This window comes from Euprymna scolopes, chromosome 27 (genome assembly GCF_053919585.1).
Source record: "Euprymna scolopes isolate OS-2025 chromosome 27, ASM5391958v1, whole genome shotgun sequence".
NCBI classification, from domain to species: Eukaryota; Metazoa; Mollusca; class Cephalopoda; order Sepiida; family Sepiolidae; genus Euprymna; species Euprymna scolopes.
The window spans coordinates 78,522,598-78,594,686 of NC_136508.1; the positions used below are offsets into that span (position 1 = coordinate 78,522,598).

General features: G+C 33.0%; 1 protein-coding gene and 1 pseudogene across 1 annotated transcript; both read left to right on the forward strand.

The window, feature by feature from the left end:
- The first annotated feature begins 2,126 nt into the window (after window positions 1-2,126).
- Window positions 2,127-45,851, forward strand: LOC145248931 (uncharacterized). The gene is made up of 7 exons (XM_080110723.1): window positions 2,127-2,263; window positions 18,087-18,320; window positions 21,240-21,283; window positions 23,858-23,956; window positions 33,949-34,041; window positions 40,746-40,880; window positions 45,684-45,851. The coding sequence occupies exons 2-7, from the start codon at window positions 18,233-18,235 to the stop codon at window positions 45,777-45,779; spliced, it is 555 nt and encodes a 184-aa protein (XP_079966849.1). The 5' UTR covers window positions 2,127-2,263; window positions 18,087-18,232; the 3' UTR covers window positions 45,780-45,851.
- Window positions 13,083-13,201, forward strand: LOC145249315 (5S ribosomal RNA; annotated as a pseudogene).
- Window positions 45,852-72,089: the final 26,238 nt, after the last annotated feature.

A 72,089-nucleotide genomic window follows, 5' to 3' on the forward strand; every position in this document is an offset into this window, starting at 1 on the left:
GCATTTGCACAAAAAAATGTTCTTCTAGCAATGACATAATTTCAAATACGCCCACGAGCCTTTCTCACAACAACAAAAGCAAAATGGACATATTTCTGGTGGATGTAGGCGAAAACAAACCAAATATCAGCAGCAGCAATCTTGTGCTGGAATCCGATTCAAAAAGTATTTAAACGCAACAAACATTCTTTCTGTCTCTCTTTTCACTCCAACTTGACACGAGAACATGTCTCTTGTTTTTATCTCATCGTCGTTTTCAAATCTGTTGAAACCATAATTACACACACCATGCGGGCATCCCCAAAAAAACACACACGCACCCATTCCGTACATTTTCTATAAGAATTACTAACAATGGACTACTTTCCTCATGGAACTTTCGAATAAGACGAACTTCGCCAGTTCAAACAAAAACCTAGAAATAAGGACATTATTTTCACAAAAGACTTTCACCTTCCAATCTTAATATTTTAACGAAGGACTTTCATCTGACATAACCTTTTAATCTTAGTAATTCCACAAACGATTTTCACCTAATTTGAATATTCCAACCTCAATGATTTCACAAGAACTCTTACTGATCGGACTTTGCTTGTTCATCTTGTTATTTTGTTGAAAAATGAATGCGGCGCATTTTAAATGAGAAGGAGGTGTCATTATGTTTTATTTTATTCTATTTTTTTTATTATTTTGTTTGGACCAGAGGAATTTAATTTCTCTTAAATTTCTTTTCCCCTACACATGTGAAGGATAAAGTTGCCTTTAATTATTCTACACGTCCACCTAACAATTTAATAAACAAAAGATACCATAAAATTTCAATTGAAAACGAAGCAGTAACCGGAAATTAAATGAAAACTTGAATCGTAAAGACAACATATAAATTAATAATATTTAACCAAAACAACAACCACATGTGTTCGAACATGTTTTTCTTCACATATACACACCCACACGTACGCACGCACATACGCACACACACATGCACGCATATACACAGCCTCATACACACACTCACATTCATGCGCATACACACACACCCGAGCTGTGACGTCACTTCCTTTTAAGTGAAAACCAGACATGCGCACCCAGAACACTAACTCCAGTATAAAAGTCAACAAAACCTGTCAACTTCCCTTTTTCTTCTGGACCAGCGTTCGACCTGTTGAGTCGACGAACCGACCGCGCACCCTAACATCACTTTCTCTGCTACTGTAATGTGGGATAAGGATATATGCTTTCTCTCTCCATGAACTGGATTGACTTTATCACTCTATCTCTCCTTTGGTCCATCAACACAGACATGTGCGCGACTCTCTAATGAGCTTAACCCTCTCTTTCTACACGCCAGCTTGCCACTTCGCGTTTCTCTATTGTATTCCCCTTTCCTTCCACGCGTGTAGTCGTCAACGGCCGAATGAACACGTGTACACCCAAGACTTTCATTTCTCAACAGAAAATAAACGACATTTTATTTTGAGTTCTTTGTTTCCTTCATTCAATTCGTTTCATTATTTTTTCTTGTAGTGAGTTAGGGTATTTATATCCTGGTCCGCAACACATGAAACTAGTTTTGGTGCATGTTAAGGTAGAGTCGACAATCGATTTTTAAACGTAAAACGTTTTTGAGTAAAAACAATATTACGTATTTAATTGTCATGTCGAAAATAGTAATATATCCAACATTACGAAAATTCACCGACTGCTATTGTGTTTTTAATAAAATAAAATTTACCGCTATCGGCTAAAACAAATCCTCAGCGATTGGCGAAAAGGGAGGTAAGTATGTCCTCTGTATTCGCAATCTTCAAGGTGTTCACATCTAGGGAAAATGAAATTTCCTCCAATTACGGTAAAAATTACTTTTAACTATAATTAATTTTCTACTGAATGAATTTTCGTAATTTACTATTTTTGACATGACAAGTAAGTACTATTGTTTTAAGCAAAAACAACATATTTAAAGAAAATCGATCTGTCGACTCTATCTTAACAAGCACCCTATTTTTAATGCTAAACAGATTTATTTTTCTTGCGTTCATTCATGACTGCTCAGAAGACAAAACAAGTCGATAAATTTAGCGAGTAGTTAGCGGTTGCTATTAGCAACAATTATGACGCGATTGATTCCGTCGAACATCGGAACATTTTTAGAACAAACTGGTTGTCTTTGCGCGCGTTTCTCTATGTTTGGACGGGGGCGGGGGAAAAAGAGCATAAAAAATGGTACAAAAGGATTTACGTAAATATAATTTTTCCATTGGTGAGTTCCACTTCTTTTGTCTTCGTTTGCGATATTTATAAACAAATTTGCTTTTGCGTTAGTATTATGTTTAAATGTTTATTTAAAGCCTGAGAAGTTTTCATTTTGAAAATGTGGGACATTTTGCAGTAAAAACAACAAAACAACAAAGAAAAGTGGCCAAAACAACATAAAAAAAAAAAAAAATGTTACCAAACGCAAGGCAAGTTACTCTTCTACCTACCTGGATAAGTTTTTTGTATTTAACCTATTTTAAAACGTATTTTGGTTAACCGTACTCTTGATAATTGCTCAAAAATCGAAAATTAATCAAAATATTGGTAGAACTTTGACGTTTCTATCAATATTTTCTGCTATTTTTGATGTTTGAGCGATTATCGAAACTCCTTAGATGACCGTCTCACGTCAGCCATTTTTTTTATTGTTTTAACTTAACACTCGATATTAAATGTGTTTCGAAGTAAAAAGAAACGCTTTAAAATAAGTTAAACCACAAACTTATTTCTTATTTATTTATTTAATTTCTTAGCCTTCGGGATAAGATTACAATATAGTAGCTATTCTGACGTTACACTTCACCTTTTCTGTCTTCGGTCAGTGAAGGAGAAATCCTTCATGACTGAGGTAATTTTTATTTTTGTTCCTATCCAGAGTGCTCCACTTTGAGGAGCTGGATTTTCCCCACATTAAAAACCGACCTTGTGTTTACTGTTTAACTCTGCTCTCGTGGGGAGGCAAATAAATAGGGACTTTTATTTGTTAATGTTTTTGACAACTTTTTCGTTTTGATGTCTATACTGCAAAATGCTTTGAATTTGTAAAAAAAAAAAAAAATAAAAATAAGATGAAAATGTTTTCCTTATTTAAAGTACCTCAAAATATTTGAATTCTTAAAATAAATTTATTGTATGAAACAAAATACAGAGATAATCTTAAATATTACCACCCCCTTTTTTTACAGAGGTGTAAACAAAAAATGCAACGTTTCCATTGTTTGTTTAATATTTGTAAACGATAGCGCAAGTCGAGCAGTTAACCTAATTAAAAAAACAAAAAACAAACATACACAAACATCCATAATATACGTATCGGTCATGGAACAAAAATGGGTACTTCTGCAGTTTAAATCCCGTTTTTCTGTGAATCTTGCTCTGCAATGCCTGGTGAACAACGAAAACCACTGGATTATCGGATTATACCAAGTGAACAAAAAGAGACACGAGCGAGCAGACGGCAAAAAATTGGAAGCACAAAAAAAAAAACCAAAAAAGAAAGAAAAGAGTTTCATTGCGCTTCAAGCAATCAGTTTTAAAAGAATCTTGTGACAAAGAAGGAATTTATTTATAAGTCTCTGGAAACGGTCCTCATATTTTGTCAGGAAAACCAGCTGCTAGTAATGGAGAGGGGGGGGCACAAAATGTCGTTGAAAGGATATCTTGTGGTTTCCTAAGGATAGGCTGTTTCCTTAGGATATTATTTTCTGCCAGTTGAAGTAAAGCAACCGATGTCGGCAAAGTAGAGAAAGGTTGTTAGAAGATGTAGCAAGAGGAAGTTCCTGAACCGGGTAGCTTTCTGTGATATGCTTTATGATAGAGACAAAAGGATTCTTTCTGAATTTTTGTATCCACATAAATTCACTCAAATAACTGTCAAGCAGATCGCAGTTGGTTCCACAGTCCACACTCTCTTTTATTTTGTTGTTTGGCCTCCTTCTACATCCTCTCCACATAATTTGTGGTAGCCCTAGTTGTAGGGTGCACGAAATTAAGACTGTAGTTAACTGTAAGATGTTTGTACCCTTTGGATCCTACTTTGCTGTACATTTTCCAACAATCAGAGACTATTGTGGTCCTCAGCAGTATGCATTTCTTAATTATCGGAAAGAGGGTTTCCAATTTACGGTCTGGGACTGTGACAAGAAAATCCTCCTTCTCAGCAGGCCTGTATCCTCTGAAGATCCAGAGCAGTTCGACAACCCTCTTAACATTATGTTTCTGTCTATTAAAGACGGACTCATCAACTTCTACCATGTGCCCTGGGCCTCTGATCTGCCGAGGATTCCGAAGGAAATAATCTAGGCAAATATCCCTCAAGAAGTTTTCCAGTCGGTGAGAGTGTGATCCAACCCGATATCACATTCTCGCTGTAGGTTTTTATGTGTAGTCGTTTTGTACATCCACAAATATATTAATCTTATAATTATGGGTAGTCGGAGATGGGATCTCTGGAGAAAGGTGCCATGGCCCAAGGAGGTCCAATCTGCACTGGCCATCATTGCGACTCCAGCTGAAACCGTCGGTTTTGTTGTTTTAAGATACGGTTTCGACGACATTTTGTGCACCTCCTCTCCGTTGCCAGCAACCAGTTTTCTTGATAAAACATGATGACTGTTTCCAGAGACTTACAAATAAATTCCAGCCTGGAATTGTTAATTTTCCTTCCTTGTCACAAGATTCATTTAAAGACTGATTGCTTGAAGTATAATGATACTCTGTCCCTTCTTTTCTTTTCCTTCAAAACTTTTTCCTTTCTTCTTTTTGTTCTTCCAATTTTTTGCCGTCTGCTCATTTGTATCTCTTTCTGCTCACTTGGTATAATCCGGCGGTTTCTGTCATTCGCTGGGCGTTGCCAAGCAAGACTCACAGAAAAACGGGATTTAAACTGCACAAGTACTCAAGTAGTTTTATTTTTAACTAAGAAATTCAAATGTGTCTCACTCCACAATGTTTAAAATTCATCACTGGTTATCATGCCTTAAAGGCCTCTCCAGAAATAGAGATCAAAATCAGCCTTATAATGTCTATGATTTGTTATTAATTGCTAAAAATCATAAAAATAATAATAATAATAAAAAATGATTATATATATATATATATTATAAGGTAAAATTAAAAGCCAAGAACAATGCGAGATTTTTTTTTTTTATAGAGTAAAATTAAATGCAAACAAAAGAAATAAATTTCTTTTTTTTTTTTTGTTTGTTTTTTCTTTTTCACACAAATTTTAACTCTAAACAACAGTAATTTTTTTTTTTTTCTGTTGTATTCAATGGTGTTATAAATTGAAATTATTGAAAAAAAAAAAAAAACCTTGCTTGAATAGTCATCTCCCTTGATTCACAAACGCAACAAGTATTTCAAACATCAACTGATTTATTTTAACGTTCTCCTAACGTAATTTTTTGTTCTATATTTCGTGGTATCACGTGGCAAACTCTCTGCGGCTACTTTTCCAATTTTGAACACTCTTCCGCTGTCTTCTCTTGAAAAAGGACTAATAAGTCTGAAATATATTGAGATTTATAACACCATTGAATACAACAGAAAAAAAAAAAAAATTACTGTTGTTTAGAGTTAAAATTTGTGTGAAAAAGAAAAAACAAACAACAAAAAAAAAAGAAATTTATTTCTTTTGTTTGCATTTAATTTTACTCTATAAAAAAAAAAAATCTCGCATTGTTCTTGGCTTTTAATTTTACCTTATAATTTTCTTCAACAATGCTTCAAGCAAACTACAAACCTACTTATATATATATTGAATGCTTCAAGCAAACTACAACCTACTTGTATATATATATATATATATATATATATATATATATATATATATATATATATATAACTACTTAATTTACTCACATAAAATTAATATACGAAAGTATAGATTTATGCGTAAACTTTAAGTATTTACTTAAAAAATGCTGAATATGTAGGTAGAGCTAGTTAGTAATTTATAAAATATATATGGCGATTAAGCTACACTGAATATTCTGCGTTTCATCCACTTTAGGACTCTTCAGGCTTATGCGCCTTATATTCAGTGTAGCTTAATCACCATATATATTTTATAAATTACGATATATAAGTAAATGGTAGTTTGCTTGAAGCATTGCTGGTAAAGGAATATATGGTAGTTTTAAAAGCCAAAAGTAATGTGGAAAGGACCAGAATCACAAGAGTAAAGAAAAGAACAAAACAAACAAATAGACAGGTTGTTTTTTTGAAAAGAGGAGGTATTCTCTCCCCAAATTAATCTAAGTTCCATACAACCAACGGACTTTATATACACCGGACATACCAACTACTTGGTTACAAATTAATTAAATAAGTTAATAAACAGTTAGACATTTCTCTACTTGAACATGCCCGTCTATTTGTTTGTTTTTCTTTTCTTTACTCTCATGATTCCGGTCCTTTCTGCATGCCTTTTGGCTTTTAAAACTTCCATATATATATATACTTTATCAATTTACATAATTTCTTTTTTACATTTTTGGTCCATGACAAGCACATACATTAGAAAGATTTTTGTAGTTTTTTTTTGATTAGTTTGCACCGACACGTAAAAAGAAAATCGTGCTTGTACAAATAAACCCCAATATACTAATCATTAAATGAAGAAAAAGAAAATTGTACAAAAATTTTATTATGCATTTAGCTTAGGTTATAAAACTTGATGCAAATTTATCCAGTATTTGTGCTTAAAAAAAGTTCTTGTGCCAATTTAGAAAACCATTCTTGACAGGGGAGTCAGAGAGGGGAGGCTTTGGTGACTATTTCCTTGCTTTAATTAAAGTTTGAGTTATGTCCCTTGTTCATTGTCCTTATTGAGGCCGAAAATGGCTGCCGACAACTTCCACTGATAAAATTTATTTTAATATTTTAAAAACAAAAATACTGGATTAATTTGCACAATTTTTGATGAACTATTTTTTTTTAACCTAACAGGTAATTGCATGATAAAGTTTTTGTGCTATGTATGTATGTATGTTTGTATGTCTATCTAAAACTTTCAACAGAGGTGACAGATTTTTATGAGATCAGTATTGTTTTAAAGCTCGACCCTTCGAACAACAAATATCGAAAAATTGGCTAAAACCATTCATTCCTTCACCCTCAACTGGCCACTTTTCTACATGGAGAGGTCGCTTTTTTCACTGATATTTTCGAAAGTCATTCTCTCTTTTCGATTGACTAGCCGTAATTTAAACCTAGGTCACTTCATGGATGCAACAGCAAAGACATCACATATTTTTTTTCACTTTCTTTTCCTTCTTCACGGTACGGGTTTGAGCCTGCTTGCTTACTACCACTCTTTTTATTTTGCTCAACACACACCTCTAAACACCCAGGCAACGCCAGGTATGCAGGTTAGTTTAATATATAAAAGGCAACATGTGCATATGTTTGTGTGTATGTGTGTGTGTATGTTTGTATGTCTCGTATAAACTTCCAACAGACGTATCAGAACGTGACAAAATTAGTATTGTTTTAAAGCTTGGTCTCTTGGACAATAAATATCAAAAAAATTGGCCAAAAACATTAATTCCTTCACCCTCAACTGAGCAGTTTTCTACAAGGAGGGATCGTTTTGCTCATCGACATTTTCACAAGTCATTGTCTCCTTTCAATTGACTACCCTTAATTCCAACACTCGCGACTTCAGGTTTCACGATGGACGCATCAGCTAAGACGTTAGTTTTTTTTTTTACCTTCTTTTCCTTCTTCGCGTATGGGTTCGAGCTTGCCTGCCTACTACCACTATTTTTTTTTTTTTATTAATATCTCTCTCCACTCGGTATGCCTACCAGGGTTCCTTACTACACCACCTCTCCACATCTGGGCAATGCCAGGTACCCCCGCTAGTAAATAAATAAAGGATATGGTTTTTGACATTCATTCAGTATAGTTAACAACTAAGAAATCGAAAAGAATCAAAATATACAACAAATCACTTTTAAAAAGCGCAAGAATTATTTTTTTTTACTGACTTGCATAGTTTTAAAGTGCTGAAAGTAGCCGCAGCAACAACATTTTGTGATTTGCTAGTTTGAATCTCTTTGATTTATAAGCTTAGTGCTGATTGGTGTAAACATTCAACTTCCCTTCTGGCTTGACCAATCAGAAGCCATTTCTCAGCTAAGCTGAGCATGTGATTTCCTTTAGAGACTGATTGTTTGAATTGTTAATAAAAAGATTAAATGCGCAACAATTTTTTCTTTGTTGGTGAGTACAAGTTACTGACAACAATTCCACGTGGCTTGAACCAAACCTCGAAACATCCTTCTTGGAGTACAACAGAACCCATCCGGGGCCTTTGGACCTGGGTTTGATTTTGATGAGGAGATAAATAATCCAGCATAGCAACTGCCCGACCTTGACCTCAATACAGTACACATATATGAACTTTACTACTCCAGCAAGACTTCCTAATCTTTTTTCCATTATAAAGGAGACGAGAGTCATCTATATATATAAAAGTGAAAATGTGTGTGTATGTTTGTGTGTCTGCTAAAAACTTTCGACAGACAGAACAAAAATTAACAAACTCGGTATCATATGGAAGCTCCATCCTTCGCTCGAAAAATATCGAAAAATTGGCTCAAAACGTTCATTTTTTCACCTCGAAATCAACAATTTTCGACGGGGTGGGGGTGGGGGGTCAACAAAAACGGTCCTCTCGTGACGACGACCGGTTCTACGCATGCGGCAGATGACGTCATGATCTGATTTACTTTAAATAGTTGAAAAACTGAACAAATTTCATGTACGTCGCGTTAGCTCAGTTGGTTAGCGTGTTGGTTCATTATCTAAACGTTTTGGGTTCGAATCGTGATGTGAGATGACTTTTTTTTTTTCGATTTTTTAAATTTAAATATTGAACCAGTGTTATTTAAGCCATTTTTCACGTAACGTTCGTTTTTCTGTTTTTTTTTTTTACTTCGCTTATCCACCCCCGACCACACACCCAAAAACACCCGGATATCCACCGATTTTTAAAATTTTAATATCGAAACAGGCTTATTTAAGCCATTTTTCACGTGTTCGTTTTTCTGTTCTCTTTTTTACGTTAATTTTTTTTTGTTTTTTTTCGATGTTTTGATTACCCCCCCCCGCTTAAGTTTTAGCGTTCGTTTTTATGTTTTCTTTTTTTTACTTTGCTTATAACAAACAAACCTGGTCATTGACCTCATTTGCTGAATTGCTTCCATCGTCGTCATCGTAACGCTCGACGAATTCTGTGCGCGCACCTGTCAATTTGGTTCTTAAATAAATTCAAACATCTTTAAGTTAACTCATTCTGGCTGGCCGATTTTATTTTCAAACTTCGCCTCAGGGCTTCGGGTTCGATCCTACCCCCCCCCCCTCCGGTTTCTTTTTTATTTAACAGCACACACACCTCCAAACACCCGGTAACGCCGGGTACCCCCGCTACTCAGTTTATAAAGGGGGATATCGATAACATTTAAATATTCATTCAAATATCTGTGCCAGTTGGCACAGTTTAATATTCAAATTTAAAATCGTTAAATACAATTTAGGCGCGCAGTGCAATTGATTGTTTCGGCGCGTTAAAAAAATGAAAAATGACACCCACGCAAATTCCGGCGTGACCTTTATATACCAAAGGTGCGTACGTAGTTGAAAGCACCCCATATGATGTCTTTCGTCCAATGGAATTCCTCCTAGGACACATTTTAAAACTGATTTTCTAGAGCTCGTTTGGAGCCAATCAAATCGAATATAAACATGCACAAACACAAAATCTATCTCTTTAGTCTTTTAGCCTTTCGAGTATTCTTTCGTCTCTTTAAACTCTTCCGACTCATTCAACGCTTTCTCATATGGACTTACCACGCGTGCAAACATCAATTATTTCATTTCCACTGCTCCGCGCATTAATACTCTCTTTTAACAGACGAACATTAACATTGTCTATGTTACATATTTGAACATTCAAAGAACACAAAAAAAAGAGACTCTCCACCTTTCATATGAACTCAAAAAAAAGAACTCTGAAATATTGAGAACTATGTTTTAACTTGTTATTATTTGTTATTTCTATTCCGGAAATAAACCTCCGTTTGTGTTGCATATAAGATTTCTTATTTTTATTTTTATTATTTGTGGAGGAAGTCAGTTCCCCAAAAAAAGGCCAGGCGACCCCCACATATCATAGACTCCTTTATAATTATAAAAAAAATAAAACAGAATGCAACACTCCAGAACAATGTGAATGAATAGTAACCAACTCTAACTGCCTTGTTCACATGAATGAAAAAAATGATTTTTATTTTCAACAGTAATTATTGGATATATAGAGATGGAGTATAGACTCTTTTTTTTTGGTAGTACAGATCATTATGAAGTCAGTTAAGGATAGTGTTCATTTACGTGTAATTAAAATCCATATTTTTTAGAGAATGTCCAGAAATATTTAGTACATATTTAATGAAAACAGTTCGAAATAAATCCTGTGTCAAGATAAAAGAGAAAAACCTGGAAGAAAATTGTTCATGGTTACTTGGTAAGGCAGAAATTCCTGGTAAGAGTAGTCGTCTGCGTTCGTTAATCCTAGGGTGCACGAAATCCATGGTAAAACCTTTTTACATTTTACAATGGAACTAGAAGCAAATAAAGAAAGTCGCTAACTGATTTGTTTTGCCCACAAAACGGTATTTGGTACTGGTCGCGGTAAGAGTTCCCTGCCGAACACCCTCAAAAAACAATAATTTCTCCCCGCGCAGCCGCAAAGGACATGTTTTAGTTGCCATAGTAACAACACTTTTTATCGACATTGTTTTACTGTTTATGAATATTGAAATAAAATACATTACTACACATTTATTAATAATATCTCACTTTTAATCACTTTTATCGACTTTTTAAAACTTTTTTTTTACTCTTTTTAAATGACAACGTTAATGTTTATGAATATTGAAATAAAACATATTACTACACACTTATTAATATATTTTTTTTTTACTGTTTATGTGTCAATCTTATCGACTTTTTTTTTTACTGTTTATGTGTCAATTTTGAAATTATTCTTATATTGAATATTGAAATAAAAGACATTACTACACATTTATTAATAATATCTTTTTTTTTTTAATTATTTATATTATTTATGTATATTGTATTATTCTATCACCATTTTGTGGTACTAGTGCACTTATTGATCCGTGCTGAAATAACGTTATTATTTAAAAAGCCATTCTTAACACGGGGAGAGTGTTTTGTACCTATTCTCTACTTTAACCTTACAATTGAATAAAAAACATTAAACTTTAAGCTTAGAAATACGATTTAAAATATAGCGCGGATCATAAGTGCACTAGCACCCATTTTCTTATTAATAAATGTTTAGTAATTATTTTTCTTTTAATATTCATAAACAATAAAAACGTCGTCATTTAAAAAGAAAATGCTATTTAAAAAAGAAAATAACATTGATTAAACGTAAGTAAATTTATTATTCTATCATCATTTTGTGGTAAGTAAATTTCAAGAACCGAAAAAAGTCGATAAAAAGTAAAAAAAGTCGATAAAAGTAAATTTCAAGAACCGGAAAAAGTCGATAAAAGTGACACAAACAGTAAAACAGTAAAAAAAAAAAAAAAAAAGATATTATTAATAAATGTGTAGTAATGTCTTTTATTTCAATATTCAATATAAGAATAATTTCAAAATTGACACATAAACAGTAAAAAGAAAAAGTCGATAAAATTGACACATAAAAAGTAAAAAAAAAAAAGATATTAATAAATGTGTAGTAATATGTTTTATTTCAATATTCATAAACATTAATGTTGTCATTTAAAAAGAGTAAAAAAAAAAGTTTTAAAAAGTCGATAAAAGTGATTAAAAGTGAGATATTATTAATAAATGTGTAGTAATGTATTTTATTTCAATATTCATAAACAGTAAAACAATGTCGATAAAAAGTGTTGTTACTATGGCAACTAAAACATGTCCTTTGCGGCTGCGCGGGGAGAAATTATTGTTTTTTGAGGGTGTTCGGCAGGGAACTCTTACCGCGACCAGTACCCGGTATGGTACTTATAGTTGGGATTACAACATTCTCAAAAGTTCTGGACTGTTTACGGTATCCATTTGCACCTAGACAAAAATTAGTCCGCAAAGTATTTACATGGGCTTGAGATGGAGAACACATTGAACACTACGCTATTTGTTTTATGTGGGCGAAGAAGCAGCGTTTTTCTTAGAACTAACATCTTGAAAATAATTTTGATTAAGTTATCTCCCTTTGACTCTTCAGACATAGTGGATTCGTCTGTATGATGACAATTCACTGCACCATTCAAACTTACGGACTCATTCTATTACCAATCCTCTACTCCTTTTTCATTCATTTTCTACATAACAGAGATACTCAATAAAGTTGTTTTTAATATTAGAATAAGACTTTGTCTTTCTATTCTATATTTTGACGACCCCGACATGATATGAACATGCAACCTTAAATGGACGTTTATCGTCACTTATTCTACAGAATTTTAAAGTTTTGTTTGTAATTTCAATATAAGTTTTCAGAATCCAATATGGCCGACCAAAGTGTTGTTGGTGTTTCATTCTTTAAAAACAGATTAAAAAATGACTTATCTTACCACGAGTCCTTGGTTTGATTGGAACCCCAGGACTTAGGGTTAGTGGTAGGGTAAGTTCTTTAAAATAAATTCTTTACTATCTTTTAAGCCTGAAATTACCGACCATCTACAAACAAAATCGGCCACCATTTTTTATTTACTTGTGTCTGGCTTAATTGTAAATATGTCTATTTCGACTTATATTTTCTGAAGTCCTCCTCCTGTTGGACAACGCTGGGTCAAATAATTTAGTTGATACTTTAACTTTACTAACAAAACTATTAAACATCAAATTTATCATTGATTAGTGATCACAGCATTACAAAGAACTTATTATGGCTAAAGTAAAGTCGGTTCTCTCAATCGCTCTAAACACTTTCTTACATGTGAGGCTATTCTCTAACTCTACAAATCTACTATCAGGCCAACATATACAGCATAATCACATTGACACACCGGTTCTCGTCAGATAACTGAAGTTAAGCAACGTTGAGCCTGGTCATTACTAAAATGGGTGACCAATTTGGGAAGTCCAGGTGCTGTATGTAGGAAGACGTCGACACCTCCCTGCAAAAAGTTGCAAAAACCTAACCTCGTCAGGGATATAGATGCGACTGGGGACCGCTTGTGAATTTCATACTCCCATGGAGGAAGCCAGTTAAACCCTGAATAGGGTTGGTGCTGACTGCACACTGTACACACACTATCAGGCCAACGCTGCTGCAAAAAAGGTGGGCTTTCTCTACTGTGCTAGAAAGCTACTTACGCCTGAAAGTATCCTGTACCTTTATAAGGCCACCATTCACACATGTATGGAGTATTGTTGTCATATTTGGGCAGGCGCATCTGCTACTTGTCTCTCACTCCTTGACAGGGTTCAAAAGAGAGTCGCCAACCTGATAGGTCTTGAACTGTCATCTAAGCTTCAACCTCTGTCTCATCGATGAAATGTTACATCCCTCTGCCTGTTCTACAAGTATTTTAATGGTGAATGCTCTGACGAACTGCAAGTACTTGTATCCCCTCGATGCAAATACCCTTGACAAACCCGAGAAGCAGCTAAATCACGCCTCTACGGAGTAGAGATCCCTAGGTGTAAGAAAGCCTTCTACTCCAATAGTTTCTTCCCCAGAACTGCTAGACTTTAGAACTCCCTTCCAGGATCCTAATTCCCAAATGTACTGGCATGCAGAAGTTCAAGTGTAATGTGAACAGACATCTTGTTGCCCACCTCCCTTCATAATATCCCTTCAACTTATGTCCCCGATAGTATCCCCTACTTCAAAGTGGCACTGTTCCCTGTTTTGGGTGAAAATTCAATAAAAATTAAAAAAAAAAAATAAATAAATGTATGGAGTATGGTATATTTAGGCTGATGAATCCCTGTGCCATTTGAGGGATGTTGATAAGGTGCAGACACTTAACTGTAATTTTATTGACCCCCTCCACCAAATCTTCTTCTCTGCAACCTCTCTCTCATGATATGACGTAATATTGCTAGTTTCAATCTTTTCTATAAGTACTATTATCAGATGTGTTCTTCAGAATTGTCTGATCTCTTCCCAGCTTCTTTTTTTTTTCCAGTCTGTTTGATTCGTTTGTCTAGTGGTCTCAAAACCCCAAATAACCAAAAAAGTTTTTTAAACTTTTTTTTTTTTAAGTGTGATAATGTTAAACTTTTATTTTAACAAGCAAAATAAAAGAATTAAAACAACAAAATATTTAAGATTTCTTTTTTTTTTTTTGTGTTTTTTTATTTTGTTATGTGAATGAAAACAAACAGTAATGAGACCATTTTTGCTATTTTGATATCTTAAGAACCGCTGGTTTATGGAACTCTTCCTATTGACTGTTTTTCTATAACCGTAGTCTTTTCAAGACCAAGGCCAATAGGTGTCCCCTCTGTTTATGATAATCATCTTTTGTTCTTGTTAGCTCCTTGCGTCAGGTGGTCTCATACTTTGTCTGGAGCGATTTCCAAAAAAGAAAAAGAGTGAACGTGCATCGATTTTTTTTAATCATTATGAGATGAGACAAAAATCAATAACTAAAAATAAACCAATCATATCGCTCACGCTAATTATCATGAAGGTGAATATCAGCTTTAGCTTGCTTTAAATTTATTTATAAATTTTACCAGTGTTGCTTATTTTATTATGCCATTTTTTAAATTGAAAAAAAATAAAAAGTGGAACATATTTGGTACTTATGCAGTTTTGTTACCATGATAAATCCTAACTTTCATGAGCGTTTCTGGGCAGATAACGGAAAGAACCAGAATATGCTGATGCAGAAACTCCTGAAGACAGAAAACCCAAGTAATCAAAAAAGTTTTTTAAACTTTTTTTTTTAAAGTGTAGTAATGTTAAACTTTTATTTTAACAAAAAAAAAAAAATAAAATAAACGAAAACGAAATAAAAGAATTAAAACAACACAATATTAAAGATTTCTTTTTTTTGTATATGTGTTTTTTTTGTTATGTGTTTTTTTTGTTATGTGTTTTTTTTTGTTATGTGTTTTTTTTTATGTGTTTTTTGTATATGTGTTTTTTTTGTTATGTGTTTTTTTTTGTATATGTGTTTTTTTTTGTTATGTGTTTTTTTTTGTTATGTGTTTTTTTGTTATATGTTTTTTTTGTTATGTGTTTTTTTTGTATATGTGTTTTTTTTGTTATGTGTTTTTTTTGTTATGTGTTTTTTTGTTATGTGTTTTTTTGTTATGTGTTTTTTTTGTTATGTGTTTTTTTTGTTATGTGTTTTTTTTGTTATGTGTTTTTTTGTATATGTGATTTTTTTCTTATGTGTTTTTTTCTTATGTGTTTTTTTCTTATGTGTTTTTTTTGTTATGTGTTTTTTTTGTTATGTGTTTTTTTTTGTATATGTGTTTTTTTTGTTATGTGTTTTTTTTGTATATGTGTTTTTTTTTGTTATGTGTTTTTTTTGTTTATGTGTTTTTTTTTGTTATGTGTGTTTTTTTGTATATGTGTTTTTTTTGTTATGTGTTTTTTTTGTTATGTGTTTTTTTTTTGTTATGTGTTTTTTTTTGTATATGTGTTTTTTTTGTTATGTGTTTTTTTTTGTTATGTGTTTTTTTTGTTATGTGAACAAAAACAAACAGTAATGAGACCACTTTTTGGATTTATTATTTTTGGGGGCCATTGTTATTATTTTGGGGGAGACATTGTTATGATTTTTGCTTTGCTTTGCTTTGTGTGTGTGTGTGTGTGTGTGTATGTGTGTGTGGAGTGGAGTTTCTATTCTTTTTAAAAGGTGAGTGAAAATAAAGAAAAACATAAATTAGACTTTTCTTTGTTACATTTTTTTTTGTAGATTCAATAATTTTTGGTGGCCATATTTATGATTTTTTTTAATGTAGAGGGCAGGGTGGTTGGCAAATTGGCTTTTGCTTTAACAGCAGACGATAACAGCAGAGGTAGAGAAGAGGAGATGGAGAACGTGGAAGGAAGCTGAGGGTAATATTCAGCTACCTGATTCAATATGGAGACAAAGGGATTTTCTTTGAATTTCTGTCTCCACATGAACTCTGTCAGGTAGATTTCTAATAAATCCCTATTAATCCCACACTCGATTTTGTTCCTTCGCCTTCCTTCCTTCCATATTCTCTTGACATGGTTCTTTGTTGTGCATGTAGTAGGATTAACAAAGTTTAACTTGTGATTAACCGTTTCATATTTGTAACCCTCTCCTCCAACTCTGCTGTATACCCTCTTGCAGTCGGATACGACTATTGTCTCAGACAAAATGTATTTTTTATTAGTAGACGGAGAGTTTTGGCATTTCTGTTTGGTGCAGTAACTAAAAACGCTGCTTCTCTGTGGGGTTGGATCTGCCAAAGATCCAGAGTGGTTGGAGGGCCCTCCCAACATTCTATTTCCTTCTGTTGAAAAGGGATTCATCAACCCTTACTGTATGCCCTCACCTCCGATCTGTTGATTGTTCCACCAAAAATACTCAGAACCTACAAAAGTTTTTCCAGTCAGATATTGTATGTTCTGACTTGATACAGAGGTAATGTTTTTAAATGTCGCCATCTCGTATGCCCATAAATATATGAATTTTATAACTTGTGAAATTGAGAGATTAAAGAGGTTAAAAACATCCCTTTCCACAATGCAGTTCATGTCCTGTATTTCGGATTATGGCATCTCCAGGCATAACATCTCTGAACAAACACCAGAGTTACAGAGGGTTTAATTTGAATGTATATCGTTGCAGGTTTGGTCTGTTTGTTGTCTTGAGTTAAGGTAAACAGAAGTCTTACATGTGTTTGTTGGGCAAGGTCGGGCAATAAAAAGAGAGAGAGATTAAAAATGGCGCCTGTGGTTTTATAATCTGTGGACTTGTGAAATCTTGCTGCACACATACAAATGAGGAAGATGTATAAAAGCAGCCTAAGTTGAGAAGTAGGTTTGTGAACTTTGACGATTGTTGGATTTCTAGCCATGCGTTTGGGGGAAGCGCTGTCACGACGTCTCACGAGTTGATCAACAAAACAGTACAGGGCAATATTGAAGTATTGTGGTGGGGCAAGAACCATGGACTTATCTGTAGGTAATAAAAGCAACTGTTAAATTCTGGCGAGTAGACAGCAAATTTAATCCAAGCAGATCATATAATCCAGAGGGAACAGGGTTGTGGCAGGGAATATGTAGTATATATCTGATGTCATAATGCTGTAGATTCTCAAAAGAATCAGAAAACACCTTGCCAACTCCGGCGAACATTAGGGAATCATATTCCAAGTGGGGACGAATCATTGCCTTGTAAAGCCTAGTCAGCAAATGCCATTTATGAGAAATTTATCAGCATAATCGATTCATGCTTAGGATAATCTTCATGCCAGGCAAGTGTACTGCTTTCAGTAAATACTCTGGCCTAAATTATCAAGTAGTTTTATTTTTTAATAAAAAAATAAAATTTTATGAGTATCCAAAGAGTGACTGCCTTGCCCACCATTTTGAAAAAATCTCAAGAAAACAAGGAAAATAATTCAACAATAATTCATACTTATTAGATTTATGTTGTAATGCCTATGAATTCCCATTAATTGTTTAAAAATGGTTTTGTTTTATAAAAATAAAACTATTTGATCAATTTACGTGATTTTTGGAATGTGATGGTTTCGTTTCATCATGGGTCCGTGAATCATAGTGATTTTTCTTTTTTTTTTTTTTGTTTTTTAATATCGGGAGAATTCTGGACAAGAACCTATTTTTTTTTTTTACCAAACAAACGTTTATTTTTATTTATTTTTTAATCAATAAAAACAAATAATAGTTAATACAATGTCCTTTCTTTTGTAAATATCTTTATTTTTTAAAATTTTATTTCCCTTTAAAATAGGGACTGTTCTGGACAAGAAGCAGAAAATTCTTCCTTAAATACATAAATAATTATTTTTACTGTTTTCAGATCATTAAGAAGAAAATAAAAATGAAGTCCATCAATGTACAATATCCAATTTGTTGATCGACAAAGAACAGTTTTTAAAATCAACAAACGAATCCTCCTTGGTCGAAATAATAGCCAAATGCCAACTTCTTAAACCACTGTTGATAATGAAGACAATAATCCCAACAATGAAAGGAATCAATTCTGACCCAGTGAGCATCAAGGGTGTCTGCATGGTTCCAAGTTTGGTCGAATGTAAGTATAGGGTGTCCAAAATGTCACGGAAGGGTTTTGAACTTAAATAGATTCTTTATTTTTGATGATATCTTTCTGTAATTTTAACACAATCTGACTACAACATTGGAAAATTAAAAAAAAAAAAAAGAATACAAAATTCAAACAATCTTTATTTATGAAAAAAAAAATGTCTTTTAAATGTTGCTCATTTTCAGCTTCGCATATTTGTGTTCTTTCCAAAACATTATGCATGATATATTTCAGAATCTCTGGATTGTGATTTATCTCCCTTATTTTGTTCTGCAAGCTGGCAGACCTCGAAACGTCAAACCTGCACCGTGCAAGAATTGAAGGAAAACATCAGGAACGAAATAAGGGAGTTAAATCGCAATCCAGAGATTCTGCAATCTGTCATGAATAATATTTTGGAAAGAGCACAAATATGCGAAGCTGCAAATGGGCAACATTTTAAAGACATTTTTTCTAAATAAAAAATCTTTGAAATTTGCATTTTTTAGTAAAATTCTCAGTCAGATTGTTTTAAAATTACAAAAAAATATCATCATCATCATCAAAAAAAAAAAAAAGACACCTTGTATAAAACATGATTTGGTTGAAAAGTAAAAAAGAAAAACAAACTAAAAAAACAATTTTTGTGTTGCATAGATTAGTGATCTATTAAACCAAAGTATTTCAGGTGAAAATATTATTATGTACTCACGTGTCATGTCGAGATTAGTATAAATTGTAAAAATTATGAAAAATGAGAAAAATAAATAATAGAAATAGAATTTATTGGATTATCGAGTTTTATCGTATGTTTCAATGTAGAAGAGTTGTGCGACCAATTTAGTATAACAAACAAGGCGGATAATCTTGAATTAAATTGATTTAAATTAAGAGTCCGGTATTTTTAAACAGAAAATCTCAGAACGTAATAGTGTTTTTTTTTTTTGTTAAAAATATATCTAGCACATTTACTGGATCATTTTTCGTAATTTTTGGAAATTTACTAATTTCGACATGACACTTAAGTACATAATAATGTTTACACCCGAAATGCGTTAGTAAAAAAGATCACCTATCTAGCAAACACCGCATTTTTTAAAGTAAACCCGCCACTCTATTTTTTAAAAATCCTAGTGTTGCTCGAGGATAATCGGAGTTATTTCCCCTTGAATTATATCTGATTTATCTCCCTTGAATTATGTTTCTGAAATTTTTAGATGAGGATTGATAATTCGTATTATTTGGATTATTCAAACTGCTGTTCTCATCTTGAGTACTTTTTTTTTTTTTTTTTTTTTTTTTTTACAAGGTTTCCTTCGATATAACCTTTGACTTTCTTCTGGTGTAGCTTCTCGAACTCGGAAATTTTTCTGTCGGACTTTAGAATATTTCTGTTGAACTCAGACATCTGCATGACATTTCATATAGAATCCTTTATTTAATCCATGGGGGCAGCATACTCTCTTTTTGTTAGCCATAATTAATTCTGTGAAGCCCTAATTAATTCGTAATTGTATTTTGAGTATCGCCCGCACCGAGAATTGAACCCTCAACCTTAAGAAGAGTGTAACTTACAACTGAATTTTGACTAAGTACTTTATCTGTTAAACCATGGGTTCTTGTGGACAACGTTGCAAAATGTTGTGAAAATAAAACTCAAGATAAGAACAGTAGCCCGAATAATCTAAATAATGTGAACTCCTTTGGATTATGTTAACAAATCGTTAGAGAATTCACTCTCCTGGGTGGAAGTTAAGAAAACTCATTCTCCTCATATACAGAATTTAAGATGCAACCTTAATCTGTAGGAGTCATAAACAGAGCATTTATTTCTCTTTGCTGAGACTCAGCCCTGTTAGGTGATTTGGTCACATACTGACTAATCACCTTCTTGGGCATATTAATTTCAACCATCTCTTGAAGGACTACTTCAGCCCCTTTAGGATTTGGACAGAAGTTATCAGAGTTTCCTGAGAGCAACAACGTAAGACCATTCCTCTTCTGCCTTTGTCTACCGGACAGCAAAGCCATTCTCCATGGGAAGGAATACATTTTGACACTGTCTTGACTTTCACCAACCTATACCCAACGGTGTAGGTTACATGAATAAATATCTTTCATTGTTGTTAATAAAAAGGTTTTATTTCCTTTTGTGTGATGATCATTTTAGTTGTAACAAAAATATTATAGGAGTTAGTTTTAAGACTAGCTAATGTGAATATCTTTCTGGAACTTTGTTCAATGCGCATAGAAGCATCAACCAACTACTGCTAAAGGCATGCCTTCCCAAATCCTAGCAGACATTGTCTCTACGTTACGTTTTCTGATAAAAGTCACTGAAACTTTTAAATGCATAACACAAATTGGAGAATGGTGCATGTGTGTGTGTGTGTGTGTGTGTGTGTGTGTATGTGTGTGTGTGTGTGTGTGTGTATGTGTGTGTGTGTGTGTGTGTGTGTGTGTGTGTGAAAGAGAGAGAAACAGAATATTATGAATGGGGTTATTGGCATGTCATAACTGTTAATGCCCTGCAGAAAACTGTGCCCAAAGATGAACATGTGTATAGCACATAAATGACAGAAAGTAGTGGAAGAAATGAAAATACTTTCAGTTGGCTTGAGATAGACATTTTATTCATAAGGAGGTAACACACAGAACAATACAATTTACATCTGTCAGTCTTAGTTCGATATTACTTGAGTTTGTGTGTCATAACTATCACGGACAAAAGTAATATATCTCTTTCTTCATTTACCCAGATTTAAAGTCATCCTTTAACAACGACCAAATCATTACAGGGATGGTCTAATCTCTATTTAATTATGTTTAAATAGAAAAAGTAGGCTTTTAATATCAATGTTAGAGTAAGAAAACCCCCTGAAATTTAAAGGTAGATAGATGTATAATTTCTTATTTTCATATTTTCAGCACGAAATCGAAAATATATTTTGTCTCGCAAGAAAAGTATTTCGGTAAGTGTGAGAATTTTTTTTTTTGCATCTGCATAAAAAACAAGTTGAATAAATAAATAATATATATCTATACATAGGTATATGTCACACTTGCTTCTGGTCGTGTTAGCTTGCTACAAATAAAAAAAATAAAAGGATTTGAATTCCAAATTATTTGTAACAATGGAAAATGTTTTATTTCCATTATATGGATAGTTCTTATCGTGATTTTTTTTGTTTTTTGTTTTTTAATATTCCTAACGTTTTGGCCGCTGTACTCTATGGCCTCTGTCACAGTTGGTAGCATTCTGTGAATTTCATACTGAACATTTCACTGAATCTACTGAGATAGACTGTTCCCATTTTGTATTCACTGCCATGCTGAAATGGTGGTTGACTGTAACATTTTAATCTCTTAAATTGTCTTTATACGTGGGTATTTTATTTTATTTTTTTTTTGTGGAAAGGAAGTTTTGTTCACACATGAGAGAGAGAGAGAGAGAGAGAGAGAGAGAGAAAGAGAGAGAGAGAGAGAGAGAGAGAGAGAGAGTAGCACTTTATTAACTAATTAGTTAACTATCTTATTAAAGATACATGGATAGACACAGTGAACAGATCTTAGGGAGGCATTTCGTTCTTGGTGATTATCAAAGATCTCCTTTCAGCTATTAAAGCATTATTGGCAATCTTTCTTGCACCTGTTCCATAGCCAGACATCTGAAATTCCCATTTCTTTGTCAACCTCAATATCCATCACGGCATGCTTCAAGTTGTTGACGTCTTTTTGTTTTACTCTATTTTGACCTATCCAACAGATAGATGCTACTGCACTTCAACTGCTAGCCGAGTGGCCAGCAGATATACACGCTTTCCTATTTTTGTACATTATTGTTAATACACTTGTTCCTTAACCGAACCTCGACTTGATTGTTCTTATTTTCACTGTTGTTCAACGACACAACAGTTATAAATCACCATTGGTATTTAATTTCAATGTTGGGTGACCAGTAGTTTAAGAGTTTATCGGTTAAATGTTTTCACACACACATGCATACATGCATACATCTACTGATTTATTTAAAAAAAAAAGATAAATAAGTAGACAGTTCTTATGGGCAACATTTCGTTTTAATTTCAGTTATTACAGTATTGTTGATGATCTGTCCCGTTACCATTCCGTAGTCAAACTGATCCCGAAAACTTTGTTTCCCCATCAACCTTGATATTTGTGACACATTCCATGGTGCTTGACATTTCTTTACTTTTATTCTACTATGAACTATTAAACCTCATACCTAACTAGCTTTCTCTTCCCGTTATCTTTGAAGGAATTGGTTTATGTTCCAAATTTTATGTCACTTCGGTCTGTACTTAGTTCAGCTCTTGTTCAAGATTAACACTAGCTGATGTAATCACTATCTGACATAGGGTCACCTATTAAATAACATGGAAAGCTTATATCTAAAGACACCACGGTTTCCTCTGCTACCAAAAAAGAAAAACAAAAAAAAAAAAACCAACCCGGATATGATCTTTGACAAGTACATAGGTACATGTCTTTAAAGCCTCTTTTGAACCGGTAATCATTTGTTGCAGTTAACCTGACGAAGGCCAGAGGAATAATTGCCCGAAACGTTGTGAAAAAAACAACTAGAAGATTTAAAAAAAAAATTTTTTTTACACGATGGTCACCACTTATCAAGGCCCGGAAGCCACTCAGGGATAAGGGTTATTGCAAGTACAGTACGTTAGTGTGGAGATTTGATGAAGTGTTTACTTAAGGGGGCAGTTCATTAGGAATTTGTTAACGTTGGACCTGAAGACATCCAAGTTGTAGTCAGGTGGGAGGCAGGCAGACGGAACAGATGAGGATAATAGTTCAAATAATTAAATAAAAACTGGTTGATATGCTTTAAAATTCCCAAACCCACAAAACACCTGCATGACACGTTTTAACTTCATCATAAAGTTAGGCACAAGGTTCATTAATGTAGAAGTTCGCAGCTCCCCAAAATGAGCGCTCTTAATTGTGCCACAGAGGCACAATCCAATTTCTACTCTCCTCAAACTTACTATAGTTTCTGTAGAAAACTAAAATTAGAACCCTTTTGAAATCTTTTTGTAAAAAGGTAATGTAGTTTGCCTGAAGCATTGTTTAGTGTGTATATATAAACATAATTTATAGAAGGCAATACAATGTAGAGGTGTAACGGATCGTCACAAACTGAAACAAATTCAGAATCTAATGGTGGAATACAGTTTCATCTTTATTAATACAATTATTTTTTTTATTATTTTAAGATACATTTAATATTACATTGTGTTTTTATTTGTGTCAGTACGATCTGATGGAAGTCCTGAATCATATGATTTTTCAGGGAATTTCCCTTCTTCAGTTCCTCAGATGTGTGTTTGACTTTTACTAATGTCTTATTATTGTTCTAGTTTTATTAGTTATCTAATTTTAGAGCCACTTTAAAACCTTTTATACATTTAAATACAAGTTTTCTACATATGCCAACATATAAAGCAGATGTTTAACCGATGATGACGATGATGATAATGACCCTTTGCAATATTTTCTTTTCATTTCAGAAGTTTTCAAAGATAACAACAAACGATTCCGTTCGACAAAAAACAGAAAAAACACCAAAAAGAAATAGCCAAAGAGATTTGAAAGATAAGGACCGTCAGGTAAACACAATAATATCACTATTTCTTACTTACTGGCAAAAACAATCAATAGACGTCACAAGATGTGAGTACACCTGGAAACACTGCTAACGCTGAAAATGTGGATAAAGATATACCATTCACTAAAATATATAAAATTAAATCCAGAAAAGTAAAGGAAAAAGTAAAAGACAAAAACTACAAAAAGTACTAATGAGAGAGGCATCTAACTCAATAGAGAAAATAAGGGGAAAAAACAGACAAAGGAATCTGGTTTAATCCACCATACAGTGACCATCTCTAGAATGTAAACAAAGCAAAATAATTAATAAAAATACAGTTAAACTTTCATCTAACTAAGCCAACACTATAATATGTTCCAACAATGCAAAATTGAACAAAATCAAAAAGGATAAGGATAAAGAAACCCAGGACCAATGTAGTGCAAATAGCTGCAATTGCAGAAACCTAGATGAATGCCCATCTGAAGGGAAATGCCTAACTTAAGATATTGTCTATGAATGTGAGATCATAACTGAAAATAATAGTAAGGTATACTTGGGATCGATAGAGTGCTAATTCAAAGATAGGTTCTGTAAGCACTTAACATTCTTCAAGTTAAAGATAGGTAATGGAAAAAACACCAATAACAATAAGAATGACAATAACAACGATAAAGTATTAATAATGGAATGAATAATAAAATCAAGAAAAGTAAAAAACAGCATATCATTAGGCGAATGGATTAGGAAACTCCGTAGAAATAAAACTGAATATGAATTAAAATGGTCCATAGTAGAGAGGGCTAGTAAGTATAAACCAAATAAATCGAAAAGATGTAACCTTTGTATCCTTGAATAATATCACATATTAACATCAAGGAAGATTTATTAAACAAGTAGTGCAGGGATGCCTGGATAAGAATAAATTTCTGTTATCCCGTATTAGACCAGATTAAATAAAATGAATAAGAAAAATAGAAGATATATAAACGAATAAGTAATTAAATATACATAAGTGAGGGAGGATAAAAAGAAAATTAATTACATTATAACTTATGCTGAATATAGAAAATATAAATCAAATATAACTTATGGGGAAACACACTCTTGAAATATCAACAAACTAAAACTGAAGCAAATAATGAGACCTACCAAACGTAAGGTTAGATTAAACAATTTTAATAACAGTTAAGGAGGTGATGGTAAACTTATAAATAGAGAAAGTAAAGCATTGATAACAATAAATTTCTTAAAGCTATATAGCTTAGAAACGTAACATAAATGACAATTCACTCGGAAGTAAGATAGATAACAAGGATAGATCATATAAAGAAAGGAAAGATACTATCGAAATGTAATGGTAAAAAAAAAAAAAAAAATAGATTAAAAAATACATAAATATAGTAACATAAAAAACTATCAACAAATTAGCCAGTAACCGTTAATATATGAGAAATAAGTAAAGGGAAATAACTAAGCAAAAGACATACCAGGAAAAGTAAATTAGAGTGATTTCCCCTAGATTAAATAACATTAATATACAAAAAACGGAATGTTTACTCATAGACAGATAAACAAATACATTCCAAAGATACAAAGCAATTTAAATTGATAATAATCTATAATATAAATTTCACCTATCTGTTTAAATGTATGTATGTATGTATGTATGAATGAATGTATGTATGTATATATAGATGTATGTATGCGTGTATGTCTGCCTAAAACTTTTGACAGATGCGTCAGAACGTGACGTCAAAGATATCCTCTCTTTTCGATTGACTAGCCTTAATTTTGACGTTAGCCACTTCCGGTTTTGCGATGGACACAACAGCAGAGGCATTACGTTTTTTTTTCACATTCTTTTCCTCCTTCGTTGTACGGGTTCAAGCCTGCCTACCTACTACCACCTCAAAGCATCCGGGCAACGCCGGGCACCCAGGCGAGTCTATTATATAAATCTCATCAGTCTGTTCAAATGTATGTATGTATGTATGTATGTACGTATGTATGCATGTCTGCCTAAAATTTTCGACAAAGGCGATGGATTTTCACGTGATTAGTATCGTTTTGAAGCTCGGCCCTTCGAACGACAAATATAAAAAAATTGGCTAAAAACATTAATTACTTCACCCTCAACTGGGCACTTTTCTACAAGGAGGGATCACTTTTTTCGCCGATATTTTTGAAAGTCCTCCCCTCTTTTCGATTGACTAGCCTTAATTTAAACCTTTGCCACTTCCGGTTTGGTGATGGTCACAACGGCGGCGACTTCATGTTTTTTTTTTCACATTTTTTTTCTCCTTCGTGGTACAGGTTCGATCCTGCCTGGATACTACCACTTTTTTCTTTTTTTTGCTCAACACACACACCTCCAAACACCCGGGCAACGCCGGGCACCCAGGCTAGTATACAATAAGGAATAAATGGAGAAAATAAATTTTAGGAGGTAAATGAAATAAGATGAATTAAAGGAATTATAAATACGAAAGTACGGTTGTTTTAGTATTGACAGTCAAACAAGTTGAAAACCCATTCTAATGATAGATAATTAGAAATAACAGAATAATTTGAATTGAAAATAATATATAATCTCTTCTCTATCTATCTATATCTATCTATCTTCTATTCTATCTATATCTATCTATATAAATAAAATGAACTCATTTTTTCCCCTCCGACTTTGACCTGTATAGGAATGCACCTGTATACATTTGGTGCAGCCGTATCATTCACAAACTGAATCACGACATCTGCCGTATGTTATAGGGTTAATACATATCCAGTATCTCGCTGATCAGAGTTTCCTATATTCTGTCTGGTGAGAGTCCACTGTAAAAATCGGTTAGATTTAATGGAAGTAGTAAAGTAAACTCTCTCTAACAAATTCATCCTACCACCGCTACTCACTTACACCGTTCCAGACCGTTCACAGCAGACATTTAAAACCGACCACCGGTTAGAATTTATCTAAAGACTGGACTGGACTTACGCTGAAATGAACCACGCTTACTTTGCCATTGGTTAGCTTGGTTAGCATAAAATATAAACACAATTTATAAAGCATTTATTATAATAAAATTAGATTCAAACAGAACACAATCCGTTACCTGGAATTGAATTCAGGAGACATTTATGACCGACCACCGGTTAGAATTTATCGAAAAACTGGACTGGACTTACGCTGAAACGAACCACGCTTACTTTGCCATTGGTTAGGATAAAACATAAACACAATTTATAAAACATTTATTATAATAAAATTATATCCAAACAGAACCTGGAATTGAATTCACAATTACATTACTTCGATTTCGTTATAACCCGCGTGGTTAGAGTTTAATGAAAACCTGAATTGACATTTACGTGAAACGCACCAAAGTTACTTACACAAACACAACTTCCGTTTTGCTCTTTCCTTACGTGCTTTGTTTTCTTTCTTTCTTTCTTTCTTACCTTTCGTTGTCTTTTTGCTTTATGGGTGATGGTGGTGGGAGTACTTCCCTATGTTTCTCTTTCTTTCCATAAACATAAACACAAACTAAACGCTATACTGCGATTTACGCTACGGCATGTTTAAGATCATCACATTCATAATCTTTCCTTTCGGTCTTTCCTTCTTTCTTTCTTTTCTCTCCATTTTCTGCTCTTTCCATTGTTACAACGAAACGAAACAACCTGATATTCCAGGTCTTACTTACACTCGATCACTCTACGACTCTTACTTGTGTATCACTCTCTATTTGTGCCACGTTCCTTTACTTTTTCACCGTACCACTTACCAGACGACATTCACGTAAATTTATATGCGGCGATATTCACGTACATGGACTTCCCTTTCTGTTCTTTTAGCCATGGATCGGGCGATCGCTGTCAGACGTCACGATAATACGACTTCTTTCTTTTTTATTTTTGACTTTTATTAACAAATAAAAAAAAAACGATTGAAAATACTTTCTGATTCATGTAAGTAAAAAAAAAGTAGCATTTATTGCCTTTGGTAATCATTATTTATTGCTTATTTGTTTTGTTTTGTTTTACACCGTTTTTTCGACTACCCATTATTAAATCTCACTATAAAATCGATTTTTCCAAGCACATTTTAGGTGGGGGTTTGTATTACTGTATACATAGATTCGAAAAAGTTGTCAATTTTTGGGGGGAGAATTAGCGATTTTGGAAAATTACATACGATTAGTTAAAAATCTAGCGATTATTTCCCTTTCGTTATAAACTTTTTTTTTTTTAATTTCTTGGTTTAATAAATATTTTGTGGGGTTTGTATTACTCTACACATAGATTCGAAACAGTTGTCCAAAAAAAAAAATATATAACAAATAAATATATTTTTCGTGTTTTTATTCAATGTAACATGTTTATTCAGCTCGAAAACCATACATTGTTTACCGCTCTTTAACACGGTAAGTGTGGGAAAAGATGTTATAAATAAAAAACCGGAGAAAACACTGTTAAAAACTCGCTCAATATATGTTACCGTGACATAGGTTGACATATATTCGGCGGGTTTTTAATAGTATTTTGGATAGTTTTTTTTCGAATACATCGGTAAACACTGTATGGTTTTCGAGCTGAATAAATGTGTTACATTGAATAAAAACACGAAAAATATATATATCCAGTTTGGCAGAAAAGTAACTTATCTTGGCTTTGATAACATTTATTTGTTATATATTTGTTTTTTTTGGACAACTTTTTCGAATCTATGTGTACAGTAATACAAACACCCATAAAGTACAATTGTTGAATGTTACTGTTTTGCTTATATTCGTTTGGGGGGGGGGACAATTAAAAAATTAAGAAATTAAGAAAGATTAAAATGAAGCGAAATTTAAGTTTCCGTTCCATTTTTACAACAACCGTAAAACAGTGCATACTCAGCAAGTTTTATCGTAATTTATAAGCATATTGAAACACTAAATCAACATTTTATTTATTTTTTGGCATAATTAATGATGGAAGTATTTTTCTGTTTATTTTCTTAACATCTGTTAAAAAAAAAAAAATAATTTGTACATTCTCTTGAAAAAAAGAATCACACTTTTCTCTACTTTCACATGTGTTCCATTTTAACAAACTGAGCCACAGCAACGCGTGGCCGGGTACAGCTAGTAAATAAAAGGAATAATTATAATTATGAACGTACTTAGTGAAGGGAAAAATAAATAAATAAATAAATAAATAAATAAAAAGATGGAGACCTGATCAACAACAAAAATTACACCTTCGACATCTGAGGTATGATTTTGATTGTTTGTGACATGTAAAGATTGTGTTTGAATATATTTTTTCTCCATTATCTGAAGAGTTTGCTAGATTCAAAAATAAAGTGATAATATATTTTTACTGTTTGTTGCGAATGGCTAATGAAACAGACTTGTAACATATACTCTTATGAGAAAATAAAAGAATATGTGTTTTCAAAAATTGTGAATTGAACTTTAAAAAATATAAAGATTATTTATAATTATAAAAAATATAACTGTATTAGAAATCTATAGCAATGTGGGTTAACGGTGTGAGAAGTAGTGTAGAAAATGAACAAAAATAGACAAATATTGCCAACTGTTAGTCTATTTTGTTCATTTCTCACACCAATAACCCATATTGCTGTCTTCTAATATTTTATTTATCAACAATGCTTCAAGCAAACTACTTTTTCCTTTTATTTATATATATATATATATATATATATATATATATATATATATATATATATATATATATATATACTCTATATTAACACCTCACCTCACTAAAAATAATATAGATTTCTAAAGAAAAAGGATTCCACCAGACTTTGAAGTAGTGTAGAAAATGAACAAAAATATACAAATATTGCCAACTGTTAGTCTATTTTGTTCATTTCTCACACCAATAACCCATATTGCTGTCTTCTAATAATTTATTTATCAACAATGCTTCAAGCAAACTACTTTTTCCTTTTATTTATATATATATATATATATATATATATATATATATATATATATATATATATATATATATACTCTATAATAACACCTCACCTCACTAAAAATAATATAGACTTCTAAAGAAAAAGGATTCCACCAGACTTTGAACTATTATCGCTGGACCCACAAACAAATTTATACAAGCACTTGCCCGATTCGGATATCTACACAGCTATGCGGATTACCCAATATATAACTTGGACCTTATTACCGAACGAATGTAAAGAACGTATAACATGGATTTTACCAAGCAAGCTAGATCTAAAAAAAACTTTCTCATCCTTTTTCTGCAAATCCTCCTGCTACAGGACTTCTGATAAATTTATTATTTTGACTTTGACTTTCCATGTCTCACTGACTTTAGCAAATAGGGTGCATACCTTTATAAGTATTTGCTAATATTTTCTCTCCTCTGATGAGATGGTAGGCATCGAAACCTTATAGGTTAAGGAGATTAATTTTCTAAAGCATTCTTTGTCTTGCTTAGAATAATAAAAATTCTTTGATATGAAATTCATTTCAATAAGAGTTTTTTGAAATTCATTGAATTACAATTTAATATATCTATATCTATCTATCTATCTATCTATCTATCTATCTATATATATATATATATATATATATATATATATATATATATATATATATATGAATGAAAATGTATAAAAAAGAATATGAAAAGTATAAAAGCTTATAACTTTTCTTTATTCGTTTTCAATTGGTGACGTGCAGGAATACAAAATAATATTATTAAAAAATATTAAAAAAACTTTTTTTATAAGTACATAATTTTCGACCGATCCTTCAGTCTTCATCGGTGTAGTGAAAGTATGAGCATACACGAGGAAAAGGGGAATGGAAAAGGAAGGAAGAGGAGGAGGAGAATATATATATAAATTTCACTAAATACTTTGCAAGCAAATTCCGATTCCGCATTTTGCTAATTCTTACCCTCTGATGAGAAGGAAAGGATTTCTTTTGAAACGCCATGGATTAAGGACAATCCACTTAATTTGTGTTTCCTTTTTGAAAATTAAATATGTTTTTAACTCTACTTAAAGGGTTTTTAACATGTTTTATTAATTATTTGTTCTTATATATATATATATATATATATATATATATATATATATATATATATATATATATATATATATATATGTATTTATTTATTTATTTATTTATATACAGCCTTATTTATATACAGCCATGGTCAAAATTATGGAGGACTAATGAAAAATCGAAATTATGATTCAAACTTATATATTTCAATGTTAAGAATTGTGGAGTAAACATTAAAAAATCTATTCCAACAACAATTAGTATTTGCCCATTATGAACAGAAAAGGCGTATCATACAATCTGATAGATCCACCTAATACAAAAATCTAAAGAGAAAATTCCCATTGATTCTCAATGAGGAATTTGATTGGAAAGTTGGCCATCACTAGTCTAGAATGCAGAAATGTGATATTATCAAATTGAATCCTTCAAAATATTTTAAACAGGCATAACAATATACCTTTATAATAGCTTTTATTGATTTTTGCATATTATTGATTAAATTGTTGAATGTAGTAGGATCTATTTTCTGCCACTCTTTATAAAGTTTGGCCTCTAATTTTTTTTTGGATAAACATTTGTGCATTTTCACTTTTTTTCCTAGATGGGACCACAAAGTTTCAATGGGATTTAGGACTGGGGATTAAAGGGGCCACTTCATCACTTTAATCCCTTTTTTCTCCAACAAACCCATTTGACGTATGGCATGAGGTATTGTCGTGTTGGAAGATTGCATCGCTTATTTTAGTCAAATTTGCGATTTCGTCAACAGTTATTCCTTGTGATACCTCTTGGAAAGCATTCCACAACTCATGTTTGCTCTTAAATTGGCGTCCACTTGCCAGAGGCATCGCTTCATGATACTCCAAAGGTTCTCAACTAGGTTCAAATCTGGTGAATTTGCAGGCCACTCCATCTTCCGTAGCCCAGAGAACCCCAGTTGTAGCAAATACTCTTTGCTTCTTTTGCTGCATGTGAGGGAGCATTATCCTGCATAAAAATAATGGTTCTCTTGAACGTTACTTTTTTCTATTTTCTGGCGCTATGCTGTTTTCTTTGTTTCTTCAGCCATGGTCCAAAGTGCTCCTTCAGAAAAGCTATGTAAGCAGTTGACGTCATTTTTACGCTTTCTGGGACTCTCCATGGGCCAAATAAAGTACCTCCGATAATCCCAGCTCAAACCATTATCCCACCACCACCTTGTTGGCACCTTAAACGCTGATGATGATGTCGTCCATCTAGAACCCATCCCTTGCTCCAGCCATCTGGGCTATCAAGAGTGACACACACTTCATCCGTGAAGAATAATTTGGAAAAATCTGTTTTCATGTTGTCCTCTGCCCATTTCAATCGGTTTTGTATCTGATGTTGCTTTAATGGAAGCTTTGTCACAGGCTTAACAGACTTTGCCATTTCTTTCAGAAGGTGACATTGAGTACTTTTTAAGACATTCTTCAATCCAGCTTAGTCAAAGACTTCTCAACTTGTCTGTCCAGGGTTCTTAACAACTTCACATTTAATTTGGAGTAGAGAACGGCATGAAACAACTCTAGATTTACCTTTATCAGCTCTCTTACGTACCTTTGTAGGGTCCTTGACAAATTTCTTCACAGTTTGATGGTACCTTCCTATCATTTTCAATATTGCAGGGGTAGTTTTACCTTTTGCTAGCTGTTCTGTAATAGTACTGTTTTCAAAACTACTCAAACCACCTTTACGACCCATTTTATTGATGAAACAAACTGCCTTGTTAATAATTTGACACACCTTAAATACCATGGATTCAGCAATTACGATGGCAAGTTGTTTACATTGCATGGAACAGTACAAAAATTTCACAGTACGCGCAGCTCAGCATTGCCAACGTTTCCGAAGCTTTTGATACGAAACTACTGGTAAGTTTCTGAAATTCGTAAAAAAATGTTATCTCGTTAATAATTTGACACGCAGTATATATATATATATATATATATATATATATATATATATATATATATATATATATATTGTTACGCCTGTTTAAAATATTTTGAAGGATTCCTGCATTCTAGACTCGGTTTATTATTTCTCCCTTTTTAACCATCATTAAATAAAAGATTTCATTAAATAAAAGATTTCATGCATTTGATTCTGTGAAAACAAGCGTTAGATGATTGCTTGTTAGTCCCCCCTCCCCAATAAAATAATTGATAATCGAATATAAAGAACAGGATAAATCACCAAATCACCAATCTTCTTTTAAAAACAAAACAAAAAAAATACTCGACTAGCTACAAAAACTATCAACAATTTCCCCCACACTTTGTCTATGGCTAAATCTAAATGCAGATTTCATGAACAAAGCTTCTTTCCTAGAACTGCCCGCCTGTGGAATATTGTTCCATTCGCCTGCTTCCCGGCCAACTATAGTATGGTAGCATTCAAATCTAATGTAAACAAATTCTTGTTTAACCGTCCCTTTAAATAATCAGATTGTACTCAACTTACACCATTAATGATGACTACACTACCATATTACATTCATTAATCCTTTTCCTGAAGTGGCCTTAGGGCCTTGATAAGTGGTGATTCCCAAGTAAAAAAAAAAAAAATGAGAATAAAAACGAATAGAAAGTTGTTTGGGTATGTTATTTAGGCAGCAGTTCTTTGTGTAGTCCGAGATTGGTAAACAGTTATCTTGAGTGAAAATGCTTGTCGGGTTCTCCCTGTTGGCTGATTGTGATTCTCAAACGAGCTAAAAAAAGTTCCTCAGAGAACAGATGAATCAATGCGCTCTCCAAGCTGAGTGTGAGGCCGAATCACTCAGTGGGGGGGGGGGGATTGATTCATGAGAGAAAATAAATCTTTTATTTTATTTGTGTCTGCTAAAAGAGTGTCTCATGCTGAAATTGTAAGAACATCGATTGGTAAGATGCACATGACGAAAAACGAAACGTTTCTATTTCATATTTTGCAGTCAACTGTGAAACCTGTACGGGAACGCACTACTGAAGCAAAAACACACCAAACAATGAAACCAAACGAGAAAAAGCTTAAGGTATTTCATAAGGTAAGTAAATACTCAACAAGCTACAACCACTATCAACAATTTCCCCCACTCTTTATTCTGTGCCTAAATCTAAACGCAGATTCCATGAACAAAGCTTCTTTCCTAGAACTTCCCATCTGTGGAACATTACTCTGCTGGCCTGCTTCCCAGCTGACTACAGTATGGTAGCCTTAAAGTCCAATGTAAACAAGTTCTTGTTTAATTGTCTCCTTAAATAATCAAATTCTACTCAACTTACACCATTAACGATTACTACACTATCACCTTACATTAATTAATCTTTATCCTCAAGTGGCCTTAGGGCCTTGATAAGTGGCAAAATAAATCAATGATGATATTTCTCATGTAAAGGATTCTTGAATAATGAAGAGTAGAGATAGAAAAAAAAAGGAGAAAAAAAATAAAAGAAGAAAAGTGAGATAATCTTGTGCATTTATGAATGAAGCGGCATTTAACCTAGGTGAGTTGAAGCGGTTTCCTCCAAAGGAGGAAAATTCTTGGGAACATCAAATTCACAAGCAGTCCCCAGTTGCATGTATATCCCAGTCAGACAACATAATGATGTTAGGTTTTTGCAGTTCTTGCAAGGAGGCGTACAACATCCTCCTACACGGTGGCTATCTACTCGGTTTTGAGCGTGACCACTCTTTGGAGATTTTTCAAGTTTCTGCCAAGGACAGAACACACAGAAAAAAAAAAAAAAAAAAGAAACTGGAAACTCTGAAAGGTACCTGTGCATGACTTGCTTTACAGTGTAATTGAGTGTTCACAGTACATAATCCACTTTTTAAGTAGAAGTATTGATGGTCCAATGGCCCATTAAATGAGACAATTGGTTTATACCTCCTACATAGAGCACCTAATATTCACAAATGGTCACCCATTGGTACTGAATAAGTTCAACATTGCTTTAGGAGAATAGAAAGTCAACATTGGATTTACTTTCTTCAATCTCACAACTCTTGCTTCCCTTATTTTTTTTTTTTTTTTTTTTACAAAGGAATCACCACTTATCAAGGCCCAGAGGCCACTCGAGGATAAGGGTTAAAGAGCATACATTGATCAAAAGGACAATATCATAGTAATCGTTAGAAATGTAAATTTGGTAAATTGGATTACTTAAGGGGAACGGCTCATCAAGAACTTGTTTACATTGGACTTGAAGATGGCCATATTGTAGTCAGATGGAAAGCAGGTAAACGGAAGAGAGTTCCACAGGTGTGCAGTTCTAAGAAAGAAGCTATGTTCATGGAATCTATGTTTAGGTTTAGGCACAGATAAAGAGTGGGGGAAATTATTGATAGTGTTTACAGCCAAACGAGCGTTTCTCGTGAATGTTTGGCGATGAGGGGCCATAGATTGGAGCTCAAACGAGCACTTGCCATGAAAATAACGATTAATATATCTTTTTTTTCCCTTATTTTGTCCTTTAGTCTTCCATGAGCAACGTTTCTTACAAAGGGAAAAGAATTGCTGTTTTCTGAGTCGAAATCTATCTATCTAACACTGATCGTTAGATATTATTTTTTTTATTTTTTAATTTTCATTTTTTTTAATCACTTGAAGAAGGCCAAATGATGAGTTGGCCGAAACGGAGTGAAACAACAACAACAACTATAAAGAGAAGGATAATAAAATAAATACTAATCGTTAGCTAGTTTTCAACCTTGAAGTAATATTTTTTTACCTCTTTACATCAAGTGGGTTTATGTCTTGTCTCGAGCGATTTTCATGAAAAAGGTTTACTGATCTAACAAGAACCAGTGTGTCAACGTGATTATGACATGCGTATATAACATGTATATTTAACTGTTTCCAGTTAAAGAAATAAAAAAAAAGGAAAGAAGAAGAGGTAAGAATTATCTCTGTTGATGGAAAAATCATGCTTGTCACTGGAACTTTACTATGTAGTATACTTTTATCTGGTTACACGGTATTCAATACAATATGTTTTTTCCACTAGATCTTTATCATATGATAGATATTTTCCCAACAACACTGTTTTAAATACTGAACCCGAAACAATATGCTCACCACTTCATGATATGGTATGTTTTTCTCCAATAACATTGTTTTCAGTATCAAACGCAGAATAATGTGCTTCATTATGTGGTATACACTTCTACAACACTGTTTTCAATACTGAACTCAGAATAATATGCTCGCCACTGGAACTTCATTATGTGGTATACACTTCTTACAACAGGATTAATGCGATTGAATGATTGTCAGTATATGGGAGTACTAAATTGATTGTTGGAATGAACTAAGTTTGGTTACTTATTGAACAAGAGTATGTGTTCACATTGGATGATCACCTTGAATGATTTTGAATTGTCATTCTATTTCTATCAACCTTTAAAAAACATGATGATGGATTGAGGCCATTTTTTTTCTTTTTTTGTTATCGATTTTGGTGTTTTGTTCAAACAAAATTGCAATTTGTTCATTATTAAACTGCTTAGAACAAAAAAAGGTGGATAAATAATAATAATAATAATAATAATAATAATAATAATAATAATAATAATAATAATACCTCGGCTGGACAAGCGCAAAGAGAACTGGGACCTTGGAGAGGCTGAGTGCCACTCAAATTCCAGTATAAACCAATGGCCACTACCAGCGAGAAATCAATGGTAAGCGGCTGTTGCGATGATGCAAATTCATTTGCAAATGCTATCGAAGGAGGTGGAGAGAGCTGGACGCCTGGGGAGACTTGTTGTCACTCAGCTTCCAGGGAATACCACAGGTTTCCAATCAGATCGTTTGTTGACTTGTGTGAGCCAATAATAATAATAAGTAACAAAAAAAAAATGAAGAGAACAATTTTGATGTTGACGGCGATGATTGTATGTCAATTTAAAAAAGGATTGGTATACACAAAGAGTAGAAAATATTTGCAAAAGTGTGCATTTTAACAAAACTTTATATATATATATATATATATATAAAAGTGAACGTGTCTGTCTGTCTGTCTGTCTGTCTGTCTGTGTGTCTGTCTGTCTGTGTACATTTCCCTACGCAATAACTCTGTCAATTTTTAGTCTATAGACTCGAAATTTGAAATACTGGGTACTGAGATTTGGGAAAATCGATGTGACGGGTGTCAGCCAGAAATTTGGCTGTTAAGGGGTCAGATTTCAACGATTTGACCTTTAAGAACTCTACCAAACTCCTCCGACAATTTTGGGTCTAGACACTTGAAATTTTAGATATAGGTTCCTTGAACCTGGATCTAACTTAATAAAGTGATTTGAGCCCGAAACTATAAATTTTAAGGGGTCATAATAGGGGTCAAAGTTTTAAAAAATTAACCATTTTTTTTGTTTTTTTGCTTTTTTTGCACAGCATACACCTCCAAACACCCGAGCAACGCCGGGCACCCCTGCTAGTATATATATATATATATATATATATATATATATATATATATATATATAAACCCTTTTAGCAGTATTAAAGTTGAGCATTGTCAGGGAAAAAGAAGCAAAAAAATAGTCAACTAACGTTATGCAATATTCACAATTACTGCTCGGTTGAACCCTTTGACTGTTTACTGTTGTGCCCACATTTGGCATTCATAGGTGTTAAATTTCCCTTAATTCTTGTGCATTTATATTTGTTAAATTTCCCTCAATTCTTGTGGCAATTGTTACTGGCCTAGAGATAACGTCTTAACAAATGGAATCAAACATGACTTTTTGGCTGGGTTCAAATCTCCCAACCAGTAGGCGCTGTAACTTCCTGCACTGATGAATGTGAAAACATGAAACATTAGTGCCTGTAGGTATAAAAATACTATATATATATATATATATAAAATGATTGTAACGTCTTGTCAGACGAGTGCCACTCCCTCAGATACTTAAAGCCAAGAGCCCAAAAATGCTTTTTTTTTAGTCCTACCGGCGAATTCACACGCTCAAGCAGACATGACATTGAAGATGGTCATTGGTATACATACATACATATATATATATATATATAAATACATGATACATGCACATATACATATATACACATAAACACATACACACATATATACATATATATATACACACACAATACATAATACACATGCATACATATACATACACACATGCATACATACACATATATACACACATATACAAATACAAACACATACAAATACATGCACATATACATACACATACATTTAACTACATATACATACATATATATGCATTTATACACATATACATATATACACATACATATACATACATACACACACAAACATATATATATACATATATACATACAAACACACATAAACATATATATACACATACATATATACATACATATACACATAGATATACATAATATAAATACACATATATAAACATACATACACATATACATACATACATACATACATACATACATACATACATACATACATACATACATACATACACACACAGATACATATAATGATGGCAGATCAATTATTACATGTTTCCAGCATTTCAAGCCTACACTCGTCACAACTTTTCCATTGCCACAGGACTATTTTTTAGACAAATGCCTGAGAGAGTATTTATACAAAGATAATGTTCCATAGTTTTAGCTTTGTACGACAGCTAAATCTCTCTCTTGGTTCAAAATTTTGAGATCCAGCAACAAACAAGAGCAAGATATCCAGCAAGAATTTAAACTGCAGACCAGCTTAATGCGGATACTGGTCTCCCCCTTTACGGTTTTTTTACTTTTTTTTCCTAGAGGCCTTCACCACGGCTTACGGGAACCCTCTCCACCCCACATACACTTGGAAATAAACACATGCATGCACACATAGATGCATACACACAGAATGCATGCAAACATACATACGCATGTACACACACATGCAAACATACACACATAGAGGCACACATATAAGCATGTACTTACATATGCATACACACATGTACACATACACATACATGTAAAATACATATGAAGGAGCGTTCCAAAAGTCATATATCCTCAATGATCAGGATGAGGGTGATGGGTACAATTCAATGAGTTTGACATGAATAAAAGAAAGAAAAACAATTCAAAACAAACAATTTGTAGAAGAGACAGTCATTCGTTGTTGAGTTTGTGCAACTTTACAAAGGAATGGACATAGGAATCAGATGAAAACAAAATCCAACAGATCAGTACTAAAACGCCTGGACTTTTTTTTTTTTAAATTTTTATAAATAAAATGTTTGTTTATAAGACACACACTTCTGCTGTAGATAATGATGATGATGACAAATTTCACATATCATTTTACAAATAAATGGACGTAGGAATCAAACGAAAACAAATATCCAACTGAATGCTTGAATTTTATTTTTTTTTTAAATAAAATGTTTTTTTTGCAAGACTTCGAAATACCATAAATTTAAAAGTAAATTTATATTTATTTAAATATACATTTATGATATAAAGAGTCCCCATTTACCCTACACCCAAATTGATGTATACCCATATTGAATAAATGAATAAATCTATATATATTACTACACATTTTTATATTGTCATTTTCTTTCTTTATTGATTTCTATATAAGCTCCAAATCAATTTGATGAGCTTTGCATTATCCCGATAATTCTCCTCTTAAAGAATTGATCTTATTCTCTTCCTTTAACTCCCCCATATATATATATATATATATATATATATATATATATATATATATATATATATATATATATATATATATATATATATATAAGTGAATTTAGTTTACAAACAAATGGCTACACATAAGCATACATGTTTCAGCGAAAACCCAGTAAGGGAATCGCTTCGTCAGGCCAAGGACATCTCTGCGAGATGTGTAGCCATTTGTTTGTAAACTAAATTCACTTATTTTGGCTCTGTCTATTGAGCACTCTTTTGGGTGACACATTTATATATTTTGTTTTGAACAAACAAATAATTACTACCAATACAATATATATATATATATATATATATATATATATATATATATATATATATATATACCATATCTCTCTGTCTGTCTGTCTATCTGTCTGTCTGTCTGTCTGTCTCTCTCTCTCTCTATATATATATATATCTATATATATATCTATGTATCTATATATATATATATATATATATATATATATATATATATATATATATATATATATATATATAAACTAGTCATGAGACGATTCTAATATTTTTCCCGATTCTGATACAATTACCGATTTCATGCTAAATTCCCGATTCCGATTCTTTATAAATCTCTAATTATTTAACTATAAGCTTGTTAATTTTCCCCGATTTTCGTAAAAAACACATGTTAAATATACAGATATTTTCTTAAACATCAAAATACACTTGTGGAGGATGATCTATCGATTTTAGCTTTACGAGTATTTTAAAATCAATAAATATTTATTATTTTATTATTATTACCAGCAATGGAAGGTTTTGTTTTAAACAAAATCAAATAAAAAAAGACAATTAAAAGAATCGTTTTGGCATCGGAAAATAGGCAACAATTTTTCCAATTCCGATACCCTCAAATCTTCTGATTTTTCCGATTTCCGATTCCCGATTCCGATTATATATATATATATATATATATATATATATATATATATAGTACTTATACTATATTGTTATATAAAGGCTGCACCACTACAACACAAAAGCTCAACTAATGTCATTTTCTAATTGTATAAACACAGAGGAATACTCTAAAGCCAATTGTGTACCAAGATCCAATTTTACTGCAACTCCGAGCTGACAAAGAAAAACATAGGACAGAGAAAAAGCTTTTAAAGATCCAAGATGAAAAGAAGAAAGTTCAACAACGACTAGAGGCAAGTAGAAAATACAGTTGTTTCTTTCCATATGTAAATGACACATTGATAATTTAAAAAAATTGTGGACGAGAAATAGGGATTATAGGCAAGATTGTCTGCTCTTTTTGACTTCCGTTTTCTGCTGTCCATTTGACTGGATAATTAGACATAGACAAGCAGAGAAGAAAGCCATTCTTATCATTGTGAAAGCTTAGGGATTTCACGTTATCTATGAACAAGATAATCGTTAATCAGAATGTAACAAAGCCACCGACATGTATGCAAATGACCAAGCCGTGGCACAGGCATGACGTCACAATGGGATTAAAAAAAGACAAGGAAAAGAAAAAGGAGTGGAAAAAAAGCATGTGCCGATGTGGGAGGAGAAAAACACAAAAGACACAGCAATCTTTTTTTACCATGTAGCGGTACAAAAGGAACTTATAAACAACATGCAATCTAATCTTTTAACAAGACTAGGGATGGGTGCCCAACTTTGCCCGGGCGTAAAATACGTTTAAATATGATATTTTAATTTGTCCAAATTTTATATATATTATCATGATTTCAAAAGTAAAAATAAAAAGTATTTAGGTGCCATCAGCTAGAATCGAAACTGAAAGCAAAACTGTAGCATTCAAAGCTGGTGATGTTACCACTGTACCAACGTGACATGCATATGCACTGATTAAAAATTAAAAATTAAAGATAAACTAAGATGAATGTACGAAATGTATAACGATTTTTTTTTTTCAAGTTTGGCCCCTTAAAAACTATTTTAACCGGCTGAAGACCATAAAAGAATGGTTTGTTAAAAAATCCAATCATTTGAGGTCCCTAGCACCGCTTTGCGACTTTTAGTTTCAGAGAAGATTGTTTGAAAATATGGAGACAGACAGGCAGACATTTAGCCTTTTATATATGAGATTTCCGGAGGGCCGTATACAGAGAAACGAATTACATACATAACAGCTGATTATCTGCAGACTAAGCAACTAATTGACCATATTGTTGCTGTAATAAATGCCTTTACTTTCAATTAAAAAAAAAGCAAACTTGCGTCAAATTTCTTACCTTTGTTTCTTTGCGAGATTTTCATACACAACGTCAGGTCCATGTTAAAATATAACTATCACGTTACAAGTAGGAAGCATATCTTGCTTGTCACCATCCTCCCATATGTGGAGCAGAAACTGGAAGTCAAAAAGAGCAAATAATATTGACTATAAACGAAATATGTCAACAAGAATTATAACTACCGAGGTTGAAGATTTTGCTGCATATTCAATATCATCATGATTTAAGTTACCTCTTCTTGAAAAATTGCAGATGTCGCTGACACACTTATGTATCCAAAATATATCTTAGAATTATCTATTTACTGTAATTAACTAATCTATATATATAAATTCTTATTCCTGTCTGTTTGTTTGTTCACAATTTGATTAATATATACAAAACGGTTTCTATACAAGCATGGGTGCCCAGCGTTTCCCAGCGTGTTTGGAGGTGTACGTTGAGCAAAAAAAAAAAAAAAAGTGGTAGTAGGAAGGCAGGCTCAAACCCGTACTGCGAAGGAAGAAAAGAACAGGGAAAAAAACCCTGACGTCTTTGCTGTTACCACCACCGTCAAACCAGAAGTGACATAGGTTTAAATTAAGGCTAGACAATTGAAAGGAGAGAATGATTTTCGAAAATATCGGCGAAAAAAGCAATTCGTCGTCTGAAAGGTCGAACTTCAAAATGATACTGATCTTGTAAAAATCCGTTGCCTCTGTCGAAAGTTTTAAGCAGACATGCAAACATATATACATTTATATATTGGTAAATAAACAAATTAAGTTAGATCCATGTCCAAGGAACCTATATCTAAAATTTCAAGTGTTTAGACCCAAAATTGGCAGAGGAGTTTAGTAGAGTTCTCAGAGGTCAAATCATTGAACTTCGACTCCTTAACAGCCAAATTTCTGTCTGAAAACGGATTACAAAGATTTTTCCAAATCTCAATACCCTGCATATCAAATTTCGAGTTTGTAGACTGAAAATTGACAGTTATTACATAGGGAAATGTACACAGACAGACACTTTCACTTTTGTAGATATATAGATATAGTATGATTCTTGCAAAATATACAATTAAGGGATCATCTCATTTGCATATTACATTAAGAAAAATCGATTTTACTAAATAGTGGTATCTTAGTTACTGTTTTTAACGAGAGAATTGTTTTAAGTGTTCTATTTAAAATTGTTATTTAATAAACTTTAAACAACAATTATATTGATGATATATTTAATTTAATTTATTTGGAATTATTATTTCCAACATCAACTTTTTTAAAAACTTTTTTTTAGAGTTATTTGCCCCTAGAAACTTCTAAACATAAAAAACAAACTCTCACCAAATAAAATAATTTGGTAATCTTAATAAGTTTTTAGCTGGAAAAATAATTCCGTGTAGACAGAAAAATGTTTGGCTTTTATTGTTTTTTAAGTATTCAAACAAAAAAAAAAAAAAAAAATCACTTACGAAAAAACTGAAAAAAATTTAATTTGTTTGTTTTTATTATTCTTTAAACATAACAGCTGATTATCTGCAGACTAAGCAACTAATTGACCATATTGTCACTGGCTTGGAAAATACATGTTTGAATTCAAAGCACACACTTTTAAAAACAAAAAGGTTTCCCCCTAAAAAAAAAAAAAGCAAATCGATAAAGCCCCCCCCCAAAAAAAAAAGCAAATCGAAAATTTCGTTTATTTGAAATGCATATTGCGAGATACTCGTGCCGGAAATAAAATATTTTTAACAATTACGTAAATGGATTAAGAATATATGTGTGTGTGTGTGTGTGTGTGTGTTACATAACAAAAACATTCCTACGAAAATATATTAAAATGGGAAAAATATAGATAGATTTCTTTTAGTCATTTCAACATTAAGCCTTATTATACCCCCAGTGTGTGTGTGTGTGTGTGTGTGTGTGTGTGTGATTATCTTCACTCGATTTCATATAAATAATGAAAAATTATTAATTGATGAATGTTTTATTGTTTTTTTTGTTATAATAATGCAGCGAACTAAGTATTATGGTATCCACTCTATGCACAGTTAGAAAATAATACGGATTACTCACCACAAATATCACATTACTCTATTAATATGGCATAAAGCATTTACCACTTGCCCGTTTTTAACAAGCTAAAAAGTCTGTTGTTTGCATAAGCTCCAAAGTATTAATAAACATCTGCAAGTAATTTTAATGTTTACAAACTTCCACCTACGAAATCTAATGCAATAAAAAAGACTTAAAAATAGTTTAAATCATAAAAAAACTAAAGCAAATACGTAGAAAAGTAATTGCTATTGCGTTTGGTTACAATTGCAGTGAGAAATTCACTTTTAAAATTAAAGGGATCTGAAATAGGATTTATCGGTTAAATGATTTTAATTTCTTTGTTTTTTTTTTTAATCAACCGGTTAACTATGAGATGTCACTTCTATTGCTTTTGGTAACAGTTACTTACGATTTTTTGTTATATTCCATTTATAAAAAAGCTAGATGTTATTATGAATTGATGGTTAAATAGTTTCTTTTTATTAACACTGTCTCAATAACTGGGCAAGCTGATCTGAGTTTTATTTATATATATATATATATATATATATATATATATATATATATATATATATATATATATATATATATATCCATTTATCTAGTGTTTCTTTTTCAGATTAAATATGTTTTTAACTCATTTCAAAGTGTTTTCTAACATGTTTTATTAACTGTTTGTTCGTATTATAAGCTCTATTTCCTATTTGGTTTTATCGAGCTTTTACATCTGGCTGAGATAACTTTATAAATATTAATTCTTTAATATTTATAATATACTTTAATTTTACCATCTTGGATCATTTTGGTAAATTTAATTGTAATTTTTATTTTATTTTATATATATATACATTATATATATATATATATATATATATACATTATATATATACATTATATATATATACATTATATATATATATTATATATATATATACATTATATATATACATTATATATATATACATTATATATATACATTATATATATATACATTATATATATATATACATTATATATATATACATATATATACATTATATATATATACATTATATATATATATACATTATATATATATATAAATTATATATATATATATATAAATTATATATACATATAAATTTTATATATATATATATTTATATATATATATATATTTATATATATATATATATATTTATATATATATATATATATATATATATATATATATATATATATATATATATATATATATATATATATATATGAGTAATTTTAGCGTCTTTAAACTGTCAATGACAGAATATATAAAAGACTATAAAGTAGTTTAAATCCTAAACATATTTGTTTTGTTTTTGTTTGAAAACGATTCCAACTTGCAATGAAAAATACAAATAAAATTTGTAAAATGCTGGTGAAAAAAAAAAAAAAGAAGGCATTTACAGTTTTGTTTTCATTTGCATATTTTAAACACAATAAAAAAAAAGCTTTCATGACTTGTTTTTATTTATTTATGCATTTACAGAATTTTTCAAACCAGAACACGTAAACCGGATGAACGGTTTCAAATCTCAAGCAAGACCTATTGAATTTTATATTATAATAGTTAGATAAATCATTAGGATAAATGAAAAAAAATTTATATTTATTTATTTAGATATGCTCAGAAAACGTTTTTTTATAATATATATATACATAGATATATTTTTTTTACTTTTAGATTTATGCGTTGAATGAATTGATGAAAACGTTGGAGAACGCTGAATTCCAAAGATTTTGCAAGTCACAGAAATCTATCGCAAATAATGAAGAATGACAGCTGAAAATTTTGAATATTTTTTTCTCCGCATTTTTTCATTTTTAAAGGAAGTAAAAGTTTAAAAAGAAAGTCCCTGATTATTCAATCTAAATCCTATCAGGTGCAACCGGGGCCTAATGGATACCGACATGGATTGTGGAATAACATATACCAGATTCTAAGCACATCGAATATACATTGCATTATTAAATGCTTTAGTACCATATGTAAAGATATGGGTAATCTAACAATGTCTGTTCAATAAATCTTTTACAATGAACATATTTACACTGAAGCATTATGCTTCAGCATTAAGTAACCCCTAAAAGTCTTGATATGCTGTAATACCCCTGACCCACCTGACTAGCAGCAAAATCCCATCTCTTCACTATAGAAGTCCTAAGATGTTGGAAGACGTTTTACTCTGGTAGCTTTTTTCCCTTTGGAATTCCTTTCCATCTTCCTGTTTCCTCGACCGTACTAACATGCAGAATTTTAAACGTAATTTGAACACACATCTTACTCTGAAACTCTCTGCCTAAGTTTTCCCCTATAAATCTTACCTTTTGCATCAGTGGTCTTACTGTAAGCTGGGGTGACTCTGGCCACACTAGGTGACTTAAAAATAAAAATAAATAACTGCAGTAAATATTTACTGCTGAACCACAATGTTTCTGTAAAAATTATGAAATTGTATAGGATCTGGAAATTATGTTTAAAATGCAGAGATCTTATATTATTATTATTATTTTTATTATTATTATTATTTTTTTTATTACATTTTCACCCCAAACAAGGCACATTGCTTGAACTCTCCCTCTCTGTCTGTCTCTCTGTCTCTCTTTCTCTCTCTCTGTCTCTCTTTCTCTGTCTGTCTGTCTGTCTTTGTCTCCCTGTATGTCTGTCTGTCTCTGTCTCTGTCTGTTTGTCTCTCTCTCTGTCTCTGTCTGTCTGCCTGTCTGTCTGTCTGTCTGTGTGTCTGTCTGTCTGTCTGTCTCTCTCTCTGTCTCTGTTTCTCTCTGTCTCCCTGTCTGTCAGTCTCTCTCTCTCTCTCTGTCTCTGTTTCTCTCTCTGTCCGTCTGTCTGTCATTCTGTCTCTCTCTCTGTCTCTGTCTGTTTGTCTGTCTCTCTCTTTGTCTCTATCTCTGTCTTTCTGTCTCTCTCTCTCTCTGTCTCTCTCTCTCTCACACGCAGACAAAGTACCTTTTATATAGTTGATAGATATAATTGAGTCTTTAGAGGAAATTTCCAGTTGTCGTTGCTGTAAAAGAATAGCATGAGAGATTGTTTTTGTTATTAACAACCTTTTGTGTCTGCGCTTTAGTTCCACCAGATCTGCTTGTTATATATTTGTTGCAGCTGATCCTCAAATGTATTGTCAGTCTATTTAATTTCTAAAAGTCAACCTTTTGTCGTTTCTCGATTTATACACTTGTTGGCAATAATAAAAACACATAGCCGGTGATAAAAATATTTTGTTTATTCAAAATAACCTTTTCGGGTTTTCGAATGACAGTTTTGGCAAGTGTGATGGCTTGCGTGGCGGGGATGGTGCGGAGAAGAATGTGTCGCTTCTTGCTCGTCTCGTTGTTGTCTGCCGTCTTTTTTATTAACATTCCAACATGCATTGTCTTGAAATGTGGGTCAATCTTGCTGACCCAATCTCCAGAGATTGTACGTCCCACAATTTGACCCCCTATGACATCATCTCCCGGGCCTCTGCATTCAGACTTGTGACTGACTTTTATTTGATGTCACTTCCAGGGATCTGGATTATTCAACATTCTGATGGCCAGAATTTTTTTACATTTGAACTGAATCAGTATACTTTTGTAACCATTCTTTGCAACGAGCTTCAATATATGCCCCCCGCCCCAACATCCCGTAAAAGATCCATTATCCATTAAAACTCGTCTATCTTTCTGAATTTTTGAGATGAAGATCGATAATTTATATTTCATTTGGATTAGTCAGACTACTGATCTTATCTTTAGTGTTATTCTCACAACGTTTCAGCCGATGTAACTTCCGGTCTTTTTCAGCTGTATTTTGTCGAACTCGGGAATATTCATAGAATTTCTTACAAAACCCTTTATTTAATTTACGGCAGTAGCATGCTCTCATTTTATCAGCCATAACTTAAATAATTCACAATTTTATTCTTCATATCGTCCGCAATGGGGGTTGAATCTTCAACTTCCAGATGAGTTTCAATTAGAACTGAATTTTACCCAGTACTTTATCCGTTAAGCCACGAGTCCCTGTGGATTACTCAAGACTTCTACCCAGTTATGGCAGGCAGAACCAAACCATGCTACTCTCATGGATTAACTAAAAGAGTTCCGTTCAAAATTCCATGCAGATTCCCAAGTTTGACAGAAAAATTCCTGAGTTCAGCAAAAATATTTCTGAGTTCAACAAGACACACCGGATGAAGGTTGGAGGTTACACCAATAAAAACGTTGTAAAATAACACTCTAGATGAAAACAAGTAATCCAAATAATTCAAAACTCGTCTAGCTACAATCATTGGCAATAGTTTCCCTTTTCCTCTTTACCTAAAACTAAACGAAGCTTCCATGAGCAAAGTTTTTTCCTAAGAACTGCCCCCCCCTGGAATACACTACCACGGAGCTGCTTCCCAACTGATTACAGCATGGTTGTTTTCAAGTACAATGTAAAAAAGTTCTTGTTGAGTCATCCACTCCAAAAAAATTAAATCCAATCCAATCACCACCATCATCAACCATCATGGTGTTGTCTCACTGTCAATCTAACACTTATTTAACCTTTATCCTCGAGTAGCCTTTGGGCCTTGATAAGTGGTGACACCTTCGTAAAAAAGATTTCATTTCTGTAGTATGTTATCTTTATTTGTATAACTAGCTGTATATACCCGGCGTTTCTAGGTTGAAAAAAATTGGTGGGCAGAAAGTTTAGTCACATACTATTTAAGATATACCGAATATCACAACTTATGATTTTCCTGAAAGTGGATCACATGTTTGGATATATGAAAACATAAAATACATCAATTTTCATCTATGAAAATTAAACCGGAAATAGTTCTTATGGTTTAAATAAATAAACTTCTGTTTTTAAAGGCAACTAGTGTAGGTTAATAGTAATTGAAAATCAAATAAATTAACTATAAATTAAATTAAAAATGAATTAAATAAATCAACTCTAAATAACATTTCTAAGTAGAACAATACAAACAATTCTATTATGACCAACAATTAATAACATAGAGCTAATTATTAAAATAGATTTTGTTTAATGTAATATGCAAATGAGATTATTCCTTGAATGTAGATTTGATTAAATAGTTTATATAGAAATCATGCTGGTATGCAAGCGTTTAAAAGTATGTTTTAACTATGAAAATTAATCTATAATATAAATCTCATCTGTCTTTTTAAATGTATGTATGTATGTTTGTATGTCTCGCAAATCTTTCGACAGAGGCAACAAATTTTCACGAGATCAGTATTTAAAGATCGACACTTCGGACGACAAATATCGAAAAATTGGCTAAAAACATTAATTCCTTCACCCTCAGCTAGGCACGTTTCCACAGGGAATGATAGCAAAAAATTGTTCCTTCATGACAATTTAGCCAAACATGCATGGCCAAAAAGTTCTTTCTTGAATTAGTTTAAATATAAAAAAAACGACCTAATTTCATTCACGTGGTCATAGACCAGTCGTTATAGTAGCAGCGTCGTTATCTTAAGATTTCATGTTCAAGCCTAGAAATCAGATATATATATATATATTTTTTTTTTAAGTTTAAATATTGAAACAGAGTTATTTATGCCATTTTTTTCGTTCGTTTTTTTTTTTCATTTTTCCATCACGTTTGCTGTTTTTTTTTGTTTTTGTTTTTCCGATTTTTTTAAGAAGTTTTATTATCGTTCGCTTATTTTTTACTTTGCATCACCTTCGCTGTTTTTTTCCGATTTAAAAAGAAGTTATAATATTTAAACAAGGTTATTACGTTCGCTTATTCTTTATTTTCAATTTTGTTTTAATTTCCCCCCCCCCACCTCACCACACTCGACCAACGCCATGCACCCCCGCTAGTTTGTATATATTAATCAAACTGTGGATAAACAAACAGACAGGAATACAACTTTATTATAATAGATTATATTAGTAGGTTCACCTGTGTGTGTAGACTACTACTTAGTGGTGTGATGTAATTCTCATTATTATTATTACTAACAATAATACTACTTCCGGTCGCATATGTTTGCTAGTATCTATAATATAAACACTGAGTTTCCTAATGTGAAATACAAAAAATTACGTCATCTCTGGGAAGATGGTCTCATGACAACGGTAAAACCTCTACCCTTCCCTCTCCAATTAAAGGAGGAAATAATGCTAAGGAGATTCGTACTATGACAACAGAACAGGTACTACATTACTCTACCTTTAAAGAAGAATGTAACCCCTGTGAGGGTGGTATAATGACCACAGATATTACAATCCCCTCCAAAGTAGGTAATGCTTAGTCAGTAAAGACTCCTTGATAAACCACGCCTTTTCCTGTCAGACAATTAAACGCCATGTTTTATAGATTAACCAAAGAAAGAGTATGCATCATTATGATTAATACTGGCCGTGTGTAGTTCACATATTATTCATGGTCGTGCATCTGCTTGTAAGTCCCGTTAAAACTTAAAAGTTGCAATTGTAGTCGATGAATTTATAAATAATGGTTATAAATGGAATTAAGAGGACATTATTGTGAAATAAAACATGAAGTATTTAACTTGAATCGATTTGCCCATATGATACTATATCAACAATGTACAGGATGACCCACTTAAAAGTAGCCCGATCTCTCTAATCTTACTCTTAATGACCAACTGACACCATAAGACAAAATGCAATTCTTTTTCCAACAAGATAGTGCTACATGCCACACGTCTCGCAGATCACTGACACGACTTCAGGACTTGTCATCATGTGATTTTTATCTTTGGGGGACTTTAAAAATTCTTTATGCAAATAATCCTAACAATCTAGACCAACTAAAGCAGAACATTACCAACGCTATCAGGAGAATCACCAGAGAACATTAACAGGCAGTATTTACAAACGTCGTTAAACGTGCCCAGAAATGCGTAGATGTAAATGGGGAGCACTTCCAGCATCGTTCATAACATTACAAGTAATTTAAATAATAAAAGAATGTTCCCTCTCTCTACTACATTTTCTGGGCTACTTTTAAGTGGGCCACCCTGTGTATGTTCTGTGTATTTTTAAAGGGTTGAATTAAGAAGATATTTAACAGTAAGATAATAATGATGGTGGCGATGATGATGGCGACAACAACAACAACAGAGAATTCTTTGATGATGCCTTGTGTGAAAACTTCTAGTGAATGAATAATAATAGGCATCAGCATCGGCTAATACCACACAAAATAATTGTGAAGGGCCAAAAAGGATGAAAAGACCAGGAAGAGAAAACACTAGCCAGACCTCCACTGGATGAGTGTGAAGAGGGAGGTTTTTGCATTAGCTATCGAAAGAGGTGGAGAGGACTGGAAATCTGGGGAGACTTGTCAACCAGACTCCAAGGAACACCATCGATTATTATCAGTGAGTAATCTCTGATGATGACCTGTGTGAATACTCCTAGTGACTACTACTACTACTACTACTACTACTACTACTACTACTACTACCTATCTATTACTAATGGAGATTTGTACAGACTAAAAAGATATTATTACTTCTGTTAATTGTACTATTGTACTATCATTTTTAATGCTCAATTCAGTTTACAGACTAACTTACTGTCTTTCAACGCTTAATTCAGGGCAGAATAGTGTAGCATCTGTTCTTTTGTTACGATACCATTCTCCCAGGTAAATACGTTCTCCTTTAGAAGGAGTAGCATACATCAACAATTGTCTCAAGAATTACCTCCCTTTTTGCATGCATGTTTGGAGGGGACGGTATCATAGTATCTGTCTTGTTGGCATGAAATCACCATCCTAGCTGTTTTTGTTTTTTACAAAGGAGTCACAACTTATCAAGGCCTGGAAGTCACTTGAGGATAAGGGTTAATATAAAAGAGTGTACAATAGTCAATGGGAAAGTATAGTAATTGTTAGTAGTGGAAATCTGATGAATTGGATTACTTAAAGTGATAGCTCATCAAGAACTTGTTCACATTGGACTTGAAGACGATCATATTGTAGTCAATTCGAAAGCAGGAAAACGGAACAGAGTTTCACAAGTGTGCAGTTCTAAAAAAGAAGCTTTGTTCATGGAATCTACATGTAGGTTTTAGGTATTATCTTTTCCATTGAAAGAGACAGTGTAGTATATGTTCATTCATCATTATTCCATCCTCCCATGTGTTACCTCTTCCCTTTTATAGAGGGGAGTGAGTATCGGTTCTGCAGGCATAATACCATCATCAGTAATTACATACCTCTTTTTTTGATGGGATGAATGGAGACAATTCATATACGAGCTAAAATATGCCATCTCTATAGATGACCCAAACTACAGAATGAAAGTTTACGACTGTAAAAAGTAATACCAAAATAATAATACAAAGTGCAACAAAACTGGAAATATTGGGTTGGTGAAAAAAAAGATCTTCAGCTTTTAGGAAGGAGGAGGAACTCAAACATAAAGTCTAGAAAAATAACAGAGTACGTCTGATTGAACACGACAGAGTTATTCTTTTTTTCCGATTTTTCTGGATATCTTTTCCATTTGCCGAACGGTCGTTTTTATTTCAGCTGGCATGTTGTATAAAATGGCGCCCAAAAACACTAGAAGCCATACTTATCAAAAAACTACAGTCCCTTTTTTAGCCGGATCTCATTTAACACCGGGACAAATATACTAACAGTATTTAATAACTAACAAGAAACTAAATAAATAAACTATAAATAAGAAAATCGAAATTAAAAATAAAAATGATTAGACCCTAACCATCTAGCACACATCTTTATATAAAAAAAAAACTATAAATACACCAAGCCTCAAAGAAAAAGAAAAAAAAACCCCGATAACAACGACAATCACTCCTGATGACGATCAGATGCACCGATAACAAGTGCTTGAGAAGTGGCTGAACAACAACTTTTGGGTGGTTTTTTATACTATATGCTAACTGAAATAAAAAAGACTGCTCGGCGAATGGAATAGATATCCAGAAAAATTGGAAAAAAGAATAACGCTTTTGTGTTCAATCAGACGTGCTATAATAATGACTTGCTGCCAAAATATAAAAATAACAATTCGTTTTTCATGCTCGATTTGAAAATCGTGACAATGTTTGCAATTTGTCTACTTGTCAAATGGTAATCTTGTTCATCTACAGCTTTCACTTGGTCACTGTTGATCATCTTGGCCAGAGCGAAGAGCATTTTTAATTGAAAAATTTTCTTTGCAGAATCGATCAAATTATTTCTAGCACATTTGCTCTCTAACAGCAATCACACCATACGGATGGAATATCTTTATGCAGGTTTCTCTGGCATTTCTTCCTTCTTTGTAGTAAAAATGCATCAAAATGTCTGCTGGATCTTTCATTCCAAGACCTAAGAGAAAAGCAAAAATGTAGGAATTCCACTGACGTCAACATACCGACTACACCAAATACAGGAGTTGAAGAATAGCAATATAAAACGACTTTTAGTAGGCTAGAAAGATAACATTAAAAAATGAACAAACGTTTTTGCCAACCCAATAATAAGACAAGAAAAAGAAAACTGTAAGTAATTCATGAACACACGTGAAAATGGCTACAAAGAGAACACTTGAAACTAACTGCTGCTGACAACTGTACAAAACAACGCCATTAGAACAAACTATAAAAACAAAAATGGACAGAATGCAGGGAAACAGTAAGTGTAGATAGACTCTCTCGACAGAGGGGATGAAATGGCAAATCACATAAGTGAATGCAATAAAATAGTCCAATAATAATAATAACAGCAACAACAACAATAATAATAATAATAATAATAATAATAATAATAATAACAACAATGATAATAATAGGTTGAGAAAAAAAGTTCTTGCAGAATTTTTAATTTTGATTTCAAATGATGTATTTTCAAATAAGTTTTCATTATAATTGTTGTGGAGACGCCCACTAATTAACATAGGTGGGTGAGTGAGATATATAAAGGTATCAATCATCAATACCGGGGGGGGGAGTTCGGCAAAGACCACTAAATAAGCAAGACGCCTATGTTGCCTCCAGTAAGACATGCAACACGCCACCTGCTGGAATATCTTCAACATGGAATATCTGAAGACATGTAAATATGTATATAACTTTTCTGCCTAATATATTATTGTATACCTTTACTTTCCGTGTTCTTGTTAATTATTTGTGCAGACACAACACCATTGTTGTGTTTTAATAGTGGATTTTATCCCGCGTAAGTCTTTTTTCAAATTCCCGTCGCCACTGTTGCATGCAATGTCATGATTTTTAATCCTATTAAGGTTAAAGTTGGAGGGGAAAAATGAGTTTATTTTATTTATATAGAAGAGAATAGAGAAGAGAAGAGATAAATATGTTTGTGCGTTGTCACCGTCATCATCGTCGGGGAAAAATACCTAATATTTGGAACAATTTCAATGTTTGAATTAATATGAAAAGACAGGAAAAGCAACTCTCCAGACAAGTTTTTTTGTATCTGATAGAGCTGTTTATTTTATTTACTCATAAATATGTTAACTATAAACTAAAAAAAAAAAAATTAATTAATTAACAAGTTATTAAAAAAAAGGGAAAAGAGGGGGGAGAGAGAGAGAGGGGGGAAAATCATTCCCAATCATTTTATATTATTGGTTATTATTATTATTGCTATTGTTATCATTATTGTTATCATTAGTAGTAGTATTATTATTAGTATTAGTAGTAGTAGTATGTTTTTATTATTATTGTAGCTGTTATTGTTATTGTTATTTTTATTGGTGTTTTTGCTGTCATTGCTATTGTTGTTGTTACTACTGTTATTATTACGACCGATATTAGTGTTACTATTATCATTGTAAATTTTATTTCTGTTGTTGTTGTTGTTGTTGTTGTTGTTGTTGTTGGTGGTGGTGGTGGTGGTGGTGGAGGAGGAGGAGGAGAAAGATCGGGAGGGGATCTGTAACCTTAGTGGGGAACCCTCCAAGAGATGATATCTAAATATAACTATCAGTGGTAGTGTAACCTAAAATAATAATAATAATAATAATAATAATAATAATAATAATAATAATATTGATAATAATAATAATGATAATAATTTTGATGATAATAATAATAAAAATAATGATAAAAATAATAATGATAATTATAATGATATTCATAATAATAATTTAATAAAAATAAAAATAAAATACAATAATAATAATGATAACAATAATAATTATTATAATGATAATAAAAATATAATAACATTAAAATAATAATATTTATTATATCAATAATTATAATGATAATAATTATCACATTAATAATTATAATAATAATAAAAATATTAATTATAATAATAAAAATAATAATAATAATAATAATAAAAATAATAATAGTAATAATAATAATAATAATAATAATAATAATAATAATAATAATAATTGTCTAATAAAAATAAGGATAAAATATAATAATAATAATAATAATAATAATAATAATAATAATAATATTCAAGACAAGCACACAATTTGCCACATAAATATCATGTTTACTTTTTGCACCATTATCCTAGGTTCAAGTCGTATCAAAATTGTTTTTGTCATTTACATACTAATAATACAGGGTTAAGTATAAAACCGCAATTTGGTCACACGAATGAGCAAAATAGCAACATGTTCGATTTATCGTGTACAATGAATTATTCACAATAGTTATTGCGTGATACTATCGACGTCCTCCCCAAGTGTTAAGAAAAAGAAGACAAAATTAGTTGGCAGCAGAACAAAGACAGTGAGCTTAGTAGAAAAACAATGGAGAGAAAATTGTTCATAAAGGCACACAAAGGAAACTGAAATAGGACTGTTAATCAAGGTGTGGCAGTGACTGGGGGCAAAGGACAGACCAAAAGAGGTCAATATATTTAGAGTTACTTTACAGACAATTTTAGGAATGGCAATAAGTTTTGTAACAGTTGACGGACAGTCTTGAGTTTGGGACGGTTGGTGGCTCGGAGGTCCTTGGAAAGAAATTGTAAAGATTAGAATCGAAGCTGGATTGGAGTAGATCAGGCAGAGAAGAAAATTGTTAGGGACTGATGCGACCAGACAGCTAGTGACGGTCAACGTTTGGGGTTCCGTTTTTCTATGCGAAATGATAGTAGTGCAATCACAACACGAAGAGCTTAACTGATTTACAGCAAGTACTCGTCTTGTGCTGTTTTATTATAGCTTGATTACAAAGGTGATCTTTGGACCACAATTGTTTTTATGACTCCAAAAGTTTTACTTGCCGTAAAGCAGATATTCCAAACTAAATAATCAGTAAGATGTATAGAATTCATAAAGCAATCAAATATGTATGGCAATATAATACTGATTTTTATTAGATCAGTGAACTTAAGTAATGTTGAACCTGGTCAGTACCAAATGGGTTACCATTTTGGGAATACCTGGCGCTGGGTGTGAGGGAACGGTGGAACCTCCCTACACAAAAGAAAATCTACACTGAAGATGTCTAACCCTACAATATCCCGCACTATCGGCCAAGCTCCAACCTCTGTCTCATCGCTGCAACTTTGTATACCTGTGTCTGTTTTATACATACTTTAATGGGATGTATTTTGATGAGCTCATAGCACTTTTGATCCCTCAACGTATATACTACTGACTAACCCGATAAGCAGCAAAATTGTACCCCTTCACTGTTGAGGTTCTTAGATACTTTAATAGTTTATTCCCTCGCACTGCTAGACTTTGGAATTCTCTTCTTGTTTTCTGATTATGTGACTATATTTACATGCAGAAGTTTAAATGTAATGTGAATAGACATCTCGCTGCTTAACTTCTCATAATCCCTTGTTAGACGTTATCCCAAATAGTAACAATACGTTACAACTGGCAATATTCCTTGTTTGAGGTGAAAAAGAATATTAAAAAAAACCCTAACCCTAACCCTAATCTGCTTATCAACGCGTGTATGAACACAACGAAACAAGAATGTATGCTCGAGTTAGTTTATTTTTTTAGACAAATATAAGCAAACAAAAATCATACGTTAATTAACAGATTAATATAATACAACGACTGATTGCTTAAGTTTGGCTGTAGTCATCATTTAAATTTAAACAGTAAAATATATCCATCCATCCATTGTGTTGATTTAGATTTGTTTGGCCAAAGTAACAATTCTTATTGTAACTTTGCTAGTATTTTTTCGCCTTTTTAAAAACATCTATTCCTTTGATGACCAACACAAAGGCTTCTATTTACACACTACGTGATTTATTCATTTTCACATAACGAATAGATCGATAGATCGATCGATCTATCGATCCATCCATCGATCCATCAATCTATCCATCTGTCCATCCACCTCCATCCATCTATCCTCCATCCATCCATCCATCCATCCTCCATCCTCCATCCATCCATGTATAATAAAATATAAATAATTCAATATCTGCTGTAGATTTTATGCATATTATCACTCGCTTTCATTTGTTATCATAAAATCTCACGTTATTTCCTAGGAGAACCATATTACACAATAACACATATTTACCGGTGGTAGCACGATTTTAACTCACTAATTATTTTCTCCTCTTCCTCTCCCCAACGAAACCGAGAACTATTCTAAATTGATCACAGTTCTAACAACAGCAACGCCCGTGTTCAGCTTTTACTTACATACATTCATCGTTACTACTTTCGTCAAATACTCTTGAAATAACGATGCCCCTCCCCTCAACACGTTCCGATCATTTCTCATTGGCTGCTTGCATGCATTTAACAGATTTAGAGAACAACGGAATAAGTGAGTTTCGAACGTTTAAAGAACAATCACAGAATAAACAAACTTTCGTTGCCCCACATGCCTTCAGTTACACACTGCGTAAGCCTACTATGCATACTTACATAATCTATACAGCGATACCAACTGTCAGCAAAGACACTAAATGGCGTTGTGACTTTGTCGCGAGAAAAACAATTTCTGTATAGGCATAAAAAATTGCTGTTGTTGTTAAATATTATTGTGTAAAGTATCTTTTCGAGTTAAAGTATATTGAGAAATACACATGCTTGTATCGACAAATTCTTTTTTTACATTTAAAGTCATAAAAAATTTTCTGATTCGAATTATTTACATGTAGTCCGTTTTGAAATAAAGGAGAAAAGTGCTTCTACAGATTTACATTTATTTAAGCAAGCAAACATCCTTCTAAATCGATTTTTTTTCACATATTTATCGATAAGTTGTTACGCAAAAACGCTTTCATTTTTTTTTTTTTTTTTTTTTACATAGGCATCACCACATTATCAAGGCCCAGAGGCCACTCAAGGATAAGGGTTAAAGAGTGTACAGTAGAAATTGGTCAATATAGTAATCATTAGTAATGAAAATTTGGTAAATTTAATAACTTATATGGAACGGCTCATCAAGAACTTATTTACTTTATACTTGAACACAACCATATTGTAGTCAGCCGGAAAATTTACATACTACGTGATTTACTCCTACTTTGCATGTTCACCTAACAATTTTATACGACGATACCGATTTGTTTAGGTCCTAGATATGACCTTAAACTATGTCCGATGGTGAGGCCCCAGCCTGCGGTCTTTGGGGAGCGTGGAGCCACCCTTTAATTACCATTACTCCCAGGTCCACTCTGACCCGGAGTGGTAGTACCTGTTAAGGTCCCAACTATGAGTTAAATAGAAACCGACTTGAAAAAAACATATTCTATTAAAAAATATTTCTTCAAAATAACTGGATTCAGCATTAAATAACATGAAAAGGGTTGATATGCCGTAAAACAAAAAGAACCAACCAACCGATTTGTTTAGATTTACAGTCATAATGAACTTTCCAGTTCACAGAGTATACACGAATCGAAACAGCATTGCGCGCTAGCGCACATATATCAAATCAAAACAGCAGTTACCGCCCAAAATCAACATTTAATGCCTAAAAACCGAAATAATCAACTCAGAATATCAGTGTCAGCCATTGTTTTTCACTATCCACCACTGCCCGCCATTATCCGCCACTGCCAAATAGTAATAACCTGAAAAAGTAATAACCTGAAAAAGTAATAACCTGAAAATCATTGTCAATCATCGCCATGGCAGTAATTTTCGGTACTTGTGTGGTACTCTGTCCAATACTACCCACCACTGGATGACAGTACCTTACCATGCACGAATATTGAAGACAGGCCCTTTACATTTCAAAGTAGTCAAATAGAGCTCGACACTGGTCATCATCGATAGTGACCAACAATGACCAAACACAAGCAACTGCTTAAAAACACCAATGAGCACCAGTGCTCGCTATTGAAGGCAGACAGTTTTATTTCAGAGCAGTCCAATGGAAATCGATACTTGTCATAACTGACAGTGAACGACAGGGACAAATCATGACAGTTGGTAAAGCACCCAGTGTCCACTAGTAAATGCGAGTAAATGCAAGTAAACATCTCAAGACATCACTGCCCGCCAGTGACCATCACTGCCCGCCAGTGGAAGCCAGTGCCTAAAATGCCCTAAAATTGAAGACAGATGATTTCAGTTCGGAACAGTCCATTGAAGGCCGACACTTATCATGGCCGTCAGTAACTGCAAATTGCAAAGGCAGCCAGTGCATACCAATACCAGCCAATACCTGCCAGTACTCGCCAGTATCCACAAGTAATCTCCCCGAACCAACACCACTCGCCAGTAACCTCCCGTGCTGACAATGACAGCCAGTGGCTTCCGCTAGCTGCCACTGCCAGATAATGCCCCACGATAATGCAAATGATTTCATTTGGAACACGGACGCTAGTGCTCGCTATTTTCCTGGGTTGACAACCGTAGTTTAATTTGTTTTAAGTGGGGGATCCTTTACCGAATCTGTCTTGGCTTTGTATTATACATCTAACGGGCAACGCTGGTACATGGGTCCTACCAGTAGTAAACAATTTTTAGAAAGATTTAAGGAAAGAAGTTAAAAAAAAACAAACAAACAAACAAGCTAATCTATATCTTCAAAATGAACGTACACGTGTTCGTCTTGATTCAGGAATCATGTATGCATATTAAAATTTTATGAGCAAAGCAGTAGATGCGTAACATTAATAACTACTACTACTACTACTACTACTACTACTACTACTACTACTACTACTAATAATAATAATAATAATAAAGAAAGGAAAGAATAATCACGTATGAAAATGTAAATTTTATGAACAAAGAAGGGGAGTCTTAATCAATAACTGATAACGATAAGAAAGGAAATAATCTCTTTCATTTTTAACACAGACAAATATTTCCTTATTATTATCAGTAAAACTAAGAAGAGACGGTAGACTAGTGGCTAATGACACGAACTGATCATTTAGGTGTGCCGAGTTCGAACAGTTCGTTCCACAAAAAATCACTTTCACTTATGATGCCGGCAACCTTCACGCGATCCCTTCTAAGAAAGAGAGGAGGGGGAGCGTTTTACCTTCTTTTTCTTATCGATCAGTTTTGCTTCTTATTGGTTAGTGTGGCCTTTTTTCTTTGATGATGATATATATATATATATATATATATATATATATACACTATATTGTTTATAATTATAATATTTAAAAAATTAACATTAACAATTATTTTTATGCATTAGTGTTTCATGCTCATGCGATCAGCAGTGCGGCAAATGATAATTACTGCTAGTCGAGAGAATCGAATATTGATTTTGTAGTCTAGCATTCTACCTCAAGGCCAACGGCAATTAGCACAAGAATTCAGGAAAATTAAGTGGCTATAAATGCCAAATCAACGAGTGTACATAGTAAACAGAGAGAGAGAGAGAGAGAGAGAGAGAGAGAGAGAGAGAGAGAGAGAGAGAGAGAGAGAGAGAGAGAGTTTTGCCTATTTTTTTCTTATCGATTAGTTTCGTTTCAATGATTTCAAGTAATGGATGTAAATTAAATTGCGAAGAAATAACGAGTAGGGTAAGCTTGCTAGTTGTTGAAATTTGTAATAGAGAAATAATTTTTATTTATTTTTTTATTTATACCTATTCAACATCTCCGCATTTGGGTCACGGAACGCATTCCTTGACCGGCAGGTCACTTCCATCAGCATCGGTATAGTTCGCTTTCTAGCAGACAGCCCAACCCTAGCCTCTGGAGGAGGAGGAGGAGGAGGAGGAGGACAGGGGTTTTGCCCGTTTTCGTCAGTTTGAACCTAGCCGGCCAAGAAGAAGGACGCTATTTTCATTCTCCGTCAAAGGGTCTTGACGTTAAAATTAATTTTCCTAATTTCTCTCCTTTAGAGAAAAATGTTTGTTCAGAACTCCATAGATTGGTACTAAACTATTAACCTTATTTTATTCTCAGTCATTATAAGACAACAAGGGCTTACGATTGGAAGATTAATACCGATTATTAAAAGACAATCGAGTCTTACAACTGGTAAATTATTATTCTCAAAGGACTAACGAAGAAAACAGCCGTGTGTTGAGGAGTTCTTTTCTAAGAAGAACAAACATTAATTTCGCCGACGAGACGAGCAGAATATCGCTCCTAGAAAGGAAATCCCCTCTTTGAAAGATTTTTCAACCGAAGTTTTCTTCAGAAAGGAAATCTTCCATAATTCAGGAATTTACCCCGTATTTGTACACATAAAGCCTACCAAAGCAGCTTTATAGTCTTCTCTCCCCTTTCAATTAAAAGGCACAAGAGCCTTCACAAAGGAAATTACTTCTTTCTCCCATTTTAGGTCAAAGAAACTTTTTGTTTGTCCTTTCGGAAAAGAACAAAAAAAAAGAACATTTTGTCAAAGAAAGACTAAACATTTTGTTAAAAGGACTGAATTCAAAACAAGGACTGTTTTCCGTTTTTTATGTTCTTTCTTTCAGCCTTTCTTGCAAGTAAGGATTGACGTCTTTTTTTGTATTTTTTATGTATTTTTAAATGTTTTTTTTTTAACCCCAGCCTTGGGAAATAAAGGCAATCGATAACTTTTTGTTTTAATAAACTTGGATCATTTCGGGTGTGTATTTCGTTTACTCATTTCCACTAGTTGCTCTTTCCCGAGAAATTTGCCATAAATGCTTTTTTTCCCCTTTTTTTTTCTTTCCTTTTTGTTTCCATGGAAAACAGATTTTGGTGACGCATCCAAAATTTCTTCAACAAAGCAAAGCTAAAGGTTCATTAAGAAATTCTGATTCCCAAGTGTTATTCTCATTCTCAAGAAGAGACTTGACAGCAAAGAGAAAAACTGTTTCTTTTTTTACCCACGAAATGACGTACTTAAGCAATAGGAAGGAGGCTGCACGATGAATCAGACATTTTATTCACATTTCAGTCGTAAAAATAAAGAGAAAACATTATTCCATCGCGATAGTCTTACACTTCAAACCAAACACTGTAAAAATGACTGGCACTTTTAATTCTTGATAAACATGTACATAATAAATATTTATTAAAAATAATTATATATATATATATATATATATATATATATATATATATATATATATATATATATATATATATCTGTTTATTAATTATACAGAAGTACAGAAAAACATTGGTACCGTCGGTTTCAAGCGCAACACAACGGGAAACCGTTAATGGTAACACGTAAATAATGTTCAGCTTTCGCTAGCCAACAAGATGGCTGACGAGAGCTGAACATTATTTACGTGTTATATATATATATATATATATATATATATATATATATATATATATATATATATATATATATGTATGGATGGAATTAGACCTAGAGTGTAAAGAGCAGAGTTTATTTTAATGTACTAGTAAAAGTATTAATACTATTAAAAGAAAGCAGTGCTCGTTCTACTGAAGATATATAATAAGCTCGATAGGCATAGATACCGTTTTACTCAATATATGTGTGTGTGTGTGTGCGCGCACGCGCGTGTGTGTAAAGATATAAAAATATATAAATGTTTATACGATCGTATTATCGTATACCATACCCGGATCGCCCTTTGACGGGTTATAAACAAATCACAGTTAAAAAAGAAAAGTTAATGTTAAGAATGATTAATTAAAAATAATAAGATGACAATAAAAGAGTTATATATAATGTAGTAATAAATTTAATTAAAATATTAATAAAATAGAATTTTATCTATAATATAAAACTGAATGTGTGTGTGTGTGTGTGTGTGTGTCTGTCTGGTCACGAATAGGCTCCTATATGGTTGACTATTTTAAAAAACTGATTACATATAATGATAGAAGATATATCGAGACACAGGAATGGGTATGTTTGATCCTGCAGAACGGTGGTTCATTAAAATTGTGGGGTCTGCGTTCGCGCCTGGTCCACAAAGTATGGAAATAAAAAATTTAAAAATAAAAAAAAAACGTTTACAAGTGCTTTTGATATAGATGTACATAAGAATACTTTGATACGTATGTTTTAACTTAAATAAGGATGGTATAATAAAATTGTGGGGTCTACGTTCGCGCCTGGCCTCCATAGAATGGAAATAGGCACAAACTTTAATAAAGACTTTTCATATCTATCTGCATAAGTATACTTTGATAATTATGTTTCAGTTTGAAGAAATATGGTATAATAAAATTATGGGGTGCTCGTTTGCGCCTGACCTCCATAGAATGGAAATATGTCACAAAGTTTAACAAGGTTTTTTAATATAGATCCACAGAATATTGTGATAAGTGCTTCAGTGTGAACAGGTATGGTATAATAAATTATAGGGTTTATCTATTTTATTTTTTACTTTCATCATATTTTGCTTTGGTTTTGATACCCCAAAATTCGAAGCTATCTATTTACAACCCTTCCTTTTCATAACCTATCATACTTTAATAAATCAGAGTCCATTTTCTGTAGGCTGTTTTTTAACCCAGTCAACGACGCGCACTTTTGCTAGTATGTATATAAAATCTAAGTCTAATCAACTAATGATCTTTTTTTTTACACAGGCATCGCCACTTATCAAGGCCAAGAGGACACTCGAGGAAGGATAAGAGTTAAAGAGTGTACAGTAGAAATTTAACAATATAATAATCGTTAGTAATGGATATTTGGTAAATTTGTTAACTTATATTGAACGGCTCATCAAAAACATGTTTATGTTACACTTGAAGCAACCATATTGTAGTCAGCTGGAAAGCAGGAAAACGGAAGACAATTCTATAGGCGTGCAGTTCTAAGAAAAAAAACTTTGTTCATGGAATCTACGTTTAGGTTTAGGCACAGATAAAGAGTGGGGGAAATTATTGGTAGAGTTTTCTGCTAGACGGGTGTGTCTTGTGAAAGTTTGGCAAGGGGGGACCATAGATTGGAGCTCAATCAAGCACTTGCCATAAAAATAACGATAAAGCAGAGAAAAACTCACAACATCTCTTTTGTGAGAAAGAGGTTGCAGGGAAGAGAAAAGGACATCCCCTACTAGGCTACGAAGTCTATTTTGAACTCTATATAGGCAGGACAAGTCCTTTCTAGCAGCTCCTGCCCAGATGTGGCAACAGTACTCCATCCTTGGACGTACCTGGCTCTTATATAGATAGGGAATTGCATCAGCAGTGAGATATCTACTAGATCGATAGAAGGATCCCACCATTCTTCCAGCGGCCTTGGCAACAGATTTAATGTATGTGTTCCATTTTAGATCAGGAGTAAAGGTCAAGCCCAGAAGCTTGTCAAAACATGAGGCCTCCTCCAGACGAGAACCATCCATTTCCATTGATGCTAGATGGGGATCATAGCGTTGATGATGTAAAGATAAAAGCTTGGTTTTAGATGCGTTAAAAGTAACACATCACCCATTTCCCCATTGTCCTACTTGCTCAAGATCAGAGGAGAGAGAATCGAAGAGAACTTGGTCGTTTACAGTCTTAGATGTGCTACATAGTAGTGTCATCAGCATAAATGTCTACGAATGATGTAAGGATGTGATTTGGAAGATCATTAATGTAGATCAGGAAGAGAGTTGGGACCAGGATGAACCCCTGAGGGATCCAGCATTAATACCGTGAGCTTATGATTTCTGCCCATCAGCCACTACTCTTATGAACCTATCAGAGACAAATGATTTAATAATTGAGAAGACATTTCCAGCTATACCGTAGCTGGTGATCTTGTGAAGTAAACCTTTATGCCATACTCTATCAAAGGCCTTTGATATGTCAAGAGCAATTGCCCTAGAAAGGTAGCCTCCGTCGAGAGATTCGCTAATCCTATGAGATATAACTGTAAGCACATCTGCTGTAGATCTAGCAGAACGGAAACCATATTGTGCATCACTAAGAAGGTTATTTTTGCTGAGATGGTTGATTACTTTTCTATTTAACACAGATCCCAGCAACTTATTCATGACACACAGGAGACTTATTGGCCTGTACTGAGAGGGAGATGAGCGATCACCTGAATTCTTAAATACAGGGCATACTGATGAGATTTTCCAGGGTGATGGGAAGCAATTCTCCTTATGACAACGTTTAAACTGTTTTGTAAGTATAGGCGCTAGTTCTGGTTTAAGTTTTTTGAGTACTATAGTTGGAATACCGTCAGGGCCGGTTGCTTTACCGGAATCAAGGTTTTTGATTAGCTTGGCAACATCACGTACAGATATTTGTATATCATATAGCATGTTTTCTGATACAGGAGGAAATATTGGGGGTTGGCGGCCTTGGCCGCAAAAGGTAGATTTAGCTGCAAAGTTCCTGGCAAAGTGTTTGGCTTTTTCAGATGCTGACAAGATTACCTCAGGTCCATTGATGATAGTTGGGATAGAGCACACGCTTCTGTTCAGGATTCTGTTTGCTATTTGCCAAAACTGGTGGGAACTAAGCTGCTGCTCAGCTACTTTGGACTTGACGGATTGAGCATACAATTCTCTTGCGTTCTTTATTACTTCCTTACAATGGTTGCTGTCTGTCCTGAAAGCGGCTTTAGTTTCCATACATCTATTACGTTGGAAGCAGTGGAAAAAGTGATTTCTGTGCACAGTGGCAGCAGCACATTCTGGAGAGAACCATGGCTGGCTGTTAGGTTTTTGCTGGAACTTTTTCGTGGGTATGAAACGGTCTATACCTACAATTAACCATTCCGTCAGGTCTGATACTATAGAGGACACATCCTTTTTAAACATGGAACGCAGAGGTAAATCTGATCTAAATGTACGGAAGCTATCCCAGCAGCCATAGAGTATCGATATACTGTACGATGGGGAAGTACATCTGAGGACTTATTACATTTCATTTTTATATTAACTGATATAACAGAGTGGTTGGAAGATCCAAGTGGAGACAGAACGGAAGCTGAACACAGTTCAGGGCAAGTTGTGAGAAAAATGTCTGGGAGACTTGCATACTGGCCGTCAGTATCGGGCACACAAGTGGGTTCGTCAACATTCTGAGTGAGGCCATAGGCAATGGAGAAATCATGCCAGAACCTCCCCTCATCATCGGTCTTGTTTGAGTGAGTTAACCATTCCACATTGTGAACATTGAAGTCTTCACAGACATGAATATTAGCTGAAGGATAAGCAGATAGGGCGTGGTCAATTTTCTCATATATGCTTTTAAAGATAGTAACTCCGCTGTTGTGGGGGCGATAAAGAGAAAATATAAAAGCAGCAGTTTGAGCAAGTGCAACCCGGAAGCACATATAGGGTAAAGAAGGATCTTCTCTGGAGATGTTCTTACCACATGGAAAGCCATTTTTTATATAGGCACATATTCCATGCTCATGGCGAACTTGGAGGTCAGATTTGGAAGTTAAATTAAAGTACCCTTTAATTACGAACTCATCTAGAGAAATAGTCTGTCCAATGCTAGTTTCGCTTAGAAATAATATAGATAAGTTTAGTCTCCTGTAATTGGGCTTCCACTCCTGGAAAGTTAGAATGTAGACCTCTGATGTTCGAGAAGGAGACATGGTAGTGGGGGTCTACGTTAGAAGTTGGAGATCCGGGTTTAATCGTGTATTTTTTATTGAAACTTTTCATGATGGAGTTTTGGGATTTGTGGACTAGGTCAACAGACTTGCTTGGAGCAGGGCAGAGAGGGAAAGTAAGAGAGAAATAAAAATGAAGAAATATGAACAGGTAAAGCCATAACAATTATCCACTAATGTGGCATCGAGAGGCCTCACCAGAAGCTACTGCATGATCCAGAATCCATTAACCAAATGGCAATACAGCAGCCCCAGAACTTTGCACCTGCTGATAGGACAGCCTTCTTAGTTGTTAATTCAAGGTTCGGGTCCCTTACTATCAGGCGGATAACGTCAGCCCAGATAAAACGTTTACCTCCAGCACCCATACTAGTGACATGGCTACAAGAATAGACATAGAAACAGAACATTTTCGACATCTCTGGCGGCTGTTCACGCAAAATACTGTAAACCCAGAATACAGCTTTTTCTTCTCCCTTTGTCAGAAAAATCACTCATTAAAAAATGAGGACTGAGTGACAAATAAAGAGAAGCGAGAGTAACGGGAACTGCCGATAACGCATCTTACCGGAAATGTTATATTAAGTAATCAGTTTCGTTTAAAAAGTAAGTAAATATATATTAATTCTAAATAATAAATTAATGAAACATTGAATAAAATATCTTTACTAGTGTATATCACAATGAAAACAATTTATTATTACGGAAATTTAAATTTTAGTGACTTTAATTGAAAATTCAAAAATTGCATAAATAATAAAATAACTTCATAAAATAATAAAATTAACTTCAAAATGTATATCGGCATGATTAAAAAATCCGAAAAATTTCGGATTTTGTAATCATGTCCATATGCATTTTTTTTCTTTTAATGAATTGATAGGTATTATTTTCTGAGGAGTTAAGGGCAGAATAGATTAATTGATTGATATATGTACATAAATGATTTTTTTGCGCTACAAAACAGGAGCTGTGAAGAATTTTGCATATCAATGTACTCAAAGGAATAAATGTTAAGATGGTCAACATCTTGAAATTTGGAATATAGACTTTTTGTCATTTGTTTGTTATATGCTATGCTCTGTAATTACATTGAGCTTTATACATTAAAAGATTGGTATAAATGAATGGTGAAATATAATTGAAAACACATTTCCACGTAAATATATATATATATATATATATATATATATATATATATATATATATATATATTGGAATCGTTCTATGACTACTATATATATATATATATATATATATATATATATATATATATATATATATATAGTAGTCATAGAACGATTCCAATATTTTTTCGGTTTCGATACAGTTACCTATGCTGTCTTAAATTACAGATTCCGATACGATCTCCGATTCTGATTCTTTTAAAACCTCTTGAAATGTAGTTGTAGATTTGTTTTTTTCTACTTTTAGATTAGTATGAAAATACATGTATTATACGCATATGTTTTCACAAACGTAAAACAGACGACTCTGAGAGTGATCTATAGATTTTAATTTGACTGGTGATGTAAAGTCAATAAATATCATTGAACGGTGGAAAATTAAGTTTTAAACAAGATAAAACCCAAAAGTAAGCAATTAAAATTATCGTTTTAAGCATCGGAAAATAGGCACTAATTTTTCCGATTCCGATACTCCAGAATGTTCCGATTTTTTTCGATTCCCGATTCCGATTAATCGTCAGAACACACACACACACACACACACACACACACACACACACACACACACACACACACACACACACACACACACACACACACACACACAGTAAGTATTTTAAAAAACTAAACAAATATTTAAAAATTTTTACTAGCTTTTATGCAGACACGTAAATTTTTCTTAGTATTACGTCTTACACGTTTTCCGTTTAATAGCGTAAGATCACTAAACGACCCATTAAAGACAAATAAATGTTCTTAATTTCTGATGGAAAGTTTATCATATACAATGAAAAAAGAATTTGGAGAAGAAAAAAAAGATATGCAAATTTTGCAAAAACATAAATTAAAAAACTTACTTGTTTCAGTGTTTATACCTCTAAAAGTAATTGAATAATAATAATATAGTAATTAAAGTGCTGGTAATATATTATGTCTCTACGTTGCATTTCAGAAAAAAACGGAAATATTTTTTCCAGATTTTATATTTAGCGTCTAAACTAAAAATTAAAAAAAGCAAAACAGTATTAAAATCACAAAAAATTCTATGTCTAAAATATTTATAAAAATAGCAAAAAAATATTATAATTCAATAGGAAAAAAATCTTTAAGCACACACACACACACACACACACACACACACACACACACACACACACACACACACGCACACGCACGCGCGCACATACACACACACACACACACACACACACACACACACACATATATATATATATATATATATATATATATATATATATATATATATATATATATATACTAGCAAAAGTCTCGATCGTTGACTAGGTTCAAAAACAGCCTACAGAAAATGGACTCTGATTTATGAAAGTATGTTAGGTTATGAAATGGAAGGGTTGTAAAGAGATAGCTTCGAATTTGGGGGTATCAAAACCAAAGCAAGATATGATGAAAGTAAAAATAAAATAGATAAATCCTATGATTTATTATACCATACCTGTTCACACTAAAACACTTACCACAATATTCTGTGGATCTATATTAAAAAACCTTGTTAAACTTTGTGACATATTTCCATTCTATGGAGGTTAGGCGCAAACGAGCACCCCATAATTTTATTATACCATTTTTCTTCAAACTGAAACATAATTATCAAAGTATACTTATGCAGATAGATATGAAAAGTCTTTATTAAAGTTTGTGCCTATTTCCATTCTATGGAGGCCAGGCGCGAACGTAGACCCCACAATTTTATTATACCATCCCTATTTAAGTTGAAACATACTTATCAAAGTATTCTTATTTACATCTATATCAAAAGCACTTGTAAACGTTTTTTATTTTAATTTTTAATTTTTTTATTTCCATGCTTTGTGGACCAGGCGCGAACGCAGACCCCACAATTTTAATGAACCACCGTTCTGCCAGATCAAACCTACCCATTCCTGTGTCTCAATACATCTTCTATCATTATATGTAATCAGTTTTTTTTTAAATAGTCAACCATATAGGAGCCTATTCGTGACCACACACACACACACACACACACACACACACACACATTCAGCTTTATATTATAGATATTGTTGTGGCAGAACCAACCTGTGTTACATACTCATAGACTATTCCACACTCAGTAAATACCGAAAGACCAAGCCGTAAGACGAACTACCCACCTTTTTCTATGTTTGTCTTATTCCGTTTTCCTTATAACCCTTTAACAGGGCTATAACAGTGGCGACGAAGAATTTCGAACTCACAGAGGACACTCAAATACAAAATACCTTCAGAATTCATAAAACAGTGATTCAAAAGAACTCGCGGCAGAAAGCTGAGTTGAATTAGCGAGTGTTAAAAAACACTGACGAAAAAAAAAAAAAAAATCCCAAAAGAAACGGGAATTCGCGAAATCAAAATCTTCGACATAAAAGAAAACAACGAAGCAACCACGGTGGCAAGTAAGAAATATTAATTGGTAAATGAATGCATCGGCAATGATACGGACGACTTTTAGGAGACGAACCATTAAAAGATACATCTGCCTTACTTAAAAAAATGCTAGGATTATTTTTGGTGTCTTTAAAAAAAAAAACACCCAATATTTTTGCTGATGAGGAGACTTTGTTTCAAAAAAATATATCATAAAATTATTGGCCAAGACTCACTGTCTATCACAATAAAAACATCGTTTCCGAAACGATCGTACAATTTATTGATTTTGCTTGTTCTACCTTATGAAACAGATTTTAAATTTTTAATTTGAATTATAAATTACCAATCATCTTACTCTCTCTCTCTCTCTCCCTCTCTCTCTCTTTCTATATATATATATATATATATATATATATATATATATATATATATATATATATATATATATATATATCCTGATGAAGCATTACAGGAATGAAACGCGCGAAAATGTATGTATGTATGTATGTATGTATGTATGTGTGTATGTTTGTATGTCTGCTAAAAACTTTGGTCTCCTATGAACACCCGGGCAACGCCGGGTAACCTCCCCGCTTTATTTTTCAGATTTTTTAAAGAAGTTTTTTTTAGTTTTTTTTACTTCTCTTATTCTTATGTTTTGATTAACACCCCTCACCCCCGCCTGAGCACCCACACTTCCAAACACTCGGGCAACGCCGGGTACCCCCCCGCTAGTATATATATAGTCGTAACTATATATATATATTAGTAGTCCGCCTGGCGTTGCCCGGTCATAAAATACGTTTAAATATGATATTTTAATTCATGTAGATTTCGTATTTATTATATAGTAAATTTTCTATTGACTATTATATTGTACCCAATATATATAGTAATGATTTCGAAAGTTAAAAAATGACTTGAGTGTCATGAGTTGGAATCCAAGCCAAAACATCCCTAAATATCAAGTTTAAAGTATCTAGACCAAATATTCACAGCGAGTTTGGTAGAGACGTTTCGCGCTCGTAAAATACGCATAAATATTATATTTTAATTCATGCAGATTTCATATTTATTATTATTAAGTTAATTCTCTATTGATTATTATTCAATAAATAGTAATGATTTCAAAATGCATAAAAAATATCTTGTGTACCATCCGCTAGAATCGAAAGTAAAACGTTTAGCGTCCAGCCTTAGTCGTTATTAATCTCTTCAGTGTCGTTGATGGCAGATAGTTAAAAAAAGGTAAAAAATTAAGCGACTTTGGGCTATGAATGCTTAATTTTGCGCATGCGACAAAATAGTATCAGAAGTAGCAGCTGTATTCGACTTACCCTGCCAAGATCAACTATATTTTTTCAATTTTGACTGCTTAGCAGCCATTTTTACGGGCAAAAAGCAAAATTGAAATTATTCCACAATTCAAAATCCCATATGGATAAAGTTTTAAGTTTATAGACCAAAAATTGAGAGAGGAGTCTTTCCGCACACACAGACAATGCTACTCTCTCTCTCTCTCTCTCTCTCTCTCTATATATATATATATATATATATATATAGTCATCCACATACAGTACTGTTTCGCAGCTCATCAGTGCGGCTAGACAGGC

What these genes read in the sequence shown, in the direction of transcription:
- LOC145248931 (XM_080110723.1), top strand. Translation starts at nt 18,233, where the DNA reads ATGAAGACAATAATCCCAACAATGAAAGGAATCAATTCTGACCCAGTG. An exon ending in GGTTCCAAGTTTGGTCGAAT is followed by an intron (nt 18,321 to 21,239) that starts GTAAGTATAGGG and finishes TCATATTTTCAG; the next exon opens with CACGAAATCGAAAATATATT. An exon ending in TGAAAGATAAGGACCGTCAG is followed by an intron (nt 23,957 to 33,948) that starts GTAAACACAATA and finishes CATATTTTGCAG; the next exon opens with TCAACTGTGAAACCTGTACG.